This window comes from Lygodium microphyllum, chromosome 28, assembly GCF_053477565.2.
Source record: "Lygodium microphyllum isolate KBCC chromosome 28, Lygodium_microphyllum_v1.1.10, whole genome shotgun sequence".
Lineage (NCBI taxonomy): Eukaryota > Viridiplantae > Streptophyta > Polypodiopsida > Schizaeales > Lygodiaceae > Lygodium > Lygodium microphyllum.
The window spans coordinates 53,503,190-53,575,278 of record NC_141162.1 but is presented as its reverse complement, the minus strand read 5'-3'; the positions used below and the strand labels follow the sequence as shown (position 1 = coordinate 53,575,278).

The 72,089-nt window shown below is 39.7% G+C and overlaps 1 protein-coding gene across 1 annotated transcript; it reads right to left on the bottom strand.

Moving 5' to 3' along the window:
• Positions 1-39,591: 39,591 nt before the first annotated feature.
• Positions 39,592-41,710, bottom strand: LOC148011446 (stress-related protein-like). Its single transcript, XM_087670717.1, has 4 exons — positions 41,605-41,710; positions 41,455-41,507; positions 41,114-41,332; positions 39,592-40,375 (listed from the first exon to the last, which is right to left on the bottom strand). The coding sequence occupies exons 2-4, from the start codon at positions 41,467-41,469 to the stop codon at positions 39,977-39,979; spliced, it is 633 nt and encodes a 210-aa protein (XP_087526843.1). The 5' UTR covers positions 41,470-41,507; positions 41,605-41,710; the 3' UTR covers positions 39,592-39,976.
• Positions 41,711-72,089: the final 30,379 nt, after the last annotated feature.

Sequence of the window (72,089 nt, the reverse complement as noted above, 5' to 3'; positions counted from 1 at the left end):
TCACTCAAGAGACAAGAAGAGAGATGGAGGCCAAAACGTTTTCTTGCTGATTTCTTCTTCTTCTTCCACACACTTTACAATGTACACAAAGTATAGATAAGATACAACATAAAAGGAAAGTGGCCTACTAAGTCAAACAATGCATAACCGACTACACTAGTCAACTGGCTCTATAACTATGCCAGTTGTAAATAGGTGTAACAACCTGAATATAATAAGTAATGAGTCAGTGGCCATGTGAGAGTCATAATGACCACCGACGTGCTAAGTGTAGACATGTGGACCCATCTAACCAGGCGGTCCATCATCCATGTCCACATGTGTTGAGCTTGCCATCTCAACATGGGTCACCAGTGGAAGATGATGATTTAGTTTCTGTGACCTTGAATGGTCTAGGAAAGGATTATGCACAGTTTCGGACATCCATTTCAGTTCGTGAAAGATTTCCTGATTTTGAGGAGTTGATTGCTCTTCTAATTTCTGAGGAACAGAGAAATGGTGGTGCATCTTCTTCAGGAGGAACTTCAAAAGAAGCTGTCTTCTACTCAAATGCTGGAAGAGGTAGAGGCAGAGGTAGAGGAGGCCGATTTGGAGGCCGTGGTAGAAATCAGAATATGCAGCAAACTCAAGAAAACCAGTCCTATGGAGGAGGACGTGGTAACTCTAGAGGCAGGGGGAGCCAAAGAGGTCGTGGTGGATGGCAAAGAGGTCAAAATGCAAACAGTAATGTTGAATGCTACTACTGTGGTAAAATGGGTCATATGGCTAAAGACTGCTATAAAAAGCAGAATGACATCATGAATGGAAAACTGCAACAAGGGAATTATGCATCTTCTAATAGACAGGGTGATGACAGAAATGAGCATTTGTTTATGGTGCAGCACATGAACAATTATGTGACAAGTGTAGAAGAAAGCAATGATGTATGGTATGTTGACTCAGGTGCATCAAACCACATGACAGGTCATGCAGAATGGATGGAGGATGCAAGGAAAATGGAAAAACCAGGATTTGTGGAGACTGGTGATGATACTGCACATCCTATTGTGCATATTGGAAAAATTCCCTTGTCTATGCAGGATGGGAAAAAGAAATACCTGTCCGATGTATTTCATGTCCCGAATATCACCAAGAATCTGGTTTCTGTCGGTCAAATGGTTGAGCAGGGCTTGCAGGTCAGATTTAATCCTCATGGATGCTTTGTTGAGGATATGAAAAATAAAGGTCGCTTGATAGCAAAAGGAAAGAAGAAGGGCAGAATGTTTACGTTGGATGCAGACATGTCTGAATTGAGTGCAGCAATGTTTGCACATGGGACCGGTGTAGTTGCAGATATTGATATCTGGCATAAACGCATTGGTCATGTTAATGTACAGCGACTTAAATCAATGCAAGCCCAAAATATTGTTGCAGGATTGCCAAAATTCAAGGTTGCAGAAATGCATAAGGTATGTGAAGCCTGTCAGTTTGGAAAACAGGCAAGGAAACCATTTCCTAGACATGTTCAAGAGAGTGAGAAGCCATTGGAATTAATCCACTCTGATGTGTGGACTACTAAAGCTGCATCTCTTGGAGGCTGTCATTATTTTGTCACTTTTATTGATGACTATAGCAGAAAAGTTTGGGTGTATTTTATGAAAAGGAAAAGTGAAGTTTTTGGGCATTTCAAAACCCTTAAAGCTATGGCTGAAAAAGAAACAGGTCTGCAAATAAAATGCCTAAGGTCAGATGGAGGGGGAGAGTACCTCTCAAATGAGTTTGCAAAGTTCTTGCAGGAGCATGGCATAAAGCAGCAATATTCATGCAGTTATACCCCACAACAAAATGGAATTGCAGAAAGGAAAAACAGGCATATTGGAGAGGTATCTCGTGCCATGCTCAATGAAAAAGACTTGCCAGATTTTTATTGGGCTGAAGCAGTTGCTACAGCAGTCTACATAATGAACAGGACTCCCACTGCAGCAATACATGGAATGACTCCAGAGGAGAGGTATACTGGTAGGAAACCAGATATTTCTCATTTGAAAATTTTTGGTTGCATTGCTTATGTACATGTGCCAGATGAGCTGAGATCCAAGTTGGATCCAAAAGCTGAGAAGTGCATCTTTATTGGTTACTCTCTGCAGCAAAAAGGGTATAGATGCTATAACCCTTCTACTCGTAAGTTTACAGTGAGCAGAGATGTTGTTTTTGATAAGATGAGTAGCTGGTATAAACCAGTAAATGTGATTGATGATGTAGATGCACAAAATGGTAATGCTGCACAGAATTCACAGCAGCAGTCACAAAATATTAGTGGACATGGAGTGTCCTCTAGCAGTGGTTCACATTCTTCACCATGGACAGGCAGATTGAGATCAGGAGAATCTTCTCAAAGCAATGCAGATAGTGGTATGCAGGTATCACGAAAAGGAAAAGAGAAGGTTGATCAGCCCATGTTTGATGTGAATGCAGGTCACTCTTATGTGGATGGTGAATCCAGTGGCTCAAAGCAGAGCATTGATGATGAGTTGGGTATTCCTTCTATTGTTACACCTAGAGTAAGGAAGACCAGGGATGTTTTGAGAGCACCTGGGAGTGAACCTACTTTGCGCAGGTCTACGAGAGCTAGGTATCCTGTGGATAGGCTGAAATATGATGGATTTACAGCCATTCACTATGCATATATGGTCAAAGTGATACAGGAACCAGAACCCACTTCTTTTGAGCAAGCCATGGGAAAAGAAAAATGGGAGAAAGCCATGGATGAAGAAATGGATGCCTTGGAAGCAAATGCTACATGGGAATTGGTACCTTTGCCTAAAGGTAAAAATGCAATTGGCTGTAAGTGGGTTTATAAGGTGAAGCACAATGCAGATGGTTCTGTGAACAGATACAAGGCAAGATTAGTAGTCAAGGGGTATGCACAAACATATGGCATTGACTATGAAGAAACATTTAGTCCGGTTGCAAGGATGGCAACCGTAAGAGCAGTCATTGCTATGGCTGCATCAAAGGGATGGTCTTTACATCAGATGGATGTAAAGAATGCCTTCTTGCATGGTGATTTGCAAGAAGAGGTCTATATGGAGCAGCCACCAGGTTATGTGCATGTTGTTCATCCTGAGTTTGTTTGCAGGTTGAAGAAAGCCTTGTATGGCTTGAAGCAAGCACCTAGAGCATGGTCTGACAAGATAGGACAGTATCTTGTCACTATTGGCTTTCAGATTTCCAAGGCAAATTTCTCACTTTATGTGAGGAAAACAGAGAAAGGTATTATGTTACTTGTCATTTATGTTGATGATTTGATTATGACAGGTGACAGTGATGAAGATATCCTTCATGTGAAAATGCTATTGAAGCAGAAGTTTGAGATGAAGGATTGGACATGCTGTCCAAATATGGGATGACAGGCTGTAAGCCTATTTCAGTTCCTTTGGAGCAGAATGTGAAGCTGAGCACAGATGCAGGTGAGCTTCTAGAAGACCCTACTATGTACAGACGCATAGTAGGAAGTTTGATTTATATGACTATTACCAGGCCAGATTTGAGCTATGCTGTTGGATTGGTAAGTCAGTTTATGCAGGCTCCAAGGAAACCACATTTGGATGCGGCTAGACGCATACTCAGGTATGTGAAGTCCACATTGCAGTATGGACTATTTTATGAGACTGGGGTTCAGATACAGTTGCATGGATACACTGATGCTGATTGGGCTAGTAGTATTTCTGATAGACGATCTACCAGTGGATATGTGTTCTCTTTTGGGAGTGCTGCAGTCACTTGGAGCAGCAAGAAACAGCCTACAGTTGCCTTGTCGAGCACAGAGGCTGAGTACAGGGGTGCAGCAATGGCTACATGTGAGGTAGCTTGGTTGCATAAGCTACTTTATGATATGCATCAGTCTACAGATGGGCCAGTTGTCATTTATTGTGACAACATGAGTAGTATACACTTGGCAAATAACCCAGTCTATCATGCTAGAACAAAGCACATTGAGGTGCATTATCACTATGTACGAGAGAGGGTTTTACTAGGTCTTATTGATCTAGTTTATGTTAGCACAGAGGATCAGGTAGCTGACATATTTACGAAGGCATTGGGCGCAGAGAAGCTGCGCAAGTTCAGAGACCTGCTCGGTGTGCAGGAATTGGGATTGAGCTCGAGGGGGAGTGTTGAGATATCGAGCTCCACTCGTGATACGCCAGGGTGACCGTTGTGTATTTATGTCACCGACTTGTCAGTTGCAGATGCGGTTGGTACACCGCCCCTTAATAATAGCTACATGATAGCTATCCTTATCTACTCTAGTTCGTGGCTCAGTTAGTATGCCACCTTAGTTAGTTGAGTTTGGTTTTGAGACCCATATCTAGGGTTCTTCTATTTTCTTTGTACTTGAGTTCTTTTGGCTTCCACAACTAAGAAGAGGAAAACTGTTTTCAGCCTCCACCCTTGTGTGTATTCCCCCATTGTGCAAGCAAGAAAGCTACAAGTGAGACTCCTTCCTTCTCTCCCACAATCTTGACAGAGCAAGCGCATGAGCACCCTCATCTCCACCCTCTCACCCTCCTCAACTCAGCCTAAGGAGCATGGTCCTCCCCATTCTTTTGATGCACCATATTAACTGTAGTCTTATCCCCATCTAATGAGGCTCAATGATGTAAATCTTGATAGAACCACACATAATTTTTCTCAGTCTCCAAGCTCTCATTCAATTCCTCCTCAGTCATGGAGGCATCAAATCTATTCGTATATGTGCTTTCCTCCATTGGTTCATGCAAAAATTCCCTAGCTACAACTTGTAATTACACCCGATCATGCTTAGGTCCTATTGTTATAATACCTCTATGCCAACTTTGATCACATCGAGACTGCAACAACCAAGGTCTACCCAAAAGAATTGGACAAGAAGTGGCTCCTTGAATAGGTCGCACAACCAAGAAATTAATACTAAACTCCAAACCAACAATAACAGTTCAAATTTGATGTAAAAGACCTAAAGGTGTGAACCTTCGTTGATCAACTAAACATAAAACAATAGTGGTAGTCTCCTTCTTATTGGTTAACCCTAACTTAAGCATTGTTTCCTCTGTTATCAAATTCATTGTTGCCCCACCATCCAACTGAGCTCCAAATATCATATGCTTCATCATTTCCATGTCTACAACTAGAGCCCTTGGATCCAAGAACAAATCCACAATCCTTATGGGTCGAATACTTTTATCTGCTTTAACACTTTTCATGTTAGATGAAACAGTCACAGAATTACCCCTTTTTGCCCTTCTCTGTACTAGTTTATGATAGATCTCCCTTCTATGAATAGGGAAAATTTCTAGTAATTGTCTTAGATTAATCGACAAATGTAAACTCTCCAACTCATCCCACACATCAAAGGATTTCCTTGATTCCTTATCGTCTTCTTTAGTTGCCTTTGAAGCTCTCAATCTTTGAGGAAACAGAGCCACTCCCTCCTTAATCTTAGGGGAATTTAAAGGGATGGGTAAAACTGGATGATCCTCTGAATCGGGTGGCGAATCGGTTGCATCTTTCTCTACATCATGATCTTCTACATGTCTTGGTAAAGATGTTTCTTACTTTAAAGTTTTTGTCATAGCGTTATTAGGCTCCATCAAACCCAAAACATTTTCTTGATCTAAGATAATTGCTGGGTTTGATTTTGAATGAGTGATTTCTCCAATCATAACATTTGAGTTAAAGGTAACACGTTTTTTCTTAATTGGTTTACCCTCTAATTCTTCTACAATTTCTACCAAATTTGTAGTCGAATTAGTAATGTCTTTACCCTTATCTTGATTCTTCAAAGAAGTACCTTCTCCTGAGCAATCCTTTTCATAATGACCCTCACAACTGCACTTGGCACATAAGGGAATGTAGTCCTTACCTTTCTACTCATTTGGGCAGAACCTAGCTACATGTCCAGGTTATTCACATCTCCAACAAACCAGGCTTGTTCTTGCATTGTTGTTGTTTCTTCTAAAATTAGGGTTTCTATAGTTTGACGGTCGCCTCTCATTTCCAGAATACCCTCCTTGTCCCTGATTCCTTGGCACTGGGGGTGTTCCTTGAGTAGGCATACCTCTCGGCATAAATGACCTATTAGGAGAACCTATTGGATAAGTCACATTTTGATTATCCATATAATTATAATTTGTTTGCATTTGGGCTGCTTGTTGCCATAAATGGGTCTATTTAACCCAACATTGATCCTCCACATGATTATTTCTAAAACAATATCCGCAAAACAAATTTCTTGGTTGATCAGGCACCACTCTACTTGGTGTAGGATATTCTGACCTTGGAGGTGTGGAATTTCCTTGACTAGATACTTAAGTTGAACTTGTTGCACAAGTGGACTGATAATAGCATAAACTCCCTTCACATTGGGATTTACTTCTACTAAAGTTTCTTTCTTCTTATCTGTCAAGGATTTAGCTATTAACTCAGCCTCCTTAAACTCGTCTAAACTCTGTCTTGTAGGTGCACTAACTATCGATGGGGATGGATATATTGGGGGTACCATGTATGGATTTAGTCCTCAATATGGTATTGATGATGGTGTAACCGTTGCACTTGTTATATAAGCAACATAAGGAGCTACTGGAGCTCCTGCATATGGTGCGCTAGTTGCCATAGAGGGCGACATACTTGAGGGAACCAATCTAGGATTGTTATATAATCATTTACTCCTCCTGAGTTGTCCTAATTGCACCTCTTCCCACCCATGTGCCTCTATCTTTGCATGTGCTACATTAGCTTGTCATTTAAGGGTTACGTAATCCCTAACAGTCTCCTGCAATCCTTCAATAATTTTTTTTTCGACATATCCTCTGAAGGAGGGAGCGTTTTGCCCCATCTTTCCAATTAATGGTTCCATCTTTTCAATATAATGCTCCACAGTTTCTCCTGGGGTTTGTGTTAGATAATCAAATTCTAACCCCAAACGGACTTGAAACCCTTGCCATCTAAAATTAGTTAGGAATGCACCTCTTAACACCACGTTAAGTGACCCAAGTGACATCAAGAAGATTTCCATACCACAAAGCTGCTTTATCCTTCAAAGTGGCTGGAAATATATGCAACTTTTGATCATCATCAATGATCTCATATGCTATATGTGTAACTTCAAACCATTGGATATGCATATCTGGATCATCATCCCAATGGCCAGAGTATTGAGTGAAGTTGGTAAGCCGCACAAGTGCTCTCACAGCCATATAGAATGAGCTTAGTATCTCCTCTAGATCTTCAAAGATTGGAACCTGTTCTTTTGGGTCTGCAAATAACCTACTAAGACCCCAATATTTTGCAAGACTATAGATACTATTATCTTCTATCCTATGTTCAAAAAATTCTTCATCTGTTCTATATCCTACTATTTCAATGGAGAACTTATTAGACATGTAACAAGCGGGATACACACCGACTAGGGTTTAGACACCCTGTCACACTAACCGAGTATTAAAGGTGTAAAAGCACCAGATTAGGGAAACCAGTTATTATCAAGATCATACTCTTCACCTTCATCTCCAGCTTCCATGGCTTCCTTCTCCCTTTTCTCCTCTTTTCTCTCTTTCTCTCTCCTCTTCTAGTCTTCTTCCTTCTTCCTCCTGTTCTCCTTCTCTCTCCTTAGCTCTCCTTCTCTCTCCCGTCAGCCTCTTTCATTACAAGTGGTATCAGAGCTTCAAGCTTTGGTCCTTTTCCTCTTTCCCCTTTCTCCCTTTTCAAATCCCAAAAACCCTAGTTACTCAGCTTACAGGTACAAGTACAGCAAGAAGGACTACAGTTAAACTTCAGCTTTTTGGAGCAAGCAAGAGCTATGGCTGGAGGCTCAGACATATTTGGAGGTAAAACGGTTAAAATAGCAGGTCGTCACTTCTTTTCATGCAAATTTTAAGGGTTCTAGGCCAATTTTAGAGTCCCAAGAGTTGGAAGAGGGCAAAACCTCAGTTACTTTATGCCTCATCCCTCTTTCTCTTTCTTCTCCTGCAAGCTGCCATGGCTGCCAGCCCAAAGAAACCCCAAGAAATATGACCTGAGGGTGCTTCCCGACATCAACCAGCCCCGAGACTTCTTCCCTAACCTCCCAAGCTCTTAATCAAGGGGTGGACAGGGAAGATTTGTTGTCTAGGAGGCCTATAGGACAGCCCTGCAATTTTCGGTGCATTTTGTGTTGGCTGTCGCCCTCCTCCTCCCCAGCCCTCCTGCCACTTCCCCTCTTGCTGCTCCCCCCCTTCCCTCCTTGCCACTCCAGGGCACTACTCCAGCACTTTGGCCTTCCCCCTTTGGCACCTTTGCTCCCGGGAATCAACTCCCATGGTGGACACCAGCTGGGACTATTTGAAATAGTTTGGGGCAGCCATGGATTCTCCCAACTGATGCTTTCTCTGACCTAGAGAGCTCATCCACACAACCCCTTCAGCCCATGAAGGATTCCTCTTGCCTGGATTAAGCCATTGAGCTCAACATACATGGGAGCTTTACAGGCATCCATGAAATCTTCACTTGAAGCTTCCCATTCTTGAAGCTCAAGCTCGGGGATAAGCTTGGGAGCCTTCTTCATCAGCAAGAGTACTCAAATGCTGAAGCACTCTTCTAAGGATGCCCAACCAACAACCGGACTTGATCAACGGAGCAAGCGGCATCATGATGATTCGGACTTCAACGGTTGTCACAAGCATCAAAGAGGTATGCCACTCTTGATCTTAATCTCTCAATTTAGCCACTTGCTCAGCTTAATCTATTGTTGGAGAGATTCAAGATTGCACACAAGCATCATACCTCTTCCCGAATTTCATTGTAATGGCTGACATTAACTCCTACTTTGTCTTATGATCTTGGATGAATATTAGCCATTGTAAATTGGGTAAGTAGCAGCCAGTGAGTCACTCGACTGCCAAGGTAACCCCTGTCCCAACCTTCATCATTTCTTGCATCTCATGAAAAGGCCAAATGTCTTCTTTCCAATGCATCTCATGCTGATTGCTAATTAAAAATGTCTGCCATGTATACTCCAGCTGAGGAAAAAGGCCGATGCCAGGCGAGATGGTAAGACAAAAGAGAGGTGACCCTCCCTTACCACTTAAGACCCTGAAGGGGTGTACAACCCGGCTCGAGGGGAACTTTGCCCACCTCTCGATGATCTGGAGCCCAATAATTATTTGCAGGTATAGGTACTTCCATAAGCCCCATTTCCCTACCCCAATGATCCCTCTTGGATACCCCGCAATGATAATGGCACCCATGTATGCCACTTGAGGTACATGTAGTCAATGGAGATGTATGGCAGTGAATGTACTTATGCATGAATGGTAGAGTTGATGGGTATGCAATGATGCTCAGGATTATGTTTAGTATGCTCAAGATGCTATTGATGTGTCAGATCAGGCCCCTTGATCTATGCTCTATCCATGTCAGACATTGGCACTAAAAGGACAAGCAATGTTTTTGGTCATAGTCTTGCAGGATTGTCACAAAGATCCCATTGTAGAAAATTCTGTCCTGAATCTGGGGGTAAATCCTATAGCTCATCTCAAAGAGGGCTTCATCCCCTCCGGTTTGAATCAAAAATCTCCCCAATCGAATTTACGGTGTGAAAGTTATGCCCATTTTTGTGCACTAGGTCCACTGTGGACCGCTCCAAGACAGGCACTGTAAAACCCCTACAGAAAATTCTGATCATTTTCTGTCATAAAGGTTAATAGCTCATCTCAAAGAGGCCGTCATCCCCTCTGACCAAAACCTCAACAATTGGATTTTCCTACTAAGAGTTACGCCCTTTTTACTGATAGTAGGTCCTGTGGACAACATCCAGATGGCTGGCCAGAAAGGCAAAACCAAGGCCCAAGAGGAACTCCAGAGGGAGATTAGAGACTCCTAGACCTCCATGAATAAGGAACCAAGCTCAACGCAAAATTACCATGGTGACATATACGAGGACATGCCTAAAACGGACCCGTATGCCCTTCTTAATCACACCCTCTGTCAACATGAGCTCCGTCATATGGAATGCCACAATGATATGGTCACCAACCACCGCCAGATAATGTCTAAGTTTGATGAAGCAATCGAGCATATGGCTATCTCAAACTCAAAGACCCAATAGACCTTGGAACAGCTCATTGCTCTTGTTGCTTAGTTAGTGACCGCTTCATCCCAAGAGAAGACCAATGACTCTAGACATGAGTCTAGACGCCCTCCACATCATGAAGTGTCACATGGACCACAGGGTATACTTGGCGCTAAGGGAATTTTCCCTTCTACTTATGAGATCGGGAAACCCTCTCATATGCATGATGAGCCCCTATTGAATTCCCATGTCCACCATGCCAGCAACATTCACTTGAGGCCTTCTCCCACCTTGGGTCGAATTTCACCCGCTCTACCTAGGAGCCCCCATGCACCACATATGAATCAGCCCCATCAAGGACAATATGGTACAAATGGCCAGCCTAGCAATCATGGACATCATGACTATAATGGACAACATGGGCTCAATGCACCACAAGGGATGTATGGACAGTAGGGCATGTATGGCCACCACGGGATGCATGGACAACAAGGATTTCATGGGCAGCATAGCCCCTATGATTTGCGTGACAAGGTCATCCTCACAAAGTACAATGGGCAATCCCCCTCACCATCTAACCTGGAAGAATGGACGTCCAAGTTGGAGTCCTACTTCAACATCTACCCCCGCACTGATGATCAGAAAATACTTTTTTTTTCTCTCCACTTGGAAGGTTTTGCCCACACTTGGTGGCGCTATATCAATCGGGAGAACCAACAGTTCATTGATTGGGAAGATTTCAAAATGCATATGGTCCAAGTTTTTGTGTCCCCTGTGGAAAAAGAATGGTTGGCAAGAAGATGGTACACTCTTGACCAACGTAACCTCACTGTACGTGACTACACCAATCAATTCATGAACTTGACCATGTATGTGGAAAGCATCAGTGACGATGCTAAACTCAACAAGTACATCTATGGGTTGGAACCGAGTCTATCAGCTGATGTCATGGCCCAAAAACCCACTACATTGTTTGATGCAATCGAACTGGCTGAGAGATATGCACGAAAGTACCACAAGAATGAGCATTTTCAGCAAGATGTTGGACCTCCCCGCATCCCTTCACGATCAGCCCCATACGGAGGTGATTTTCGAGGCTCTTCTATGCATAATAGCCCCAAAGATACCCACTTACCCCGCCTTCCATGCTAAAAGAAAAATGGGCACTTTTGGGACAGCATCAGGCTCTATTGCTGAAAATCGGTATGCTGAAAATAAACAGTCCACTGCATCACCTTCCCATGGATCTAGTAGTCAATAGTTCATCTCCCCAGATGTTATGAAGGAATGGAAAGAAAAGGGCCTATGCTTTAAATGTGGAGATAAGTACACTGTTGATCATGCCTCCAAATGCCCGTACAAGACAGCTAAGGTCAAAGTTTATTATAGCATGTATGTCATGGAAGATTGGCACAATGAGGAGGATGACCTGGCCATTGACCAAGCTAAGCCCACAGAGGATGTTGATCATGAGCAATTCTATGATCTGGAGGATGGGTTTCCCTTTGACCCGAGTGGTTCTCCTTCACAGATACTTGATTTAACATCCCACCCACCCACCCACTTCCCTTTGCTCAATCTCCTTGGATGCTTGGATAGGTTCCCGCAGCCCCGATACCCTTTGCATTCAAGGCAGTATCAATGGGACACATGTTTTTATCCTTGTGGATAGTGGAAGCACTCACAGTTTTGTCAATAAACCAGCCACACCATTGATCGGTTGAAATGTATCCCTATGGCATTACACCATCCCTTAAAGGTCCAATTAGCAAACGGAGAAGAAAAAATCAGCACACATGTATGTCCCGCAGTTCCCTTATGCTTGGCTGAAAATTATGTGGCACTGGTTGATCTGATTGCCCTAGATATGGGTCCAATTGATGTTGTCTTGGGCTGTGACTGGCTGAAACAATTGGGGAAAATTTCTATGGACTTCTTTCAACTTTACATGGAGTTTATGATTCATGGACAGCCTATCCACCTAAAGGGAATTTGAGATCATGCTGATTTTCAACTCATTACAACAAAGCAACTCAAACGGGAGTTTAAGAAATGCTCACAAATCTTTGTTTTGCAATTAAATAAGGACACTTCTAATCAACCCTCTGCAATATCACATGACTCTGCCTTGCAGGCCTTTCTTGAGGAGTCCAATGACTTATTTCAGATGCCTACATCCCTCCCTCCAAAGAGACAAGTGGACCACCCAATTGATCTAGAGCCCCATTCCAAGCCAGTGAACAAACACCACTATAGACTCTCCAAGTGTGAGCATGAAGAGGTTGCAAAGTAAATCAAGGAGTTGCTGGAGATGGGTTTCATTGAACCGAGTTATTTCCCCTATGCATCCCCTGTCCTCTTAGTCAAAAAGAAAGATGGCTCCTTTTGCATGTGTATTCACTACAGAGATTTGAACAAAATGACAGTGAAGAACTGCTACCCCATCCCATGGATTGATGATTTGCTAGATGAGTTAAAAGGGGCATGCTTTTTCACTAAGATTGACTTGCACTCGGGCTACCATCAGATTTTTATGTGGGCAGGAGATGAGGTCAAAACGGCCTTGAGGACTAATTGTGAACTTTACCATTTTCTTATGATGCCTTTTGGGTTGACTAACGCCCCTGCCACCTTTCAAAGCCTCATGAACAAAATCCTACAGTTATTTTTGTTCAAGTTCGTGCTTGTTTTCTTTGATGATATCCTCATTTATAGCAAGTCATCTATGGAGCACTTGACACATGTTTGGAGGGTGTTTGACATATTGAAAGAGCATTGACTCTTTGCTAAGGAGAGCAAATGTATATTCATGCAGACATCTGTGGAGTACTTGGGACACATTGTGAGCAAAAATGGTATACAAACTGACCCCAAAAAGGTGCAATGTGTTAAGGATTGGCCCATTCCTTCCACCACCACCTCCTTGCGTGGCTTCCTTGGTCTCTCTTCATTCTACAGATGCTTCATTAAGAACTATGCCACCATTGCAGCACCTTTGACTGATCACTTGAAAAAAGAGTCATTCTTTTGGGATCCCATTGTAGATCATAGCTTCAAACATTTAAAGGACACGCTTACTTCAACCCCCATCCTTGTTTTCCCTGACTTATCTAAGCAATTTACCATTCATTATGATGCCAGTGGTGGCCGGGGTACTAGTATAGTATTATTGCAAGAGCATGGTGTGATTGCATTTGAAAACCGCAAGCTTCATGAGAAGGAGATACAAATGAATGTATACGATCAAGAGATGTTGGCCATCCTCCATGCCATCAAGAAATGGCACCACTATTTGTATGGCAGTCGCTTCCAAGTGAAAAGTGATCACCGAGTCCTCCAATACTTCTTGACTCAGTCTACTTTGACTCCAAAGCAAAGGCGATGGGTGGCAACCTAACAGAACTATGACTTTGACATTTCACACACGCGGGGCAAGGATAATATTGTGGTTGATTCTCTCTCTTGAATGTGGGCATGCAAAGTATCATCGATCTCAGAATTGCACAGTGATTGGGTTGAAGAGCTCCAAGAGGCTTACTTGTTAGATGATCATTTCAGCCACATATTTCAGAAATTACAACATGGGGTTATGGCTGAAAACTCCTAATATCAGCTCAAGCATGGCCTTATTTGGTCCCATGGCAAGATTGTCATCCCACACACTTCCCCCTTCACGCAAAAGATCATGGAAGGAATGCATTCTTGCCCCACTGCCGGTCACTTGGGTGTTTTCAAAACATATGATAGGATTGCCAAGAGCTTTCATTGGAAAGGCTTATGAAGGGACGTCAAGGACTTTGTGACCAAATGTGTTCCATGCCAACAGAACAAGGATAGTACACTCAGGCCCGCTGGCCTCTTGCAGCCTCTCCCTATCCCCGAAGGGAAATGGACTCACATCACAATGGACTTTATCACCGGCCTTCCTGTGACTAAGAAAGGGTGGAACAGTATCTATGTGGTAGTTGATCGCCTCACCAAAGCTGCCCACTTTATCCCCACTAAGGTCCAATATACTGCCTCTCAAGTGGCCACTCAGTTTATGGAAAATGTCTTCAAGTTGCATGGCTTACCACAAGTCATAGTACATGATCGGGATGCAACGTTTATGAGCAACTTCTGGCAGACAGTTTTCACCTCCATGGGGACCAAGCTTGCTCCATCCACTGCATACCACCCTCAGACTAATGGCCAAACTGAGAGAGTGAACAAATGGCTTTAGACATACTTGAGGCACTTTTGCCATGATGTACATCATAGTTGGGATACGTGGCTTCACTTGGTTGAGTTTGCATATAATAACTCCACACACTCTAGCATTGGAGTTTCCCCTTTTGAGGCCTTATATGGGTATAAGGTTCCCCTTCGTATTGTTTATTGATAAGATCAATCCTCAGAGTCAAGTTGAGATGAAACCCTTTGTAGGCTCCTTAGTGGACTATGTGGAAGAACTTTCCCCTATCGATGAAGAGGGCATCACTCAATATGTTCCTGAAGCAATCATTGGGCAGTGAGATAAGCACTTATGATCCCAATCCATCAAAGGATACCTCATCAAATGGCAAGGCCTACCCTTGGAAGAAGCCTCTTGGCGTCCAGCAACCATCCTCAATGAATTTCCCTACCTCTGCGAACCCCAACGGCTGGAAGACTAGCCGGTCATGCCCCAACTTGTCCACTTCCCGCCTGCAGATTGCACATTGTTTTAGAACAGTTTTGTACTTACTCAAATCACATGCATGTGAATTCTACATAGGCTGAGAGTACTCATCATAAGCTCTCTTTCGACATATAGTAGGCCCCATTTGGAGCCACCTATCAAAATTTATGACCAGTTTACTTCAGCCGACCGGTTCAGGACTGCATGTTGTCCCTAGTCTCTCCACACCTATTATTTATTGTCAAAGGGCTCTAAGTAGTACTCTACAACCCTCCCTTAGCCCACCCATGACTCCCCTCTGTTTCTTCTTGTTTTTGAGGGCAAAAACCTTTTGAGTGGGGATGGATTGTAACAAGCGGGATACACACCGACTAGGGTTTAGACACCCTGTCACACTGACCGGGGTATTTAAGGTGTAAGAGCCCCAGATTAGGGTAACCGGTTATTATCAAGATCATACTCTTCACCTTCATCTCCAGCTTCCATGGCTTCCTTCTCCCTTCTCTCCTCTTTTCTCTCTTTCTCTCTCCTCTTCTAGTCTTCTTCCTTCTTCCTCTTGTTCTCCTTCTCTCTCCTTAGCTCTCCTTCTCTCTCCCCTCAACCTCTTTCATTACAAGACTCCACAAAATCACCGTTTTGAGCCTCTTCTTTTGCTTCTTCTTCCTTCTTATCCACTGGCAGTTGACCCCCTCTTCAAGCTACCTTTATTGGTACCACTCATTCCCTCAAAGCTTTCTGCTTACTTCTCCCAATCATAATCTGACGCAGTTCTAACAAAAGATTGCTCCCAATGATTTTTTCGATTTCTAGTTATACATTCAGCCCACCTGGCGAAGTATTCTGTAACTTTTCGTTCAACTTTCTAACTGCTCCAATATTCTCTCGGTATTTCTTTCTAGTCTTTTTCTTACTCGCTCGTCCCGTGCTAACCTTTGAATTTCACTCATTCACTCTGGTGTGTAATGATTTTCCCTTCAAACACATCCCTCGATCTGTCTCTATTGCAAGAGCCCTTGCTTATGAAGGCATAACTTACGCAAGATATCAGGTAGTTCCTTGTCTTCCACACCATAAGGTAACTCTTCACTAGGCTTTTCTACTATGCCCAAAATCTCAGCCACGTCTCTTGCATCCCTAGTATCGAATATTACTTTAACACCCTTAGTTAATACTACCCACTTTGACACGTTAGCCCAATCTATTCGCCTAAACGATTTGTATTCCTCTCTTGTAAAAAAATCGTAATGATGTTTTATCCTAATAGTATTCAGTTGAATTTCATCAACTAGCTTAAAGTGCACTGCTACCAAGACAATTCCCTTTGCTTCATCTTGAAATATCCAATTCCAAGTGCATAATTGCTCAACGTCAACCCACAGTTGAGGTCCAAAATTCTTACCCCCATCTACCAAATCGGTATCCCTTGCCTTGTTGACAATGATGCGCTATATAGCCTTGGGAAATTTAGGAAAGAATTTTCACAAGAAAAATTCCTTAAAGAGGTACATCAGAACCCTGATAGCTTAGATCAATACTTTGTTAAGTAAGCTTCAAGGTAACCAGTCAAATCCTATAGCATGGTCAAATAGGTGTAAGATTCTAATCCTAGGCTCTATAGCTTCTCCCCATCTCTCAGAGGATACTCCTTATATGTTGTTTCTGCCAAACTTGTGGTGGTTTGTTATTTTCCCCTTTCGGGATGTTGAACTTTAAAGAGAGTATGGTTTCAAATGATTAAATAATCTTCTAGATCTTCCCCTCCATTTCTGTTCCTTTTTAATGCCTCATCTTTGACTTATAATTTATTTCTTTTTTTCTTATATTTCAAATTAACAAATATCCACCCCCTCTTCTCCTTAATTAACACGCTTGCCCTTCTCAGAAACTACACCAAAAAATGATGGTCCCTTAAGAAGCCCCTAAAAAATGGGCAAAATGACTATGTGTGAAGCCATTGTATTAATTAAGGTTTTAGGATGGACAATTATGTTTTCTTTACACTTAAATTACTCACATAAAAGTATCATTTCATTTATCTCTATAGTCCAACTATCAGCCAATAATAACTTTATTTACTTATTTACTATCCTTTTATAATTACCATCTAACCTCTCAATTTGAACTATAACTCATAAATTATAAAATTCAATAAATTCAAGAATTAAATTAGAGAAATAAGTTATTTTAAAACTCTTATTTCATCCATAATCTATGTTAATCCTTTAATATAAACCCTAATATCGACTAATTATCATTTCATCCCTGAACATCATTTTACAAAAGTACCTACAAACGGAATCCATTCTTAATAAAAATCTAGGAGCATTTTTTTCACAAAAAATAAACTATAGCCTCTTTTTACTTCATCTCTTAATTCCTTCATTATCACGAGTTATTAATTATTATTACAATCCACAAAAATAAAAATATTCATAAATTTTATATCCAACCATATATCATAAAACCCAATTAACCATACATCCATCATAATACATGTAGTTTATGTACCAATTTACAAGCATAAATTCCTCCATTTCCTCTTAATATTCACTAATCATCACTAAAAACTACCAAAAAATTATCGTTTTCACACTTAAAAATTCAACAACTTAAATTCCAGACATCCATTTCACCTAATATTTCATGAGTGAATTAATTATTATATAATTCAACTCTTTTTTAATTTTTATCCCTAATCTTACATTAGTACAGGCAGCCTTTCATTGCTGGAAATGAGAAAGGGAAATCAGAGAAATCATTAGCATCTTCTTGCATGATGACACCCATTTTTTTTGTGTTCTCCTCTCTTCCCTCAACCTCTCTCTTTCACAAGACTCTCCCTACATAACTTCTTGATCAACCTCTTTTCAAAAATTGTCCATTTCCCACTTGAACCAGTTTCTTTTGGCATCTCTTCACATCTCTGGAACTAATTTGTCCCACCCCACAGCTTCTTAACTTGAAATTTGTGTATGCATGGTAAATTATACCAAACTTCTACCCGCCTCCAATTTGTCTATGCTTTCCACTTAAAAATTTCCCACATCCGCCTTCTGCCAATTAATATTTTTTCGTTCCCTAAATTTTCCACTAAAAAAATATCCTAACTCTCAACTTCTAAATCCTCCCCTAGCACTGCTCAAATACGGATTTACATCCCTATGTTTAATTAAAATTTATGAAACATAATACATAGCCAAAACACTTCAATTTTGCTAAAAAATAGTGTAAAAATGGCACAAAATAAGGAGTTATCATGTATATGCTGTAGGTGCTATGCACCATTATGTTTAGGTACTCCTTGTGAGGAGTTGGGAATGGATCTATTGAACTATGAATAGTATAAACATGTGTATAAGTTAGATTAAAGAGTGTATCATCCATACGCTCGTGGCAATAATTCCGTGGGGTGTTTTAGTTGAGCATAGCGGCTCAAGTAGAGCCCTAGAGCCAGTGTTTGGGTCCACTTTTAGTCCTAACATGTGGTGTCTTTGTTGGGAGCCACTAATAAGTGGCAATTTTTGAATCTTAGTTGATATAAGGACCATTCGTTCAGTGTATGCCAAAAGGCAATGAAATAGATCCAAAAGACTATCAAGTCGGGATCCAGAAGCAAGAAAGAGCTAAAAGGGCTAGATTGTGGGTTGAAATTATTATGAGGTATTCCCCTCAATGGAGTAGCGTGATATCCCTAGGGGGGTTCTTAGCAACCCTAGTTCTACGAGTAGTTCTTTAGGAGGAGGAGGAAGCTCTGGTACTTTCCCTCTCCCAATAGATAAGCCCACTTCGAGTGGGATAGTAGTCCCACCAATTCAGAGGGCCTTACAAATTTGATTATTGGCATTGTAGAACCTATTGCAATTCTTGTAGGGATGCCGAATTGGCTAGCCTTAAGATTCCCTCTACCCATTTTAATGGGTTAGCAGAGGAAGATGTAGAGCTCCACATTAGTGAGTTTCAAAAGTTAATGTTCAACTATTGAATCCAAGATGAGGGACATATGATGATGTTCTTTAATATGACTCTGAAAGTAAGGGCTATAGTATGGTATCACAGCCTAGAAGCTAGAACCATAACTGTAATTGATCTATTTTTTGCAGCCTTCAGAGTTTTCCCCTAAAAGAGGTGGTTAGTACTAGCTATGTGTTCTCAATATAGCACATCAATAACCTCACAAGAATGTTTGAGTGTATGCCAAGAAACTGAAAGAAGTGTTTTGTAAATTACAAATCTATATTCCCATCCCAGCTGCTACTCAACTACAGTACTCTACATGGGTTGGACTTTAATATCCAGGTTCAGTTGAGTAGTGTTGCTCTTGCTGACATTGATACTTCTATTACATGAGTAGAGGAGGTGGAGTCATGATTACAACCAACCTACTCCTCTAGGGTAAACTTGAATTTGAGTCTAGGTCTTGGAAATAATTTGGCGTTGACCAGTGGAAGTCAAGGAACACCCATGACCAATTTGAATGGGAGAGGAAGCATAGTGCTGAGTGGAGGCTAAGTGTGCCCATGTTGCTAGCTCCTTCTAATGTGACCATGCTGATAGATAGCCAGATGGCTCCATTGAATAATGGAAGCCAAATGACAGACCCTAATGCCGTTCCAATTAATCAGCAACATCCAATCTCTAATCAATTGGTTAGACCAACTGAATGGTAAGTAGATGATCGTGGCTATGAGTCTAGTGCATCAAATGTCCTTAGCAAAGTCAAGGACATGAGGAAGCATTATATAGATATGATAATGGAATAGTATAAACAAATAGCCGTAGATGTTAATTTCCTAAAGAAGTAACAAAACTTGATAGGAAGTCAATGTCCTAAAGAGGGTCGTCCCCATCAAGATTTAATTGTAAGTGGTGTGACAGTCAACCAATGGTAGCAGCATATGTGACAGCATACTAGTGGAGCATGCCATTGTGGACATGGGATCCTCCATCAACATTATGAGCTCAGAATTGATGGAAAGATTAGGATTGGAAATCCAAAAGGACGCCTTCACAATTCTCCAAATGCTTGATGGCAGTTTAAATCAACCTGAAGGTTGCATCACCAAAGTCCATGTGATTGTGGAATGCCTTGTGGACTCTAGGGTTATCAGGTTTGTAGGGAAACCAAGCTATCAAGTATTGTTAGGAAGGCCATGGATCTTGCAATCCAACTATCAACTTGATATACCCATTGGCCATCTGATTTTTGGCATAGGAGCTCAATGTGTGATAATGGATACATATCCCGAATCTCCTCAAAGTGAGAGAGTACCTTCATCTTTGTCAAAATTAGATGCATTAGAGAATCCATCTGGTAGTGGGACTTCATTAAGTGACAAATCAAAAGAGAGGTCCACTACAAAGTATGTCTACTAGGTGACTCTAAATGAGCCGATAGAAGCTCAAGTTAGAATAAGAGACACGAATGTGATTGAGCTGGACCTCGGTACATTGCATGATCCACAAACAATTAAATTAGGGTCTATGCTCAGTTTGGAAAAGAAAGGAAGGACTACGTGTCCTTAATCCAAGAATTTTATGACATCTTTGCCTTAAGCTATGATGAGCTGAGGGGTATTCCTCCCAATTTAGCTATGCATACCATTCCCTTGAAGGAAGGAAGATGTCATGGTGCAATAAAAAGTAAGGCATATGCCTTTTGAGTTAAGGGACGGACTATTTGAGGAGCTGCAAAAATTTTGTAAAGCTAGCCTGATATTTCCTATACAACACACAGAGTGGTGTTTCACCAGTAGTTACCAGAAATAATAAGAATAATCAATGGATCAATTAGCAACAACTAGATATATTTATTCATTTATGGATTACTTTACTAGATATAACCAAATGGCTATTGCAAAGGAAGACAAGTTGAAAACAACATTTATTATTGTATTTGGTACCTTTGCATACATGTTATGGCATTTGGTTTATGCAATGCGCTAGATTCTTGGTAATGTACAACTAATAATACCTTTTATGATATTTTCCCATAGGAGCTGATTATTTTTTAAAATATTTTTGAGCATTCTAGGCAGTTCTACATTGCTCTTAATCCAAGAAAGTGTATATTTAGAGTACCCTATGGATTGCTATTAGGTCATGTGGTTAGCTTAGCTGGTATTGTGACTAATCCTGAAAAGATAAAGATTATTGTCACTATGAGTCTGCCACGTGCTCCTAAAGAAGTACATAGCTTTCTATATCATGAGTGGGATAGTATTGAAGATTTATCAATGCACTGGAAAAAGGGACGTTGCCCCATTGATGAATCTAATATCATTTAACTATCAGTTTGTTTGGAGTGACCCATATCAAGTATCATTTGAGGATGTAAAGCAGGAACTAGTGAAAGCACTAGTCTTGAAAGCATCAAAAAGAGGTGAGGTCTTTGATATTTTTTCAATAGCCACAATACATAGCATCAGCTACTATTTAGCCCAAATTTTGAAGGAGAAGTCGTATCATCCAATTGCATTTGTTATCCATAAATTGGGGATATCAGATATTAATTACACCTGCATGGAGAAGTTGTGCCTTGGGATGGTATTTGCGACAAAGTAATTCAGGCATTACATTCTCTATGAGAATATGGTATTTTATACAAAGATAGAGGGGTTGAGGCTATTAAGATGAATAAGTTGCAGCCACTTGACTTTCTAGCAAAAATGGTTGATCATCTTGCAGGAGTTTGACTATGAAATTAAGAGTAAGCCACCAAAGTTACAGGGTATCATTGAATGTCTTGTGAATTTCGAGGAGCCAAAGAAAGACTTGGCTAAAGGTAGTGACCTCGAGGGTCTATTCAAAATTGATGCGGCCTCCATCCCATCCTAGTATACTTTCATAACGCATTATCTATCTACAAGAGAGACTGGAGTTGTTTTATCAAAGCTTGAAAAGAGGAAAATTAGGCAAAAAGCCTTGAAATTTTCCTTGATTGCATGAACAATGTACTAGCAAGGGGTCGATGATGATATTTATCACCGATGTGTGTTAAGCCCAATACAAGACAAAGAAAAAGGAAGCAAAAGAAAAATTAAAAATGTGAAGCAAAGCGAAAAATGCGGCCCGACAGAAGGATAAGAGGAGAAAAATCCAAAAGCACAAGGTAACCTTAAAAGTTGAGGCAAATGCAAAGGCACATTTTAAAATGTAAAGGTGCCCCCAAATTTTTGTAAAAGAGTGCCAAGCTCCCTCCTGTGCAAGTTGTAAAGAGTAAACACGTATATGTGAAGGCATAATGTAAATAGAAGGAAATAGGAGAAGAGGACATTGGCAAGATGGTCGGTTGTCATGCAAAAAAAGGGATGGGTGCCTACCAAAGGGATAAGGGCATGTATAAAAGCCAAAAAGTGAATAGAGAATCTCATTCTTGGTATGTGGCAAAAGTGGCTCTCTTGTTCTTATTCTTCTTCTCTTCTCCTCTTCTTCTTGCTTCCTTGTGTTTATGTTTGAGAGAGAGTGTGTGAGAGTGTGAGAGAGTGAGTGTGTGAGGGTGAGGGACCATAGTGGAGAAGCTCTCCATCTTCTCATCTCTTCTTCTCTTCTCTTCTCTTCTCTTATCTCATACTCATGGCTATGGAGCATGGGGCTTGAAGGTGGAGGATTGGGATTTCTTGAGCTTGCATCTTGAATCGTGGAGCTACCAGTGTGTGAGAGAGAGAAGGTTATTCTATTAGGCATTGAGGTAAGCTCACTACATTTGTAGGCTTGAGAGCACATACGACTATGTGAGAGGTAGCCAAGGACATTCGGCTTGAAATGGTTGAGAGCAATAAGCGGTCTGTGGGTCTTGGTGGTTGAGTGAAAGCTCCTACATTTTGGTTCCATTGCCGAGACCAACGGATTCGAGCCTTGAGTGCTTGCACGCTTCGAATCGAGCATTGGAGGGTTTTCCCCAAACCGATGCTTGAGGTAAATAGGTAGGAAGAAAGGGAGTTTGATCTTCATTGCAAGTAAGAGTTTTGGATTTTTAAAGTTTAGATAAGTTGGTTGGATTAGCATTAGTGTTTGCTTGTGATTTGCAGGCATTTGTAGGCATTTAGGTAGGAAAAATAAAGGAAGAGAAACAAAACCATAGTAGGGTTTTGTGCAAAGCAAGCCTAAATCGAAGGAAAACAATGTTGAAACCTGGCAAAGAAGAGGAAAAGGCATCCACCAAGGAGTGTTGGAAAGGGGATCTAGAACCCTAAGAAAGGGTGAAGAGAGCTCATTTTTAGTTTTAGGGCTTTGAGAGAGAGAGAGTTGGAGCTCTAGGGTATAGACAAGATCGAGCGCACCAATTTGGAGGTTTTTGACTATCTAGGTACACAAAAACCTTCCTTAGAACTTAATCATTTATTCTGGAAGCCTTTAGTACTTAGCATCAACCACGAAGGTTGAACGAATCAAAATCTTGCCTCACAAGTTGTTTGCACCATCGGAATTGAACACACATCATGAAGTCTGATTCCTAGAATTGGACTACTCACACTCAAACAATCTGATTTGTTCATTCTGGCCGACACCTATAGTTCATCATCCAATCAGACATTGTTGGCTGGTCCAAAAGTTGAAGAAACTCAAACTCGAACAACCAGACTCATGGACAAATTTGGACCATCAGATTTGGACAATCGACTCAGACACCAGACTTGGACTTGGACCATTCGATTTTCTCACTCAAACATACCCAAAATTGGAAAGTCCAATTCTGGGAATCAGACATCTGAGAATTGAAACACTGACCAAAGCTTGGAAACTTATAAGTCTAGCACATTCTAGGCTAGGTAGAGCTCAACTTGAAGCAATGCAAGACCCTTACAGGCATCCAAACACATTAGACGGCTCATAGAGCCTCCAAACTGCAAAGATCATGACTCAAACCACCCATCCCAAAATATCCAGCAAATGATCAATCGATACGATTTACAAACCAAGATGGAGCATCATGGTAGGTTGGCTGAAGATATCATAGCTAACCTTGAGGAAGAGTGAAGATTGGCCCAAAAAAGGTGCTATAGGGCATAACTACTTACAACTAGGAACAACAAACTCAAAGAATGAGGCAAGAGATAGAAATGCGAGAGGTCCATTGAGTTTTAGCACTTGCTATTCGGAACAGGATAGAATGCGGAGAGGAAAAGAGTGCTAAAAGAAATCTCACATTGAGCAAGCTTCTCATAAAGAGACTCATAGACAACATGCCTCTGCAGAGCGGAGTGGCCCTAGCAACTTCATTGCTAGTGAGGCTAGGAATCACTCCAAATTCAAGGAGCCAACTAAAGATATCCATCATTGCCAAGCAACTCGACAAGTATTATCTCGACAATGACCCACATAGCTTCATAGAGCAATTTGAGCAGGTGTGCAAGGCAAACATCCTAACAGACCCTGCTCAATGTCATGCATAAGCTTTCGGTCTTTTCTCAAAGATAAAGGACAGATGTGGTACATATGTCGTCAAACGCAAAAACTTCAATAATATCAAGAGCCTCTTCATCCAAGAGATTCTCTAAGGTGGGGTACTCAGATAACCCCATGGTTCAATCGATGAATGTCAGTCAAAATGACAAGGAGGACATTAGAGATTACGTCACCACGTGTGGAGTCTCTTTAAGAGAATCCTAGTCATCGTAGAGCAACCTAGTGAGTAAGCAATCTCCACCATATTCATAAGCAAAATTAGGAGTGAAGAGCTCTACAAGGCCTTGGTAAGGAAACTCAAACTTGCAAACGGATGTGCTAGCTAGGGTCTTTGAAGAAGCCATATGCCTAGATGACCTACTTGATGAGAGAAGCTCTCAAGAGCCACAAGCCAAGATAGTGCATCCTCTAGAGCCTCAAAGAGAGCTACCACGGCTAGTGAGAGATCTAGTCACAGTAACCAAGAGAAAGGGAAGAGTGTTGACATGAGCCAAGAATTGGCAGACGTAAAGCTAGAGCTGGTCAAGCTCCTGGAAATGATTAGAAGACCTGTGTGACCTCACGTGCAATGTGTCCATAGTGGAGGGAACCACCCACCAGCCAAGTGCACGGATCCTAGATCCAAACCTTGTGCCAACTACGGTAGGATTTCGGTCACGATGCTATGCATTGCTGACTACCGAGGTGATTATCATATCTGCAACTTTACAACTAGCCATACTACTTGGGGAATAGACTGCCACAATTCAAAAGGGAGTTCCATTATTTCTCCCAGCACCTAATGATGCCAAGCCAGTTGTCCTCAAAATGGACATCAACCCTACAGGTATACCTAGACCACTTGGATCCTTTGTGACCCATTCATCGAGTGACGCTCCAATACATTACGTGGAGGAGTGGAATGAGGATAAGACATACATAAACCCTTACATCTTCTACAACAATGAGGGAAATCCCATCTTAATGGACTTTAGACCTTGGAATTTCGACCAATACAACTAGTGATGGCATTAGCGTTAGGCCGAGGAAGGGGTAGAGGCTTAGGAGGGCAAAGCCAAGACCCAATCTCATGTTGGACTTGTGGCAAGATGTGGCCGCCTAGGGCATATCTCATCCCATTTCCCTAAACAAGAACAAGCTAACCAAGAAAAGGCCAATTTGAGATGCCCCAATTGTGGAATCACTCACTTATATGCCAAATGTCCCAGGTGAAAACCATGTACTAGCTCAACCATCATACCTTCTGTATCCTTTGGGTTGTTTGGAGTCAAAACACTTGATGGTGAGGCCACTCCCATATCATTGAATCTCATGAATAGGGCAAAAATGAAGCAATCTGGTATTTCATTGCCAAGACCTAGCAACTTAGATGTGTTGAGAAATGACAAATGATGTATGCTCCAAGAAGAGATGTCGTGAATCCCATATGCATAGTGAGGAGAGTGGAACAACCCAACTACTATAAAGGATTGTACTTTCACAATGAGTAATGCAAGATCATGATGCTTTCCTCTTTCAGTTAGGGTCATTTTCATTATCAGTTCACTACAGAAGATTGTGTTTATGAGTCCAAGCTTCCATCTTGGAACCTAATTTACTTGTGTAACAATTGTCTACTCATTGTCTATGTCAACATGAATTGAGCCTTAATCTTCCATCCACCATAGCTCTTGCCATGCTCTAGATCTATGCATTTGACATGGTATCAGAGCTTAACTGAGCATAGCATAGCTCCTTTCTCTACTCTCTCGGACCCTCTTAACCTTAGGAGAGATCAAATCCAGCTCATGGTTCCATTTCTCACTTCCGTCTCCACTTGACCTTGTGCCTGCCATAGCCAAAACACCACCTACCTAACTTTGAGCTTCTGAATCTCCCAAATCAAAGCATATCTCAACTTGCTTCCTTCTAGGAATTTGTTCATTGACTCATGGCGCTACTTTGTATTACATAAGATCTTGACATTGGAAACTCCAAAGCTCAGCATTGTCAAAATTCAAACTCGTTGTCAAGAACTACATCGTTTACTATTTGTACAACGATTTGCTCTCTATGCTATGTGATCTATCTTGCAACCATAGGGCTTTCAAAGAGCCATACCTAAGCTCTCTCCAACTTAGAGGGTTTTCCAAATGGCCATCTTTGTAAGCTGTAGTAAGTAAAAAACAAGGCCCCTATCTTGAAACCCTAAAAGGGCAGCCATAGCCAAGTTCCCTCAAGGTCATAAAACCTTTCATTTTCTTACTCCTCTCAGTCCACTGAAGACTCTATCACTCTGGTCTTACTAAGCACTTAATTTCCAACAAAGAATCACACTAAATCAGCAAGAAATAAGAAGATCAAGCATCAACATCTGACGTTGAGCTCCAAGATAATATTTTGTTAATACTCATGCAGTGTTGTAAAACACTAATCATCTTGTGTTGCTTGACACATTGAAGTACAACTCTTTTGCTAGCTGATTTGTTGCTAATAAAAAATGGCAGAGCTCAAACAAATAGCAAAGTTCAATGGAGAAGGCTTCCATGCTTAGAGGGAAAAGTCCATGTACCACCTCATGAGGAAAGACCTATGGGATCTCTTTCAAGATGATGAAGGTGACACAAATGTCAGAAAACAAGATTCAAGAAGCGGGATTCTTGTAGTAGCTCCACCAAAAACCAAAGAATGGAAGAAGATGAATAACAAGGCACTAGGCATCATTTCCTGGGGACTAAGTGATGATGTGCTACATCATATCTCTAGCATCAGAGATGCTAGAACTGCTTGGGAGCAACTTGACAAGATCTTTGGTACACAAGCAAAGAATTCAAAGGTAAAATTACTCATGCAATTTTATAAAGTGGATATAAAAGATAGTACTTCCATGACCATACAGATTAACAAGTTCAAGAGCCTAAGAACCCATCTTGCAACTCTTAAGAAGAATATTGATGAAGACGTCGTACTGCTTGCAAGTGTGATAAGGACCCATATGAGAATCTTGTGTCCACCCTAAGTAATGTTCCATGTCTCTCACTAAAGATATTGAGCACTCACTACTTGATGGAGAAAACAAAGTTAAAAGCAAGGCCACACATGTGCCCAACAACCAATACTTCCTCTACTCCAAAAACTGATTTTTCTCCTGACAGAGTCAAATGCACTTCTTTAAGAGAATTCAAAATCCTGTCACAATTAGCAATATGATCAACCACAAATCCTCTACATCCCTGATCATTCAGCTCCTTATTCTTCTCATGGATATCGCACCCTTTTATCGGCACATCATCAAGAAAGGGTAAGGTCAACTAAGGAATATACTCCCTCAAAACTTTATGCATAGCACTCATCATATGCGCCACTGAATTGGTTGCCCTCTGCGGAAGCATACACATCCTAACCAATCCAAGTGGTGTCTTCATGGTAGTGATATCCTGGCTTTCTAATGCAAGCTAGAACTGATCATATCCTGAATATAAATCCCCCAAAGAGTAAATTTCCTTGCCTGCAAATGCTTCTGCAAATTCATCCACTATCAGGCCTGATCCAACATTCCTTATGGTGACTTTATTAACTGGTTGCAAATCTTGTATAAGCCTCAAAGAACCATTCTTCTTTGGAAAAATAAACCACCGATTCGAATATGGAGTTGAAGAGGGCTCCAAAATCCGCATCCTGGTCTTCTCGTTCAAAAGCTTCGACAACTTAGGCAAATATGCCCGAGGTACTGTAATAGGCTTTAAATTCCATGGCACATGAGGTACTATAAAGATCACCATAGGTGCAACTATGGTCGGATCAACACATCCAATTTCATCTGACTGAAATGCAAAGGCTTTCCCATGCCTTGCCAACATATGCAAGAAACAAGCTCTTTCTGTAGGTAAAAGAAAGCTTGTATCACCAATTTTCAGCTTTTGTAAAGTTTCAGCTGTAAATTTATCTCCCACTCCATGTGGATCCCATAAACTAGGCGGTTGAGTCACTTTTTCAGCCAACCCATCACTTTCAGGTGGTAAAGGCAAAGCCACAGGCTTAACCTTCTTTACAACTGTTTTGTACTTTGTATCCACCCTTGCTTCAACCCTGTTTTGCAGCCCATATTGTAGCCCATAACATTCATGCTTAGCAAACTCTTGAATGACTTCATACATTTCTAAAGTGTCAGCATAAATAGCCTCTTTTTCTGCCATGCTTTCAGCATTAATTGTTGCAGAAATTTCAGCTAGTGTATCAACATCAATTATCCCTGAAAACATCCCTAAAATACCTTCATTTGCAGCCATCAAACCATATGTCTTTAGCTCTTTTTCACCCCATCCTACATATTTCTTTTCTGCCCTGCACATGGCTGAAACATTCTTAAAACTGCCAAGACTACATGATGTCCATTCTTGCAATCTAGACACAAGCATAATTTTCCCCTTTCTTGGAGGCATAATTATCTTCCTAGAGGCACTTCCATAGCCTCCCCTTATAGCAGTGCTATCTAAAAACCCTTAAACTCTCATGCATTAGGTGGCATGAGATTATCCCGCAGCTTATCCCGATTGCGGGGATGATTCACGCAAATAGTGAGAAATTGTAATGCCTTTGTATTATCTTTACTCTGAACCCGAGCATATGAAGAACCATCATCCAAGGCTTTTGTTTCCATCCTTGATTCTGAAATATAAGACTGCCCCAAAATCACTGGATAACTACATGAATCTTGCACAAAAAAATGATATTCATCCCTAACATCTCCAATAGTCATGGGTACATTCAGACAAGCTGCATAAAGATCCCTAATTATTTGCCACTCGCATGCGCCATCGTGGATCTACTTCAATTGGCCAACCTTCATTCTCATACAAATTGTGTGCCATAACATTGATTTTAGAATCCAAGAGAGCTATGCAATGCATCTCTATTCCTCCCACTTTAACAATTGTCTCTATTGTAGCACGAGCCCAATGCGTTTGTGAATTATGACTGCTTGGAATAAAATGAGCATCTTCTTCTCCATGTGCTTGTTGATGGACATCCCTATTATACATAGCCTTTTCTCTATGCTTAGTGCTACCCATAATACCATTTTCGGCCACAAGCTCGTTGTCTATACTTTCATCTAACCCATTTTCAGCATCAGCATGTTCCAAAATAACATTACATACATCATCATATTCCCTCTGAAGATGTTTCTCTATGTCTTTGTCAACCTGCATCAATGCTTGCAAAACTTCACCATCAAACTGTCTTTTTTGTTTCAGCATATCAATGATTGCATCATGAAATTCATGCTTTGCGATTCCAAGAACTTCGCCAAGTGTGAATTCTACTCTACTTCCAAGCATGCGATCTTCCAATACTTTTTTAAGATTTGTGGCAGTCTCAAGATCTGATTGTAACCTGTAACCGGGCTGCTTCTCTTGAGATGCATAATCCATAACATGCTCAGGTATGGCTTTTTCAGTCTCTTTTTGTTGCTCCATTTTACTTCGTGTTATGCGTTTAGATGGGCCTGAAGAGGAAGGACCAGCGGTGTCCTCATCTCTTCTTCTCTTTTCTTCCGCAAGAGCTTCTTGGCTATGAACCTCAGCCAAATAACCATAGGCTGAAAATGAGTCCACTGGTGCACTCCATGATGTTCTTCCTCATATACTCTAACTTGCATAAGCCAATTCAGACTTTGCTATTTTTCCCTTTTCCATGCAATCTAATGCTTGCATCCAAACACAAGATTTTGCTTCAGCCATGCTTCCTTTATGAGCTTCATCAATCCTTTCAATTCTAACCCATATGTGGCTGCATCTATGGCAGCAAATGCTGTCCTTGTAGCCATGTCTTCCAACTTCTTCTGCATGCCACCATTTCCAAAATTTGGGTCTATTGGAAGACCAGTTTCTGTTGCATGTATTTTTCCATCTTTCCAAAAGGTTAACCTTTTTGCTTCCACTTCATGATAAGCTGTACAATCTCACTTTTCATGTTGTAAATTGCCACATCAAATGCATCTCCTCTTGCATCCTTCTTTGTACGATCTTTGGGCTATTGTTCGAGCCTTCTCTTCTACCTTAACATCCAACTTTTTGACCTTTGCATAGATCTCTATCAAATTCACCCTCAAATCAAGCATGCATTTGATTAATTCATCCATAGCATCACCTTTAAGAGCTGGACCAACAGGTATAGCTAGTTGTTCCACCATAGCTACAGGCGCCTTGGCTACAATTTCAGTGTGGTGCCTATACACCATCTTAATTTCATCCACTCTCTCTTTACCAACATATGCACTGCTTTAGTTACATTAGCCCAATCTGATTTCAGCCCTGTTTCAAAAGAGGCATCTTCTAAACGATCAGTCAGCTTCTCTTGCAAGACAGGATCTGTAGCCTTCATAAACAAATCAATTTTCTGACTCTCCAATTATTGCTACTCATCGGCATCCAATTGTGCATACCAACTTTCAAATTCATGGAGCAAAGTTGTAGCAGCCAACCCTTTATTGGGCTTTTCAATCCAATCTATAAATATCTTTTTAGTTACCAATCCTACATCTTCCAAGAAAAACTCTTCTCTCAAAGCTTTCTTAAAAGCTGCCCAATCAGCATCTCTTCTATATAACTTATCAATTCGATCATGCAAAGCATGCATGGCCAAATGGGAGAAATACCAATTCCATGCATACTGCGGTACCCCATGAAACATCTTTTCTTCATACAGTCGAATGAAGGCCGAAACATTTTGACCTTTAAAGTGCTTCAATTCTTGTCCCATTGCCTGCAATGCATTCACGGCTAAGGAATCAATTATTTTTGCTTCTTGCTAAGTTTGCATCTGTTGTTGTAACAACAACTGCTGTTGTTGTTGTTGCTGTAACAAAGCAATCATTTGTTGCAAAGCATCCCCACCACTTGAAGTTATAGAATCTCCCATCTTTACACACCTCTACTATCGACTTTTACGTCGCGTTCACCATTGTCGAAGCGTTTGCGGTTGAAAGTCTATCGTGGGGGTAAGGGACATCAAGGTGAAGGGAGATTCAAGGAGCGGAGTAGACGGAAGCGAAGGGGTTGAAAGAAAGAGAAGATATGAAAGAATACTTGCAAAAAGAAATAGAAGACGTAGAATAATACTCACAAAATTGAAGCCTGCCAATTTATTTCTCCATTATGAGAAGACAAATATCTTGTACAAAAGCGTACACAAAATAATACCTTCCTTTATGCTGCTCAGACCGCCAATCTGATGCTTCCATTGGCTCCGAAAGGGTGGTAAAATACTAGCACACCTGGCCAGAATTCTGCCAAATTACTCCTTTATCTCCCACTTCGAAGTGTTGTTCCCTGCCTGAAAATAGCGATTGCGACGCGCGCAATTTCGTCCATCTTTCTTTTTACATAAAATCCTCACAGATAATTGAAAGCTACATGCTTTCTTTTGCATGTCATCCTAATCTAAAAGTTGTCTACAGTTTTTGGATTTTTACAAGAGATAATATCTAAAATATCATAAATTGGCTACACTTGTCCAAAAAAACTAATATGTTTGAACCATGGATACTAACACTAATGTCTAAAAATGGCATTGGCTCTCTAGGTCAATAAGAAAGCCGCACTTTAGAGTTTTTCACATGGTGTGCGCGTAGCGGCACGACACCGTGTTCATCCTGATAGATAGTGGCAGTACACACAATTTTGTGAATAAGTCCATTATGGACACACTAAATTGTCTTCCCATTGACTTACAAGAGCCCATAAGAGTTCAAGTGGTCAATGGTAAAGAAGAAATCAACACACAAATATGCCCACATGTTTCTTTACGGCTAGCTAAAAATTATGAAGCAAAAGTAAACTTGATAACCTTGGAAATGGAGCCCATAGATATTGTACTCGATTGTGATTGGTTGAAGACATTAGTCAAAATCACTATGGATTTCTCATAGCTTTATACGGAGTTTATCTTTCATGGATAGCTCATCCATTTACAAGGAATTCCTAGTAAATTAGATTTTCAGCTTATCACCATTCAACAACTCAAAAAGAAGTATAAGAGGAGCTCACATATATTTTTCTTGCACTTGAATAAAGAGCTTGAAGAATAGTCCACAAATTCAGCAAGTCACCCAGCCTTGAAAGCTCTTCTTGAGGAGTACATGGATTTGTTTGAGATGCCTACTTCATTGCCTCCCAAGAGAGCAGTAGATCACCCCATTGATTTGAAGCCCAACTCAAAGCCAATTAATAAGCCACCCTATAGATTGTCCAAGTGTGAGCGGAAAGAGGTAGCCAAGAAAATTAAGGAGCTTCTTGAAATTGGATTCATTGAACCTAGTTCTTCACCCTACACATCTATGGTCTTGTTAGTCAAAAAGAAATATGGATCTTTCAGGATGTGTATTGACTATAGGGATCTTAACAAGATCACATTAAAGAACATGTACCCAATACCCAGAATTGACAATTTGCTTAATGAGCTCAACGGGGCTAGATTCTTTATGAATATTGACTTGAGGTTAGGGTATCATCAATTCCGTATGTGAGAGGGTGATGAAATCAAGACTACTTTAAGGGATGATCAAGGGCTCTACCATTTCCTAGTGATGCCATTTGGGCTTACAAATGCTCCAACTACCTTTCAAAGTCTGATGAATAAGATTTTGTAGCCTTTCCTCTTTTAGTTTGTCTTGGTCTTCTTTGATGACATTTTGATTTATAATAAAAACCTTCAGGACCATCTATCACACATGAGGAAGGTTTTTGATGTATTGAGACATCATAGAATCTTTGCTAAGGAGAAGAAATGCTCTTCATGCAGACTGAAGTGGAATACTTGGGATATATTGCTAGTGAAAAAGGGATCCAGGCTGACCCCAAGAAGGTGCAGTGTATTAAAGATTGGTTGACACCTACTATCACTACTTCACTTAGAGGATTTCTTGGTCTATCTTTATTTTATTGCCAATTTATCAAGCATTATGCAGCTATTGTAGCTCCTTTGACCGATAAGTTGAAGAAGAAAGCTTTCTTTTGGGATACTATTGCAAATAGTAGGTTCAACCAGTTAAAGGAACTCCTTACTTTTTCTCCTATTCTAATATGCCCGGAGTTTTCAAAAGAGTTTACCATATAGTGTAATGCCAGTGGCCGAGGCATTGGGGTTGTTTTGTTACAAGAGCATGGAGTGGTTGCCTTTGAAAGCCGCAAGCTTATAGATAAGAAAATGGATGTGAATGTTTATGACAAAGAGGTGTTGGCTATCTTGCATGCAATAAAGAAATGTTACAAGAGCATGGAGTGGTTGCCTTTGAAAGCCGCAAGCTTATAGATAAGAAAATGGATGTGAATGTTTATGACAAAGAGGTGTTGGCTATCTTGCATGCAATAAAGAAATGATACCGTTACTTGTATGGCAGTCGCTTCAGAGTTCAAAGTGATCACATGGTCCTTAAGTACTTTCTAACTTAGTCCAATCTTACTCCTAAGCAGCGTAGGTGGGTATCTACATTGTAAAATAATGATTTTGACATCACTCATATGAGGGGAAAAGACAATGTAGTGACTGATTCTCTTTCTCGTATGTGGGCTTGCAAAGTTTTAACAATGACTGAGCTACATAGCGATTGGATTGAAGAATTATAGGAGGCTTATCTTTTGGATGAAGAGATTAGCCATATTTTTTAGAAATTACAGCAAGGTCTCATGGAAGATAACTCGAATATCAGCTTCAAAATGGCCTCATTTGGTTAAATGGCAAGATTGCCATTCCCTCTACTTCTTCTTTTACATGGAAAACTATAGAGAAGTTGCATTCTTCACCTTTAGCTGGACACCTTGGAGTTTTCAAAACCTTGATAGGATTGGCAAAAGCTTCTATTGGAAAGGGTTGTGGAAAGGTGTCAAAGACTTTGTCATGCAGTGCATTCCTTATGAACAAAATAAGGACAACACCCCCATAAGCCAAGTGGTTTGTTGTTGCAGCTATTACCCATTCCTACATGCAAATGGACACAGATTACTATGGACTTTATTATTGGCTTGCTCACTACCAAAAAAGGATGGAATAGTATAGATGTGGTGGTGGATAGAGTCACCAAGGCAGCCAATTTCATTCCAACCAAGACCTAGTTTACTGCTTCTCAAGTTGCTCATGGAGCATATTTTTAGATTACATGGATTACCACAGGTGATTGTTCATGACAGAGATTCAAAGTTCATGAGTAACTTTTGGTAGGCACTATTCACATCCATAGGCACTAAATTGTCTCCCTCTACAACCTATTATCCACAGACTGATGGATAGATAGAAAGGCTAAATAAGTGGTTGGAGACTTATCTTTGTCATTTCTGTTATGATGTCTAGAATTCATAGGATTCTTGGTTACACTTAGTTGAGTTTGTCTATAATAACTCCACTCATGCTAGCATTGGATTTTCACCCTTTGAGGCTATGTATGGCTATAAGGTGCCCTTACCCATAGTCATCTTTAATGAAAGAATTAATCCTCATGGGAAAGAAGAATTAAAAAGAATGTAGACCCTTCTTCAACAGTGTAAGATGAATCTTAGGAAAGCCCAAGAACAAATGAAGATGTATGCAAATGAGAAGAGGTGACCTTTAGAGTTCCAAGAAGGAGAATTGGTTTTGTTGAAGGTGTCCAAGTCTCGGTATTCTACTTTGAAAGATGGATCCAATAACAAGCTTGCTCACAGATTTTATGGCCACTACCGGATCCTGAAGCGCATTGGAGACTTGACATATAGATTGGAGCTACACTCTTCCACTAAGATTCATAATGTATTCCATGTTAGTCAGCTCATGCCTTTCTATGGTGATCTTATTGATACACTTGATGAGCTGCCACCTATTGATGAAGAAGGTCTTATTCGATATTTCCCAGAGGCTGTCATAGGTCAACATGAGAAGAATCTTCTATCTCATTCCATCATTGAATATTTGATGAAATGGAGAGGTTTACCACCTAAGGAATCTTCTTGGAGGCCTGATTCCATATTAGATGAGTTTCCTTTCCTAAGGGACACATTGGTGGGCTGAAGCTTACTGACTATGGAGCCAGTTATGGTACAGAGAGGGACTTGACAACAGGCTATTTTAGAATATTTTTTATTCTACCTAAAATTTAAAATTATTCCACCTATATAGGGTCAAAGTACTATTCAAGAGATACATTTTGACATGTGGCATGCTTCATTTGGATACTTCTACAAGAAGTTATGGCAGATTTGGTTCAGTAGGGTCTTTTTATACAACAAGCTGTCTACTTCATTTTGAGCTCATCAATTGAAGACTTTAAGGCTCCAAGTACTTTTGAAGTATTCTTGATCATTTATATAGCTGAGGCATACTTTCATTCCTTCATTTCAGTCCATGTCTCTTATCTTTTATTCATTTTCCCATTTGTAACGATGACAATAGAGTAGTACTTTGTTCTATCCATCAATCTTTGTAAGTTTGTTTTTGAGGGAGAAAACCCTTGGGACAGGATGGATTGCAAGAAGCTGGGAAGAATAAGGAATTAGTGTGTAAATAATAGTGATGCCATGTCACACTAACATAGGTATAAGAGGGTCACGTAATTTTTCTCATTTTTTGACACATTAATACATTACAATCCTTCTCTTCATTACCTTGCTCTCAGCTTCAATGGCTTCTTTATCTTTCTTGTCTTTCTCTCTCCTCGTCACTCTCTTTCTCTCTCTTCTGCACTTCTTATTCTCTCTCTTCTATAGTCTTCTCTCTCCTCTTTCTCTCTCTAGTTCACTTCTTGACAATTTGCTGCATAAGAACAACTAGTCAAAACCATTGAAAATGTTCTTGTGAGATAAAGTAGTAAAAAAGTATACTTACCAAGTAGCATATGATGTGATTGAAAAGCCATTTTAGAGTCTCATTGATCCCATTAGGCACTCGTGTTGTACCTATTTATCATAAATCATTTTCTAATCATTGTTGGATTGAATGCTTATAGCCTTACCATGTGAAGACAAATCCCTACATGTTGTAGAGCCCTATCTTGAGTGCAACACTTATATACATTCCATTTTTTGGTGTTTTAACATTTGTGCCTCATCTAGTTTCTTGATTCTTAGCATGCCAATTATCTTAACAAGTTTCTTTCTTCTTCCAATCCAATTACCTTAACAAGTTTCTTCCTTCTTCTTCTTCTTCCAATCCAACTACCTTAAGAAGTTTCTTGCTTCTTCCAATCCAATTACCTTAGCAAGTTTTTTGCTTCTTCTAATCCAATTGATGTGCCAAGACTTTCAACTGGAGTATATAAATAAATAAAAATCACAAGATAAATAGTAATGAATGAAAAAGATAAAGACATGAAGAAATTAATGACCTAACCCTTATAGTCAACAATCTAATTACCTTTAACACTTTTTGTTTCTTCCAATACAATTGACATGGAAAGCCTATTCCAATAGATATGTAAATATATAGAAAGAGCAAGAGCAATTGTAAGATAAAAATAAAAAAATGAGAAAGGTCTATAGAAATGAAAGACTTTTAAAACCCTTACAATCAGTAATTCAATTACCTTCATAACTTTTTAGATCGTTATATTTCAATTGACATGGCAAGACTCTTCTAATAAAGCATGCAAATATATAAAAAGAGCAAGAGTAATAGTAAGAAAGAAAGGAAAAAAAAACTCTTAGAATCTTAACATTCCTACAATACCTTATCAACTTTCTTGCTTCTTCCAATCCAATAGACATGGCAAACTTTTTGCAATAAGACATATAAATACATAAAAAGAGTAAGCCTTCAAAAACCCTTAATAATGCATCTAAATGGAAATGATACCTCAATATTCTTCCAATGGTGCATAAGAACACAAAGAAAGAGAAATGTTGAGAGGAATAGAACAAAAAAGAGAAATCATATGTAAATAGAACAATAAATGCATATGTAAAAAGGAAAAAAGTAAAAACATTAAAAATATAAGCCTTAAAAAAGCATAATTAAAACTCAAAAAATAGTATATAGAGATTGTAATCAAATTTCTTGAAAATGGGATATTATTTTTGAGGCCTCAATCAAAATCCATGAAAATAACATTATAATATATAAAGTAAAAGGGGGGGGGGGGAGAGAGAGAGAGAGAGAGAGAGAAAAGAGAGCTTCCACTACTATTTAATTTAATTTAGCCCAAAATTAGAGAAAAAAAATTAATAAGGTGTCATTTTGTCCATATTTCTATCTAGCTAGGGTGTAATTAAGGATTAATCAAAATCCTTACAGGGTTTATAATGCCTCAAAACTGGCCCTAACATACCTACTCTCTACCTACCTACCTACCTACCTACCTACCTACCTACCTGCCTACCTGCATGCCTACCTAGCTACCTACCTGCATGCCTACCTGCCTATCTGTCTGTCTGTCTGTCTGTCTGTCTGACTATTTGTTTGATTGATTGATTGATTGACTGATTGTCTTTCTATGTTTTGGAATATAACTATGATAACTATTTTTACTCAATCATATTTGAGATTGAGATTAGATCGTGTTAAGGTAACACTTAATACCTTAGGGATACACCTTATAGAACATGTAAGATACCACGTGGGTTCAAACAAAATGATATTTTATTTAGTAAAATTCACATCATTATATTTCCAAGAGGGGTTTTTAATTACCATTTCAATAAAATTTGTAAGTTTATTAAAGTAAAAGGAGTCATTTTACGGCCTTATAGCATGTAAATAAAGGGTATTTTTTAATACCCTATGAACACACATTATATAGATGTTTTCTTATAGTATTCATATTCCATCATCGTCATAGTCTTCATAGTTTTTTTCTCAGTCTCTCATAGTCTCATTCATAGATACATTGTTTTTCATAGAAAACTAGCCATCTCTCGTATATTATTTGTCTCATATGCTCTCTCTCAATAGTACATTCGGATAACTAAGAATAACTCTCAATAATCATCTGTTGGTTGTGGATATCACGTTGGGAAAGGTATATAAGTAGCTACATGTTGTGGAACACCTCCCTTTTCACTTGGATGAAGCATTTAAGGAGGAATTATGCCAAACTAACATGTTGGAAATCAAGGAACCTCTAGGGAAGGTGTCCTTATAAGTGCCAATTTGTGGAATACTCATTTGCTTCAAACACAACTCTCACCTCCCTCAAACTGCATGGAGGCAAATCCTCACATGTGCTATCATTTCAAGGGGTTCAAGCAGGTGTAATGGTCCTACATGCTCTAGATTCTTAAAGCTTTGGTCTATGATCTTTTGACTTCCACTAGATTAATATTAATGTTGTCAAGATTAGCCATGAGTTTATGAAATTTTCATAACACCTAATGTTGGGAAAAATCATACATTCATGTTAATGGTTCTAAACGCAAAAATCATAATTGAAATGGAAATTCAAATCATGATCAATATTACTATATTCATTAATCACAACTACAATAATCCATGCAAGTCATTGTCATAGGTTAATCCTTCCTGATCTTGTAAAAAAAATAAGGTAGGATCACTTCATGTGGATGTTTAAATCATTTATGATATATACTAAGTATGCTTTTTAGGATATTTCTAGCATGAGCACAATGGTCTTCGTCATCAACAAGCTAAACCATGGCTAGTATGACACAAAGACATGTGCACCATTGTCGTGCTATACAACAATTGTTGGTGTCTTTACATGCATGCTATGTATCAAAGTTGATGTTTACTATGAGTTTATAGAAAACACACTTTGTTCTAAGCATGGTACAATTTGCAAGACACCATAGCACCAATGTTTCCTATTAGCTTAGGGCATATTATTTTATAATCCTAAACATGGTGGTGCAAGTTACATCCAATCAACACCAAGGTGTTTCTATCATAATGTTTATTTGATTCTAATCCTAAACATGTTGGTGCAAGATGTATGTAAACTAACACCGAGGTGTTGCTAAAATTGGTGTAGGATGCATGCAAACTAACACCAAGGTGCTACTACTTTTCAACATTGCTAGCTTAGCAAGAGGCACTAGGGCCAAAAACACCCTACAAGGATAATGCTCTTGCACAAAACTACCCTCTTGTTAAGTCATAAAGGTTGGTGCGAGCTTAATGCAAGTACATGAAGGTTGGTCATTATGAAGGATGAGCTTGAAACAAGGCACATAAAGAAAAAATTAAAAGATACGTTAATATGATAAAACATGGAGTTTTGTAGTCAATAATTATGAACTTGAGATATGCTGCATCAAGAAAAAAATTAGTATATTTTAACCAATACATGAAGTTGATACTTATACAAAACAATGAATGATTGTCTACCACCACTATGATGCTTTGTAATCCATAAGCATGAACTTGAGACATGTCGCATCAATAAAAAATTTAGTATCTTTTAACGAACACATGAAGTTGATACTTATAAAAACAATGAATAATTGTCTACCACCACTATGATGCTGATCAAACAATGCAAGAGGAAGAATACAATATCAAGAGAAGCTCTAAACTACACTCCATTGAGTATTAGCCTTTTGTGGCATCAAAGCTTTGCTAGCAACTATAGAAATCAATTATAAGATGGGGAATACACAATAACATGAGATGCAATACTGCAAATCAATTATAACATGGGAAATGAGCAGCGAAGAAAAGCAGTAAAAGTCACCATGGGGAATGGGATTTTAACATTGGGGATTGATTATGTAGTGTGGTATGTAAATCTGAAGGGGCGGGTTAGGGAAAGGATAATTGGGCTACGTGATGAGTTGTGAACTTATTTAGCAATGTCCAAGACGAGGATGAGCATGAGCGATATAATAGTAATAGTATTATTATAAGGGTAGGGTAAGGGTAAAAGGATTGAGGGATGGGGGCTAAGGCTAGGCTTCACGTTTGATGATGGTTTCGAAGTGATGGATGGGGATGCAGGGGACGACCTGGATGAGGGGGATGTGGGGGGTCTGCTTCTTGAGGACGAGGAGGAAGGTGTTGAAATGGCGGGCGCAGAAGAGGGTGGGCGGAGCCATGAGGTGGACGGCCTCCACGGAGTAGGGCAGCTTCAGGAAGTGCTTCCAGGCCACGTGGGTCCACTCCACCGCCAGGGGCTGGTACTTGTTGACGTAGATCTTGGCGGTCTCCGTGAAGCCGCTCTTGTGGAGCTCCAGCAGCACCCCCAGCACGAAGTCCGGCACCTGCTTCGCCGCCTCCGCCGCCCCCTCCCACACCACCTTCACCTTCTCCGGTGTATGCCGCTTCACGCACTCCACCCCCTCCTCCAGCTGTGCCACACATATATAGACGAAATTAACATCAGTCTTGGCTAGGATTAGAGAACATTAACATTGACTTTCGCTCGGATTAATGACCCCCCACACACATACATATATACATATTACATCAGATTTGGCTAGGATTAATGACAACGCTACTGCAAACCTAAAGATGAGTAAAATCCATGTGTGCGCGTCTTCGAGGTGTAAGATTGCAAACCTGCGGATACTTCTAACGCATTATCAGAAATCAGTAAGGGCCTCTCCCAATGAATTTTTAGAAGAGCTACATATGATCAGCTTCAACATGTTGGAAAAATTAAAATTGCGGAATTTTTCAGGATCATTCGCCTTCCTTCTATTGTGGAGGAAGTTTATTCTCAAGCAAACTTCTTTCTAAAGGAGCTCAGTGATCACAGGCACCAGCTGTTCTCCTCTCGATTTTGGACACCACTGTCATACTATTTATTTCTCAAAGAGTTCTAATTAGCAACAGGCTACGTACCATAAAGATGCAGGAAACCAAGGGGTAACTGACCTGTGCAGTTGCATATAGACAGGCCAGAAGTGATTCCATACAAACGACGTACAAATTATAGTATGCGCCGGTGAACTGGGAAAGGAGGAAGGCAAGACAGGTACTGATGCGGCACAATAACAGGGAAGTGCAGACAGGCAAATCGACCACTAAAAGCTTTCTTTTGAAGAGATCAGGTTTTATGAAGACGAGGCGAGCATGAACCATACCTTCTTGTCAATGAAGAGAAGAATCTCGTGAGGTTTGCCTTCGATCTTCTTGTAGATAGGGCCGACCACGGCCTTGACCTTGTTCTCCACTGCATCGAAGCGAGGCTTGAAGGAGCCCGCGCACTCCTTAGCCACCACGTAGATCTTCACCGCGTAGATGGCTGCTATGTTTATCACCACTTCCACCACCCCCAGGTACTTGAAGTGCCCATGCTCGATCTGACAATTTAGCAGACATCATCATCATTCCATTAACCCTATCATTAATCAATTTGCAGCGCGTAATCACGCTAATTACTAGCTATATCATTAATCGCTGCTCACACAATCACACTAATTACCTCCGCGCCGCCCATCTTCTTGCCCTTGGAGATTGCAAGCTGCTTCAATCCACCTGATGATATCAACAACTCAATATACACACCTCGGACACAGTGAGGAAACAACGAAAGACAAGGCTAAGGCAGCATAAATGATCGGTAACACATCACCTGCAGGCAATAACAAAAGGGATTATCGACTTCCTGTGGTTAACCTAATCTGAGTCAATGATCAGCACTCTTTATTGGAATACTATCGATCAATTAATTATAACAATAGGGATCAGCGATAGTGATGGCATGTGACTAGTATCCCTTCTGGGCCGCCCCCACCGCTTGGATCCCTCCACCGCCCGCCACGTGGCAGAGATTCTTTTTGTGTAAGCCTCTTTTACACCCACCGTCACACGCAATCGCAAGATCCCCGACTATATTTGTAAGGTCTTTTCAAACCCTCGGGGGTTTTGTTGTATTACTAGTTTATCTTTATTCTCCAAAAGGATGGAGCTGGTCGACCCTCAAACCAACGTCAGAGAATTCTTGACCCTTAGACGACGACTGTGCGTGACAACCCCCACAAGGTGTTTATGTGCACATCTAATGTGCATGCATTACGGTGACAGGAACGAAGATTTGCACCGCGCTTGTTCTTCTCCTTAGTCGCGTGTTACCAAACATCATCAAATTTTCTTTACATTTCATCATGATGAGTGCTTCATGCTTTTCGTATGTATTCCGAGTAGGTGAAGAAGAACCCTTGTACGAAGAAGAAAGCATCGAGTGAGTGACTCATCGCCACTAAGGGGAAGACGTCACCATTGATGTAACGTCGCTTCGATACGATGGAGATGGTATGGTAACTTTTGCACTCTATCCCTCGACTTCAAAAAGAGTGTAGAAATGAAACATTTAGAATTTATGACTCGTACCTATTTGAAAGGTGATTCATGATAACTGTTCGATCTCTCTTGCTATATAGGTGTAGAGTCTCCTTTGCTCCAAAGCATACTAGCATTTAGATGTAACCAACCTCGCTAGTTCCACCATCATTAAATAGCATGTGCACCAGCAAGGAGAGAGAGAGAGAGAGAGAGAGAGAGGCCTATGTACTTATCTAATATGAACCTCATTAATCATTCCACCATCACTTATTAGAACTACAATTGCATAACTTGTGTTACTAGGACCAAAGGGGAATGGTTTTCAAAGTCTTATGCTTCTGGAACTAAAACACTCATAGTCTGACTCATTAAGATAATTAATTCTTCCATCATCTAGTAGTATATCTCATACCAAAGTGTGCAAACATACAATCACAAATCTCTATTGCTCACTGCATCAATTTGTTCATTGTTAAAGATACTATGGATGTAAGCACCACATACATCTGTAATATTGGTACAATTTAGAGTGTTTTTAGGTATGAATATCTATTCATCTAAAAATTATTACCTTAAAATACTAAATCTAAATGCACTTGAAAATATAGTAAATAGTAACAATAACTCACGTAATCTGATAGTGCACTTTGTGCATTGTGCTTATGCTCCTTGTATTTTATTCAATGCACGACATTGGGCAAATAAGCTCATAAGTGTGATATCTTAACATGCTCCATGTTGGTCATCCTAACCATTTACTTTCAATCTACAAATACATTGATCACATGGACAAGTGTTTAGGATATATTGTTCTAAAATCATAACTTTACAACCTTTATTCCTCAAGGCTTGGTTGCCAATGGCTATGTCTCTTGAGTTGCATGGATAAATAAATACATTTATTGGTTTGGCTTAAATAATTAGACATTGTTATGCACCCTCTACCCTTTTTCTATATATGTGTGCATTTGTCTCTCTGTTCAAACCCTTTTTTGACTTGGTTCAAGCATTATCATCAACTTAAGTTGAGATGGACTTTTTGGCACATAAAATATAACTACACACACACACACACACACACACACACACACACACACACACACACACACACACACACACACACACACACACACACACACACACACACACACACACACACACACACACACACACACACACACACACACACACACACACACACACACACACACACACACACATGCACATGCACATGCCACGCACATGCACATGCGCACGCGCACACACGTGCATGCACACACACACACACACACACACACATGAAGCTTAAGGAGAGGTTACACTATAACATAGCCAAAGAGCTTTTTGCATTAAAACCAACCAAAAGAGCATTTGAAGACTTTTTAGCATGTCAATTAATTGTAAACAGTATGCAATTGTTGCAACAACCAAAACCTTCAAACTAAACATATTGTGCAAAATTAAATCATAGTTGATACAAAGAGTTATCATTTGTAACTAAACTTCACAATGTAGACTTCAAACTGTTAGAAGAAACAAAGAAACTCATGGAGAGTTGAACCCCAACACACAATTAGTGTGCTTAACCGAGGATTTTACCTACACATTTGAAAATAGATGATTTCTCTCTCTCTCTCTCTCTCTCTCTCTCTCTCTCTCTCTCTCTCTCTCTCTCTCTCTCTCTCTCTCTCTCTCTCTCTCTCTCTCTCTCTCTCTCTCTCTCTCTCTCTCTCTCTCTCTCTCTCTCTCTCTCTCTCTCTCGCTCTCCAATCAAAATAATGCACTCCCCTATATAGATACACCCATCCATTTTTGTGCACGCATGATGGAAAAATCCATGTGCATGCAATTAGAATGCGTATGCACATTCAAATCCACATGCATATACACATACTCTCCAATCCCCAAAATGCATGCACATGTTGCACGTGCACATGCACACATGCACGTGCACGGGCACACACGCACGTGCACGCATTCTCTCTCTCTCTCTCTCTCTCTCTCTCTCTCTCTCTCTCTCTCTCTCTCTCTCTCTCTCTCTCTCTCTCTCTCTCTCTCTCTCTCTCTCTCTCTCTCTCTCTCTCTCTCTCTCTCTCTCTCTCTCTCTCTCTCCATGCATGTCTTTAGAAAAAGGTCTACAATAAGAGTCCCCACCCAAAATATAAAAGGCTAACATAACAAAAATGGGGGGGGGGGGGGAGCTATTGATCATTCATCCACGCTCTCCTTTGAAAATTTTAACCTTAGATTTTCACTATTCATGTTTACTCTAAACCTTTTGCCTTTGTGTGCATAGGGGGAAAAGAAAATCATCTACATATGTTCCCTCTTAAAATTTTTTGGTGCAATTCAAATTGTTATTGTAGTTCTTATAGTAATTATCTCCTCTATTTGACCCCCAAAGGATATAACCTTTCGCCCCTTCGACATCGGTGTATTTTGTCATATTCATGTACACAATCTATACTCATTTTCATAGCCAAGTCTTTTACTTAGAAAATTTACATAAACTATTATGAACATAAGTAGTATATTGTTGCTTGTTATGCATGGCTATAGTAACATATTGAGTACTATTCCTACCATCCTAAATCAATATTCTACTACATGCCATATGTATGACTATAGTACAATATTGATTATAGTCCTAACTATCCTCAATAAATAGTCTAGTAATAGCCCATATGCATGGCCATAGTAAAATATTGGTATTCAACCCAAAATATGCTAATTGATAGTCTATTACTAGCACATTTGTGCATGGCTACAATAAAGTGTTGATTGTTATCCTAACTATCCTAAATCAATAGTCTATGTTAATGACTAGCATGCATAGCTATAGGAAAGTAATGATTGTAGTTCCACCTATCTTAAATCTGGGTATTTGTATGAATTCCTCTTTGCATGTGTTCATACAACATGGATTTCAAATTTTGAATAATGCCATAGCATGCACGTGCTTGCGAGCGTGCACATGCGCGTGCGTGCACACACACACACACACACACACACACACACACACACACACACAGAATGGCAATAATATATTGAACTTGTCCTAAAGAACAAATGACATATCATTGTATAATCATACATGTGTAGTACAATTTGTGGAGATATACACATGAATACCAATGTAAAAAGAGTAATCTCTCGAATATATTAGCTATTTATGAAAGTCTTTGGTCCACAATATATTAAATCAATGGAAAGACTAAGATTGAAGCTTGAAAGAGTAAACCATATGGACTCCCCATGAGGAGCTCCACACTACCCTACCACATAGGATATTTTGGACATGATTACATGGACAAGAGGATATGCATGCACATGTCCTAACCTAGGTTGCATTTATATGAATATGGGATTCATATAATTTAGGAAATATGGGACTATTATACAGTGGCACCCAAAGATATGTGGTATAATACACAAACATATAAGCAAATACAAAGATTATCACATTGGATTAAGAAGATGATTAATGAAAAAAATATTATGTACAAAATAGTATTTCCCTATAAAAATGGGGATTTTACTATTCGTATCATGTCTAACCAGCCTTTGAAACCAAAGGACTATGAGGACAAAAGCAAAAAAAAAAGTAAAAAACAATTTGCAATGAGCTATATGCATGTGTGTGTCTGTGTGTTCTAGAAAAAAGTATACACATGAAAATGATGGAAAAAGAGTAATCTCTCAAATGTGTTAGCTGTATACACAAGTCCTTGGTCCACAATATATTAAAGCAATGAAAATACTAGGATTGAAGCTCAAAAGAGTACACCATATGTACTTTCCATGCAAAGTTTGTGCTACCCCACAATATAGGATATTCTACAAATGATTACATGGACAAAATTATAATCATGTACATGTAATAATATAGGGGATTCATATCATTTCGAAAATATGTGACTATTATACAATGGCACCCAAAAATACGAGACATAACACAACAAAGATTACAATGGTGTATTAAGAAGATGATTAGTTTTAAAAAAATCTTTCTTACAAAAAAATTCTCCTTCTACAAAAATGAGGGTTGTACTATTCCTTTCATGTCTGACCAGTCTCTACAACCAAGGGATTGTGAAAACAAAGGCACATGAATATAAAATAATAATTTACATTGAGCTATTTCAATATAAAATATTGCTTATTGACCTCTTATGGGATTAATAAGTTTTAAGATTTTGGATAGTTAGTTTTAAAAATTATTAAAATTAAATTACTAAGTGAAATAATTATAAATTATAAATAATATGAAATAACTAAATAAAATGAAAATTAACTTTAAATTTAATTAAGTCAACTAAAGATATCTTAAACATTAAGTTTAAGTAAAATAAAATTTAAATAAAAATGTATTTTCATTCTATTAAATTTTTTTTGAATATATTTTAAAACAATCTAGAAAATAGAATAATTTTACTTGGTGAATTTCTTCTTCAAGTAGACAAATTTAAGAGTAGGGGAAAACTTAGAGAGTAGAAACAACTTTATTTGATAATTTTGTCTCTCTCTTGATAATAGTGAAACTCTAAATTTGAAACACAAATATTCTTAACATACCTAAGTACAAATAAGTCTAGCATATGTGAAATTATTTTTAAAAGAGAAAGAGAAGATAAAAGACAAAGTTAAGAGCAAGAGATTCAAATGAATCCCAAGAATGCTAGAAGTTAAGTTCTATTCAAAACATGTCCATGCATCATGAATCAATCATAAAACCTTTTGCCAAGTCTACCAAAGTCATTACATAAGATAAAGACAAAGCTCAATGTTTCTCACATTGCATGTATTGCATGTAAACTCTATTGTACATCCAAGATAAAGAGTCCAAACAATCCAAATGCCAATATGTTTAGAGGATTTATTGTTAGGAGAAGCCCAAGTACTTCTCCCGAGAGCACTATGTATTGATAGAACATGAAAAGGTAAACAAAGTCCTTATATGGGACTCAAATACACTTTAATCTTGTGTATTCTTAGTTATTAAAGCAGTTATAAACTGATCGTTTGATGGCTAAACTCCAAGACAAATGGTTCTTGGACTATCTAGACAATGTCTACTGCTACTCAAATCCATCCCCAAGTATTAGATCTCCTGGAGCACCCTCTAGAAGCCTTGATTCACTTATGGTGGCTTGCTGCCCTATTCTAGATAGTCAATGACAGCTTATAACAATCCTCAACAAGAACTTTCATGTATTCAAACACTACAAGATATAGACCTTATACTGACGTTTAAAGCGACGAAAATACAAACAACAAAATTTGCCCCCCTCGTCGCAAAAAGCATCGTTATCAATGACGCCATAGAAACGTCGCTATCAGCGTCGCTATTGGCGTCGCTATCAGCGTCGCAAATGCGACACTGATAGCGACGCCAATAGCGACACAACTAGTAAATTTGTGACGCACATAGCGACAGCAATAGCGACGCGAGAAGTAAATTTGCAACGCTAATAGCGACGTTAACAGGGATAAAAAAAAAATTGTGGCTGCACTACTGTATACAAAGCGCTTGCAAAAAAAAAGAATGTATACTAAAATCATAAAACTGATACATGAAATAAATACATGATCGCATAAAAAGCGATTGGTACAATCATGACATGATATCACTAATACATAGAAAATGTCTACATAGATCAGGCGACTAAAAAATAAAGGTGTGTGAGCTCTAAGGATCCAAGGGCGAGCTACAAATCCTCGTCTCCCGAAAGCTCGTCCCGCCGCAAAGGAGCATCGAACGGACTCTGCAGAAAAAGAAACAACACATCAATCCACCATACAATAATGCATTCAAATATCTCATGGTAACTATGGACAAGAAAGATGAGTGATTTACAGGGCTGCCGCGTCTATACAATCGGTTGATCAATGCATTGAGACTGTGCCTCTCTGCATATCGAGTCTCAAGGCCTATCGGATCCCGATTTGTAATGGAGTGCTGCAAAGAAAACAAAATGCTAACTATTAGAAACATGATTGTCAGTACAAAGAATATTTCAAAAAAACAAACAAGCAAAACAAAAGAAAAACTTACAAAGTCCTCGAAATATGTCCTGTGGCCGCCACTCCCAAGATGATGGACCACTCCGGCCTCGAGTCGTGTCCTCACCACCTCGCGCTGCTGACTCCAACATCCTGGAGAATCTGTAGCCTCCTCCCTTAGTCGGCGCCAATCGTCTACATCTAACCACTCAGGCTTTGCAGCCCCACTCTTGATTGCCTTGCGTGCGTCGGGTCGTCTATGTGACATGTATACACGCATGCAATCCATCATCCAGCCCATAGAGAATCTATCTACTGCGGCTGGCACCAGAAACTCCTCGTGCAAGGATGCTACTATGTAGTCTTTGCTCCCCTCTGGTATGTTCTTCCAATGATCCAGGACATTGTGCCAAAAAACTTGTTGGCACAACTCTCTCATGCGAGCCATCACCCTCCTCCCCTCATCATTCATGATGATGGCTCCTAACCTACTATCAACCAGATATCCATAACCCCTAGGAGTCTGCCTAAGATGGGTCCTCTCCCATCTGCGTCCACGCTCCTGGGCATATCCAGGAGACCCCTCTACATCTGGTGTACCGACGAGGGTAATCTCTCTCGGAGTGGCACCCAAAGGGGTGCCACCCCTGCTGACGGCTGCACAAAAGCCGGAGTAACTGGAGTAGACGTCCCCATAGGTGTGAAGAATCTTATAGGTGACACAGCTCCAGTTAAACGACGAGATGGAGACACCACATCCACGTCTCCACAGCAGCATCTCCTTGATCCCGATGCACTCCCTCCCTCTAGCCCAAGTCGTGAGCGTCGAGATCGTCTGCTCGAAGCTGAAGCATCCGATCGCGCTGAAGCAGATCTAGTAGAGCGCCTTGACGAAGAACGAGACAGCTCCTAGTCTGCCATCTCTCTGAATCTCGTGAGCTGGTCTGGAGACATGCATGCGAAGATGTCCTGCAACTCCTCATCGCTCATCCCTCGACTCATCCTGAAAATGTCACCTGCACAGATAAAAAATGATGTTAAAATAATCAATTTAAATTATACAAAGCACAGTAATATAAATCATCTTAAAAAAATCTATCTTAAAATACATATCTTATGTACCTTTATAAGAGATTGGTCAACGAATTGAGTAAGTGGATGCTCCAAGTATGAAGTATCATATGGTCCCATGTTAATCTCCTAACACAACTCCGCATACACTGAAAGGTCGATAGACATGTCACCACAAAAGAATGAGTCTGTCTCGTTCTCAAAAAATTCTTGGACTCCTGTATTTCCATCATTGTTAGCCGATGCTAGCTCCAAGCTTTTGATGGTCTCCACCCCTTGTAATATCAACCCCTCTATTTGCATATTATCTTCATCTATACTCGGAACATCGCTTTGATCATATACTCTCACACTTCGGGGAGTTGAAGGTATAACATACCACCATCGAGGTTATCGGGGGTTTGGATAGAAGATTACCTGTTCACAAACACGTACAAGAGAGTGATTAACCACTGTGACATAAACCATGTCGTAATACAATTAGCAAGCAAATGACTCCATGCACCTGTTCACAATGGGCTAGCAACACAAAGGTGTCACGCAAATCCGTCCATTTTTTTCCAGAATCTATTTCGAGAAATCCCGATGGACCTCGTCGAACTGTTGCTCCAGCTCCTTCAAGTACCACTTTGAACCACTGCACATCGAATAGTATCATGGAGAAGCTACGGTAATCCACCGTAATAATACTTTGCAAGTTCCCAAAATACTCAATCTCATCCACAACCGTGTTTGGATCCGTTGCTCGTCGCCGGCTCTCTTGCTCGAACATTGCCATGACACCACAGTCCATTGTGGAGTCCATTGTGGAGCGCATTTTGTCAATATGCTCCACGCGAAAATGCCGTCCGCGCGACCACTCTGCACTATATATTTTGTACTGTACATTGAAACACTCAAATTAGATGTCGCATATAAAATTTAGATACGACAGATTCTAAACCCCTCATCACCTTTGGACTACATCCCCTCGAGAATTCCCACTCCTCCATTGAGACCTTTGTTCCTTCGCTGGATGTTGCGGTCAAGGCTCCATGCAACCATTGCGTTGACATAAACCGTGGCATCTCCTCCATGCCTTCGGGATATCGAATCGGTCGATGACGCGTACTACGTCGGAATTCAGCTCGCGCTTCCTCTCGATCTTGCCTTGCAATCTGGTACTTGGCGAGCCACGTCTCCATGGAGGCATGGTGCAACATACAAAAGCGATTCACCTTCTCTTCCATTGAGGCATCCATTCTTTTTTCTATCCCATTTCCAACCACCACATCTCTAGTCAATCTATCATCATCCTTCAGCGTCCATAGAATTTCATTGTCTATGCACTAACGCCTTTGACACCAACCAACCTTCGGCCATGCTACCTTCTGTCCGAGCTCATTGTTGCACAAAGCCTTTCAGGGTTTTCATGAAGTGCTCCAGGAAGAACATCCATCGCGTATGGACAGGTCCAGCAATCTCCACTTCGACCACAAGATGCACAAGAAGGTGGATTTATATCGTGAGCATGCTAGTGGATAGGTATTTCTCAAAGAGACAGATCGTCTCCACTACTCCTCGCCTCCTGGATTCAATAGAGAACGTCTTAATCTCTTTCTGTGAGATCCATTGCACCAAAGTCGACAAGTTGTAAATGGCCCCACAAATTTCTGGAGTAAGGCATCTTGCGATCGCGATCGGTAGGACAAACTATCACAAATGAGAAAGCATTATGAATAATGGCCACTTTCCAAATTGCAAAATGCCCACACTAATTACAATCCATTCGTAGCACAAACCTGACATATCTTATGCCAATCATGGGATTTTAGCCCCGACAATTGGTCGTCTTTAGAAAATGCGGATCTGAGAGAACGCATCATACCCATCAAAGTGCGGATAGACTTGATTACTTGCTTCGCAATGCGCTCTTCTTTAGTGGACAAAACCCAAGGAGCGCGAGGAAGCTGCACGTGACCATCAGCACTCGACTGCGGCCAAAGTGCCTCCATCTTACCTACCTCCTTCAAATCCATTCGTGCCCCTATAGTGTCTCTCTTTCATGTGATGTGGTCCCATAGCAAGCTGCCCACATTCTTGAAAATATGCATGGGATCCAACAAGTGATTGACCTGTAAGTGGGTCCAATATGGCAACTCGTAGAAAACTAAACCGTCGCATTCCATTTGGATGTGATTCCTCGTGGACCATTTTCAGCTCGTACCAGCTTGCGGCGTTCATATGTGTTGGAGGTCGTCCAAGGAAACCTTCCCTGAGTTCATGATCCTCTGGCAAGAAAGCGGCGTGTCCTTGATATACCATCTTCTTCATGGTTCGTGACCTTCGGGAGTCTAACTGTGGCCCACACAATGGACATGCATGATAACCTGAGGTAACCAGACCTGTTCCGATACCATGACCTAGTGAATACTTGATTGAATGAGATGAAATATAGATATTACCAGCGAGAACGGAGGCCTACTCACCTAAGCAGTCTCCCAATCCCGAAAAGTCATGCATCGTCCACATGAGAATGGCTCAAATATTAGCTGACCGCCGACCATCGCACCTGCTCATATCTTGCACAGTGACCCCCTCCTCCCACAAAATCTTAAGCTCATCGACTAATGGACGAAGATACACGTCCATATTTTTTACTTTGTAGCGGCCTGGGACGAGCAAGCTAAGGATGAGATGTCATTTCTTCGTAGAAAGCCATGGAGGGATATTGTAGTTGACAAGGACTATAGGCCACACACTGTAAGAAGTTGAGCGCAGACCGAATGGGTTCACGCTATCCATTGCGAGACCGAGCCGAAGATTCCTTGGCTCTCGCGCAAAGCCTGGGAAGGTAGAGTCAATGTGGTTCCATGCGCACGAATCCGTTGATATTCGTTGAACTCCATCCGTGGACCTATTCTGCACATGCCACGTTGTCAAGCTTGCCAATCCGGACATACGAAACATGTAGTTTATGCGGGGGATGAGTGAAAAGTGTCTGAGAACTTTTTGAGGGATGGTTTGCCCTTGCAAGTCCTGTCGATACCTGTGAGCACCACACTTTGGACATGTTTCCATAGTCTCATATTCTTCTCGAAACAGTATGCAATCATTGATACATGCATAGATGTTATTATAGTCCATGCCAAGCTTCCGTAAAACATGTCGTGCATCATCACGAGACTCAGGCATGGTATTTGCAAGTGGTAATATATGATATTTTAATAACCTGAAAAAAATCATAAAACACCTTGAAAAAGCACAAATGTTTGTAATAATAGTGTCAAAAAAAAAAAAAAACAATGAAGCCTATGTGCACGGTACCTGAATAACTCGGTCACACTCGTATCGCTCCACCCGTATTTTGCTTGCACACTTAAGAGTGCAAACAGTGTCTTCAACCGAGATACTTGGCACCCATCATATAACGGTATGGATGCTTCCTCTCTAAGCGGATCAGATGTCTCGACATCCATGGGAATCAATGCATCGATCATTGCCTCCATCTCAGGCTCCAAGATTGTAGGTAGGTCTGGAAGGTTTTCTGTCTCCTTTGGCATTGACGGTATAGATTGGCCTTGCGAGTGGTAGATTGGCTCCTGCACTCCATCCATCGCACGCCCATGAACTCTTCTAATTGGCCGCAAAGGGTGCACTCCCCCTTGGGACGAGACATCACCTCCCTGGATAGAAAATTTGCCAACAAGACCCAATCTTATTGTATGTGGTTTTCAATTAGCTTGCGAGTACAATGCATGATTGATATTAACTTCAAATTACCGTTTGCTGAAAATCCGCAATTGCCTGATCAATGATCTCATATTAAAACTCGCCAAATCGTCGTACGTGTTCTATAGACAATCGGCGTTTTCGTCTAATTGCCAACTTGCATTGAGAGCAAGGACATGGGACACGCTGATTAAGATACGCCTCACGATCTTGAACAATAAGACCTTCTTCGTTTTCCATCTTATCTACATTACAACAAATGAGGCTCAAATGGATAGCTTTATGGAGATGTATGTCAAGTTGCAAGTTGACCATAAGCTCTTGCTTGAGAGGTTTTAGCCTTTGCAAGAGATTGAGAAGCAAATTTTGTAAAACATTGAGGTTGATATTGATGCATCCATGGTGTTGAAATCTAAACTTCAAGATATAAGAAATGCTTTACTGATTGATGTAAAGAATGCATTGGACATAGTAGTTGAGAGATTTATTGATGTTATATCTCGGCCATATACCATGCTCAAGGATTTGTTTGTCTTGGTAGATAATTATTCATTATTGTAAAAAAAAAAGAATTGGTTCATAAGGTTCATGAGTCGAAGACTAAATGTTTGGACTTGACTAAAAGATTGGATAATGCCTTAGATGCTAAAAGGAAAAGTGATGAATATGTTACTTCATCATTGCAACAAAAAGATTGGTGACAAGGATGCTATGATTAATGAAGTTCTTCACGAGGTGAATATAGAGTTGAAGGGGATGGAACACGATTCTTCTTTGGGATTTAGTGGTGATCAGTCAATTATTGAGGTGTCTTCTTGTGCAACCATTATACCTTATATACCTAGCTACGGTCTCTAGGTTATGTACTTTGAGTATCTTAGAGGAGCTCTACTAGGATTACTTATACAACTGCACTAGAGAGCTTTGAGTATAAGTAATCCATTTATGAGCATCATTGAGGATCTCTTAGTCTAATAATAAATCAGTCTCAACAAAAAGCATCTTAGTAATGTGGTTTTTTTGTCCTAGGTCCATGTATACAAATTAATGCCATCTATGAAATTTATCAACTATAGTAATAAAATTTGTTTCAATCAATTCTACTCATAGTCATAACATTTGAAGAAAATATCCTATGCTCAATTAAAGGGATTCTTCTTCTATAGCAATACTTTTGGGTTCATTTTGATGAAGTACCATAATGACCATTAGCTAGGGTATCATTTTCTTTTAGTCCTTCCGTTGACTAGTTGGCATGATTACTAATTTGTTATGCCTATAAAGTTAATACAAAAACAATGAATTATGCATATCACAATTAGATCCCCTACTTGGACATTAAATTGGATATGACCAATTTTAAGCCATCTTAAAGAGTCACCAATGTACGTGGCCCATGGCAAAGCACATTGCATACCATTATCGATAAGTCTATTATCGTGCATCTTAAATATCCTAATTAGACTTTATAAAGTGTATGACTAATTTTTAGCCCTCTTAAGGAGTCGATGTAATGGTACCCATAAAAAAAGCAAAGTGCATAGCATTACCATAATCATGGATATGTTATCGTTCCAATATATACACACACAGGTGGACTACATCTTGAGTAGACAAAAGCTATCCATTTGAGTATACATCTCTTTCTCTTTCTCTCCATCTCTCTCCCTCTCCCTCTCTTTCTCTCTCATTTCCTCTCCCTCTCACAATATATCCTAACACTCTCCAAAAGCAAAAGGGAGAGGGAGAGAGAAAATGCACTCTCCCTCCCTCTCCCTCTCCCTCTCTTTCCTCTCTCATTTCCTCCCCCTCCCTCTCTTTTCTCTTTCTCTTTCTCCCTCTCTCTCTCTCTTTCTCTCCCTCCCTCTCCCTTTCCCTCTCTTTCTCTCCATTTCCTCTCCCTCTCACAATATATCCTAACACTCTCCAAAAGCAAAAGGGAGAGGGAGAGAGAGAATACACTCTCCCTCCCTCTCCCTCTCCCTCTCCCTCTCTTTCTCTTTCTCTCCCTCTCTCATTTCCTCCCCCTCCCTCTCCCTCTCCCTCTCCCTCTCTTTCTCTCTTTCTCTCTTTCTCTCTCATTTCCTCTCCTAAACAAGCAAAAGAGAAAGTGATTTAAAACTTAAACAAGCAAAAGGGAGAGGGAGAGAGAGAATGCACTCTCCCTCCCTCTCCCTCTCCCTCTCTTTCTCTCTTATTTCCTCTCCTAAACAAGCAAAAGAGAAAGTGATTTAAACCTTAAACAAGCAAAAGGGAGAGGGAGAGAGAGAATGCACTCTCCCTCCCTCTCCCTCTCCCTCTCCCTCTCCCTCTCTTTCTCTTTCTCTCCCTCTCTCATTTCCTCCCCCTTCCTCTTCCTCTCCCTCTCTTTCTCTTTCTCTCCCTCTCTCTCCCTCTCCCTCTCTCTCTCTCTCATTTCCTCTCCTAACAAGCAAAAGAGAAAGTGATTTAAACCTTAAACAAGCAAAAGAAGGAGAGAGGGAGACTCACCGATGAGATATGGCGAGTGTGGGGCGGCTCCTCTTTGCGATGAAGGCTCCTCCTCTCCTTCACGAACAACGGCGACAGCGGCAAGTCTTCTTCCTCTCCTTCTCTTACGACGGTCGTTCTCTCCCTCGCTCTCGCTCTCAAAACGCGAAAACGCGAAATAAAGCCGCGCTGGATTTCGGCCTGTTTTTTTTCCTTGTGAACCGTCGCTATTTGCGTCGGTATTTGCGTCGCTTTTGTGATGCAAATACCGATGCAAATAGCGACACAAATAGCGACGCCGCTACCTGCCATCGCTAATCGCCGTCGCTATAAGCTCAAATCCTTGTAGTGAAACATCTCTTTGATGGTTGGAGATAGTTCCCCCAAGATATGGAACCAATATTCAAGTAATAGAATGAGAGAAGAATTTAAACATAGGGGAAACGTTGGACAAGTGCCAAATGATGCAAATTCAAGGTAGAATTTTAAAGATTGACAGAAGTAGAAGATGTGGATTCAACAATTTTAAGTGGCCGTGGAAGACGTGAATTCATATTACTTCAAAAGATGGACCTTCGCAGTGGTTGTGGATTTCTCATATTCTTTTTGGGTGCTAGATTGAAGCAAGACAAGTTTATGACAATTCAGACTTAAAAACGAACGTGCAAGATTTTTCGGAGGCAAAATTGGGAATCGAAGGCAGGAGGAACACTGGAGGTTGTGGACACTTGGGGGCTCAAATTAAGGAAAGATTTGAAAAGGCATGGCCTTTGGGCCTTTTGGGGGGGGGGGGGGGGGGGCTTAGCCCAAAATTTGATGATTATGGGGAGGGGGGGTTGTTTTTTTCATAGCATGATGCAGTAAACATGCACCATGATGATTCTTGATTAAGGAAGGGTTGGGGTGTTATAGAATTCAAGATACACGCTCGACTTTTTTATATACTTAAAAGATATTTGGTAAATATAATACTAGCACATAGAGAGAACATATGAGAGAAAAGAAAGATGGAGAGAGAGAGAGAGAGAGAGAGAGAGAGAGAGAGAGAGAGAGAGAGAGAGAGAGAGAGAGATTGACAACATATTAGGGATTGGAAGATGGGCTAGTCCCCCCCCTTGTGGATTTATATTATTGACAAGGAGCAAGCTCCTCCGTTACACATAAGCCAATTCTTACTTGTAGATCATGGAAACAAGATCACGGTTCCTTGAACGATATACAACCGGCTAACACTTGCACAACTTGGAAGTTGGCAGCTTTTGATCTTCTTGAGTCTCCTTCTCTCTTACACAAAATGTGTAGGGCTCTCCTCTTGGCGCTTGATTTCAGCAGAGCTTCCGCAGCACTTGCACCTTCTCTTCTCCTCTTGGAACTTGATTTTAGCATAGCTTCCACAGTAGTAGAGCTTCCACAGCACTTGCACCTTCTCTTCTCCTCTTGGAACTTGATTTCAATAGAGCTTCCACAACACTTGATGCTTTTACAGCACTTGCACCTTCTCTTCTCCTCTTGGATGCATGCAAAGTGATGCTTCCTTCACCTCTCCCTTACACCCAAGGAGAGCCTCCTCTTTTATAGGCTTTCAAGAGCTTTTCTTCTTGGAGAGAGAGTTGAGTTGATCTTCATGCAAGATGTGGTTGTTCCACTCTGCAACACTAATTTCAACATATCTCTTTGTGGGTTGTTTGGATGAAAAAACGTTCAACACAAAAGTTGTAGATCTCGCTGTTTCCGATAACTCTAGTGGCCCGTTTTTAGAGATTGTTTTTCTATTGCGATATATTTTAAAAATGGATTTTTCAAAAAATAGCTTTTAAAAATATACTCTTAACTTGTGATCCATGCAACCAGCTTGAGTCATAGATGAGGAGAGTTCATTAGATTGCCTTGGGCCTCAACCTTAAGATTGAATTCCACACAAAATCTTGTGTCATTTTAGACCTTAGAAAGAGAAAATCACTTCTCTCCTCACTTCCAAAGGATCACGTCTCTCGTCTTTCTTAGTGAGCGAATTCCCTCTCTCGTCTTTCTTAATGAAATAATATACCTTAAACCTTGACTTGTAGGGGAGAGGATGACCCCAAATGAATGCAATGCTCATTACACACAAGTAAACATTCCGAGGCATCCCTGGATGCACACATAAATACATATACACAATGCTAATGCACTTCCTCTTCTTAGAACTCAATCCATCTTCATTTATGTATAACTCCTTGGTTCTTGTGTACACTCTTACACTTGGTAGACACTTCTTTCCCTCTTCATAACTTGTACTGTCTGTACCAGATATCCCCGTCATAGTGCTCTGATCACCCCATTAAGTGATGCACTAGGAATATTGATCTCTAAATGGTCTCATGGCCATGCTAGATCATCATCAACACTTAAAGAAAAGTGAGTCATTAATTTATTGACATGAATTTATCAAATAGAGAATGCATAATAAGCAATCAATTTAGTGACATCCCTCTGGCTTCTAAATAGTTGACCTCAACTGTAGAGGGGATACATAGTCCTTAAGAAGATCTAGAAAGTCTTGTAGTTCTCTCTCAGTCATAAACTGAGCATCCAATGGGGGATTATTTTTAAACTTAACCAAGTACTTTTGTAATACCTTACCTGACCTTAGAGTATTGTCCTGATGGTGTAAAATTCTTGTAGGCACAAGGAACTCTTATGTTTCTTCTATGTCAGGTAAATCTTCCTTGATTGGTTCCATTGGAGGTTCTCCAATATAGGGACATAGCAAACTTATATGGAAAGCATTATGAATGTTCCAATGACTTGGTAGATCCAAACAAAAATTCATGGCATCGTTTATCTTATCTGTGATCTTGAAAGCGCCATAATAGCAATTAGAAAGCTTAACCAATTTACCCTTTTGATCTTTCTGCTTCTTCAAGCGAGACTTCTCAAACTTAAGAAGAACATACTATCCCAACTTGAGATCTAACTTATGTCGATGCTTATCTACTTCATGTTTATGCTTCTCTTGTGTCCTTTGGATAGTAGCATATACTTGAGTGAAAGTTGTATCAATGTCTCTAACAAACTCATCTGCTCTGCAAAGATCTTATCCTTCGTAAGAAGAATGGGTGCTAAATGAGGCTTACCATAGATGATCTCAAAGGGTGCCTTACCAGTACTAGAGTGCACCGTATTATTGTATGAAAACTCTACTAAAGGCAAATACTTTTCCCATTCTCTTTGATTATCAGAGACATAGGATTTCAGAAGGTCCAAAATAGTAGAATTAGCACTTTCACTCTGCCCATTCGTTTGAGGATGATAAGAGGACGAAAACTTTAACTTTGTCTCAAGGTTCTCGAAAAGATCTTGCCAAAAGAGGCTGGTCATGCGGGGATCTCGATCACTTATAATGGACTTAGGCATGCCATGATGCTTGAAAATATGAGCAATGAATAGCTTAGCCATATGATCGGCTTTGATTGTCTTTTGCACAGGTATAAAGTGAGCTTGCTTACTGAATCTATCAATGATAGTCCATATTGCATCACTACCTACTTGTGTGCGAGGAAGCTCCATGATAAAGTCCATGGCTATACTCTCCCAAGGCTCATTGGGAATAGCTAATGGCTTCAGTAAACCAGGTGGTTTTTGCATGTCATACTTTACTTTTTGGCATATCTTTCACTCGCGGACATATCTTTCAATATCAGCTCTAAGAGTGGGCCAAAAGAAATATCTTTCCAATGCTTGAGTAGTGGGTAGAATACCCCTATGTCTAGCATATGGAGATGCATGTGCTTCATCCATTACCTTGGGTCGCAATGGTAATGCTACACAAATTGCTTGATGATGATACAAATAACCATCTCAAATCACATAAGGTGTAATCGACTGACCTGAGTTAAGCTTGAGTTAAGCTGATCCCATATGGTTGAGAAGTCGAAATCAATTGCATACATTTTGGGTAAATCTATGAGCTCGTTATGGTAAACAATTGTGATTGCATTCACTCGAGGTCGCCGTGATAGAGCATCTGCTACCACATTCTTAGTTCCAGATGTGTGAAGGATTTGAAAATGAAACATAGATAAGAAATTTCCCAATGCATATTGTTGTTTGAGAGCTTCTTCTGAGTGAGGAAGTATCTTAGACTTTGGCGATCTGTTTTAATAACAAAATCTACACCAAGTAAATAGTGTTTCCATACTTGAAGAGCATGTACCACCGCCATAAGCTCTTTCTCATATACTAGAGCATGTAGCTCATGGTCCTTGAGGCGTCGGCTCTCAAATGCTATTGCATGATGCTCTTGGTTAAGCACAGCTCCAATGTAGCTCATGGTCCTTGAGGTGTCGGCTCTCAAATGCTATTGCATGGTGCTCTTGGTTAAGCACAGCTCCAATGTAATCCCCAGAAGCATCACAGTGAACTTCAAAAGGTTTTTTAAGATCGAAAACTATGAGAACTGGTTCTTGAGTCACAAGAAACTTAATTCTTTCAAAGGCTTGTAGTTGCCTTGATCCCCAGCAAAAAGGCATTCACTTCTTAGTAAGGTCATGTAGAGGAGATGCAACATACGCAAAACCTCGTATGAACCTCCTATAGTATGAACATAGGCCCAAGAAACTTCATGTACAAAAGTAGGTGTAGGCCATTCAACAATGGCTTGAATCTTCTCAAGATCCATTCTCACTGAATTGTGAGAAACAATATGGCCTAAGTAATGAATTTGCGAAAGGAAAAATTCACTCTTCTTAGCATTGACCTATAGTCTATGCTTGTAAAACTCTTGAAAAACAATAGATATATGTTTTCTATCCTCTTCTTCAGACCATGAAAATATTAGAATGTCATCAAAGAAGACACCTGTGAACTTTGAGTGAGGTCTGAAAATTCTCTCCATCATTCGATTGAATGTGGTAGGTGCATTAGTCAAACTAAATGGCATGACTAAGAACTCGTATAGTCCAAATGTCATACAAAAAGCTATCTTATGAACATCTTTAGGTGCTATCCGTATCTGGTGATAGCCGCTCTTGAGATCAATGAGACTAAAGATACTAGCCCCTGCAACTTATCCAAGATATCATCTATCCTTGGGATAAGAAAACAATTCTTGATTGTGATATTGTTCAAAGATCTGTAGTCTATGCACATATGGAAAGAACCATCTTTCTTTTGAATAAGTAAGACTGGAGAGCAGTATGGAGAAAAGCTAGGTTGAACTAACCCTTTTTCCAACAATTCGTTTACTTGTGTTAGGATCTCCTCTTATTGACTTGCACTTACTTGGTAAGGCGGTTGGTTAGGTGGTGAACTGCCTGGGATAAGATCAATTGTGTGATATTCCGGGCGCTTAGGAGGTAACTCTTTTGGGAGTGAATCACTAAAACAATCTTCATATTGTTTAACAAAATCATGTCTATCTTGATTAATTAAAGAGAGGGGTTCTTTTAAAGTCTAAGACTTAGAAGCATTAGTTGGTATTGTGTGCTCATTAGAGGCACCAAGTGCCCTTGAATCGTTACTTTCTTTTGACTCTCTCACAAAAATCATGTACGCAGAAATAGCTTTTTTCATTTCTTTAGAAATGCTAACATGACTAACCATTGGCACATGCCAATCTCCAGCATCAGCAATACATACTATGCTCCAACCCTTGAATTGAAATGCAAGGGTCTTCTTAACAAAATCGAGAAGAGGTCTAATCTTGTAATGCCAAGGCATGCCTAAGATAATATCACAGTTACCTATGGGTGCAAGTAGAAAAGATTCTTGGTCGTGGTAATCCCCAATTCTAAGATTCAACTTCCCTTGAATAGGAGTAGAATTGGTTGTAAGTCCTTCAAATGCCGAACTTGATCCAATTGGTATTCCCAATCGATCCGGTGGAATTTGTAGCCTTTCAACAGTATCTGCTGACACAAAATTATCTGTGGACCCTAGATCAACGAGTATCAAAACTTGTTGATTATTGAGTGTCCCCCAACCCTTTAAGAATTGTCTTTTCTTCTCATTTGAATGAGTGTTAGCTTCCACATTCGGAATAGAATTTGAGGATGGCGGAGGAGGATCTTTAACCACATTTGCTTCCTTCCTTTTGTGAGAATAATCAGGCTTCATATGCCCTAACTCACCACAAAGAAAGCACCTTCCTTCCTCTTTGTGCTTTTGTATCTCAGAGGGTGAGAGATACTTGCACTTCTTCTTGTTACCCTCTGGCTTTGAATATTGGTCATGGGTAAAGGTAGGTCTTCTTCGATTAGTCCTATCTCTTGGTTGATCATAGAGCTGCTCTTGTCTAGCTCTATAATAACTCATCTCCAACTTTTGCGATGTACCAAGTGTATGCAAACTTTCAGCTATGATGGCAGATGCCATCATGCAAGATAAGGTTTCATGTGGATACACCTTCATGGTTCTGTGTGAATGAGGGAGTAGGCCAGCTTCAAACTTTCTTTTCTTCTCTTCACCGCTAATCTCCATGAAAGGAGTAACCTCGAGAAGAGTAGACCAAAACTTGTCCACATAACTAGTGACCTTTTCATGCTCTTTCTAGCCTAGCCAATCCCACTCCTTCTTGATATCATTCTCAAAATCAGGAGCCAAGAACTGAGCATAAAATTTCTTCTTGAATTTTTCCCAAGTCATAGGTTTCCTTCCCTCCAAAATAAGATTCAACCACCAATTGCTAGCGGTGACTTTCAAGTGCATGCCTACATGCCTTAGCTTGGACTTTTATGAGAAATCACCATCAAAAAAAGCAACTTCAAATTTCTTGACAAAGGCTAATGCCTTAGCAGGATCTCTCTTACCGGAGTAAGAGTCAAGCTTTATGTCCTTATCCCCAGAATTGAAAGTCTTAGACTTCTTAAGATTGCTCCTCTTATGGTCCCTCTTTGTCCATTTGTGGATTGCACAATACTTAGAAATAAGAGAGTAGAAACTAGAAGATGAGGAGGAGGAGGAGGAACTTGAGTAATCAGGGGAGTAGCTGGTTGCTGAGAGAGATGACTCCCTCCTTATCTGCCTCACTCAAGGTGAGGTCTTTTTACTCTTCTTGACATGAGAATCCTTCTTCCTTCTAGGAAGCTTCTCAGTAATTGGATGCTTTGCATCTTCACCATCAATTGGTGAAATGGTATTTCCTCCAGTATCACCATCTTTTGGAGGATTCGGTTCTTCATAAGTAGTTTTTTCCCTTTCCCTTAAGCTGTCAATCAATTGACGTACTTCGGGAATCTCCAAGAAGCTATGATACTCTATCGATTGAGCCTGTAATTGCTCACTTGTAGGTACTTCATCAGTTGCCATCTTCACCTTCTTCTTGCAAGGATCGCCTTTACTTTGAAAAAAGCAAAGAGACCTGCTCTGATACCACTATTATAGAATCCGAGATACATGCTCAATTTTCTTATATACTTAAAATATATATGGTAAATATTATACTAGCACAAAGAGAGAACATATGAGAGAAAAGAAAGATATAGAGAGAGAGAGAGAGAGAGAGAGATTGACAACACACTAGGGACTGGAAGATGGGCCAATCCCCTCCCTTGTGGAGTTATATTATTGACAAGAAGCAAGTTCCTCCGTTACACATAAGCCAGTTCTTACTTGTAGATCTTGGAAACAAGATCACGGTTCCTTGCATGGTATACAACTAGCTAACACTTGCACAACTTGGAAGTTGGCACCTTTTGATCCTTCTTGAGTCTGTTTATCACCTACACAATATGTGTAGGGCTCTCCTCTTGGCGCTTGATTTCAGCAGAGCTTTCGCATCACTTGCACCTTCTCTTCTCCTCTTGAAACTTGATTTCAGCAGAGCTTCCACAACACTTGATTTCAGCAAGGCTTCTGTAGCACTTGCACCTTCTCTTCTCCTCTTGGATACATGCAAAGTGATGCTTCCTTCACCTCTCCCTTACACCCAAGGAGAGCCTTCTCTTTTATAGGCTTTCAAGAGCTTCTCTTCTTGGAGAGAGACTTGAGTTGATCTTCATGCAAGATATGGTTGTTCCACTCTGCAGCACTAATTTCGACATATCTCTTTGTGCGTTGTTTGGATGAAAAAACATTCAACACAAAAGTTGTAGATCTCGTTGTTTTCGATAACCCACGCGGCCCGTCATTAGGGGAGTTTTGAGGTCTCGAAAATGCCTTTTAGGATGTGAAGAGAGAGTGCTCTAGACCAATAAGAGCAAAGCCTCCGTAACGGAACTTCTATTTTAAAAAAAATTAAAAAAACATTTTACAAAAACATATAAATATAATAATATTACAAATTTGTATTTTTGTTATCTATTTTTAGTCTCTTATATTCGTAATTATGATATCTTTTGCATTAATGGTATAGATTCTCGGCTACTTTTATTTAATGATATATCTAGATTAATGATAATGATTGATGTAATTGAAATTCAAATTAGTGAAAAGCATGACGCTCAGTTTTTTCCCTCCTTTCTTTTATTCCTCTATTGTTTTTCCCTCTGTTATGGTAGCCTAGTCCTCTCTCTCTCTCTCTCTCTCTCTCTCTGTCTCTCTCTCTTCTACCATGGATACAGAAATTTGACCTTCAACAAGGCGTCCAAGCTCCCAAATCACATCCATATCAGTGTTTAACTCATTCCAAATTGATGGAAGATGGATTCCTACTATCATTAGCAAAGGTAGTTGGATCACCATGCAACAAGCAAAACATGAAAAAAGGCAAAGATATGAGAGCTCGTTTATCTCTGCTTGGAAGGGCAGAATCCGAGATTTTAAGCTTGGAGCAAATAAGAATAGCATCAAAGAGGTACTAGTGCAACATGTGTTCATGCATAGAGAGTTGTGTTTGGAACCTGGATCTTCAAAGCTCCCAATGCATAGACCAAATTGTAAGAATTTGATTCTTAAAGTTTTTCCTTTCTTAAACATGGTTTAGGTTTTTCCATTATAATATTTGTTTGTCTTGTAGATGTCTATCCCTCTAATCTTGAGGAATGGCAACCAGTGGAGTCTATTATTGATGCTATTGATGTTATACATGGTTCAATTGGAGAAGAAATGTATAGAGGCACAAAGAAGACAGAGCTTGCAGAGAATGGAATATTCTTTTATAACCATTCTTATGTTATTCCTATGTGGCGTTGCCAATGGGGATCAATAAACCTCCTTCCTTTGCCAGATTTTCCAAGCTTTGAGTGACCTTTGCCAAGTCCAGCTACTAGTGAGGGCTATAGATGTAAGATATTTTCTGAGATCCAAAAAGCACTAAAATCTAATATCTCAAGTAGGCTAAGCAAAGTTACTTTGTTTATGCCTATTAATATATTTATTGATTTCTTATCTAATATGGAGATAATAATAAGAAAAACCATGCTTTCAGTGAAGAGACTAACATATGATCATATCATACAATTTGTTGATGAAGGATGGGATACAAGGATAGAAGGAAAATTTATATATAAGATAGATCAAGACTCTATAGCTTGTAAATATAGGATTGCTACTCAAAATTTTATCCTTAGCTTTTACTATAGTCGATGGCATTTTGTTGGTAGTAGTCTAGTTGCTTTAGACCAGAATCTTGATGATTTCAGTAAAGATCCTATAGTGGATCTTGATATTTGGTTCAACGAGGATATTATTGCAATCTTAAAGATAAGAAAATCATGTACGCTATATCAAGTGAGGATGGATTTACAAAATGAAGACATTGAACTACCATGCTCCTTTGTATTCCAACTTGACAAGAAATGAGTAAGTTTTCACATCATATTATATCTACTTAGATGTATATCAAGATCTCACTTCCTAACTAACAAACATTTGTAATTTATTTTTTGCACATATCAAAAAGGAGAGAAAAGAATATACACTGCAAGGACATTCAAGAAAAGATATCTTTATTATCAATATAAAATATATGTACAAATTTTGTAGCAGATGTCTATCTGCCATCTCTATGAGATATACAAGGGCTGAAGGGTAAATTTCTATATATGAAGGCTTACAAGGCAATATGGCAAAGCTATTTCTTTTTTTGAGAACTATCCTTTCTAGGAGTCCTTTTGTCTTTCTTTGATGTCTTGGGTATAGAAGGTGTGGGTAAAGGTGTTGAAGCTATGGCTTCACCTTCCGTGGTTATAGGCACTGCATCTCCTTCATGGTGCAAATCCCCACCAATCTTTATTGTTGGTTGTATACAATTGACCATTATATACTTCAAGAGCTTTGCTCTGATGTACCAAACGTGCTCAAATGCATAGCAATCCTTTGAAAACTATCACACATTTATAGAAAAAAGAGTTTTAGTTCATTATTGTTCTTACAATAGACTATATTTTTATCATCAATGGACTATTTGCAATGAATATCTATCTTAAAGTTTAGCATCTTTCATATTACCTTTACATGTTTATCATCATTAAGATAAACAAAGTTAACCATTCTTCTAGCATTTGCAATCACCCTCCAGCCAAGAATGGCTATCATCCTGATGAGGACACTGCAACCACCAACACAAAGTAAAACTATAAAATTTACGCAATAAACTTATGTTTCAATTATTTTAATCAATAACTTACCACAACTTGTCTATATTGCATTGTTGCAAGCAAATCAGATGGCATAGGGGGCATTTTCTCTAGCTCTTCAATTAATCTTTTTGCACCTCTATATATAAAATATATTGAAATTTAGAGTACTTACAAAAAAAAAAGAATTGAAATATCAAGGAGCCCTTGGATAATATAACTTACAATTTAGCATTTTCATGGCTTCCTTTCATAGAGTTGATTAGAAAACATTGCTTATCCACATAGTCTATTGCAATCAAGCTCCAATGAGAACTGAAAGCAATCATAAATCAACAAATTAGTAGGATAAAATCTCAAAAACTCTAATAGAATATTGAATCACTTACTTTTCATTATATGGAATTATAAGGAGCTCCAAAGTATCGAAGTCAATCAAATTGAACCACTGCTCAACAAAACTTGTATCAAGCTCGTTCCTCATAAAGAATGAGATAGATGGATCAAGAACCTACATATTCAAAGGAAACTCATGCATTACACACCTAGAAAAGGCATAGAAATAGTGAGTATAAACAAGAAAAATCTTATTGTTAAAAAAATATCAAAAAGTAGAAGTAATTATGGGTGGATATATCTTAGGCTAGCAAGAATAATACTGCCGTTTATTTCTCTTCTTTTATCCTTAAGAATCTAAACACATGCAGCATTAAAGGAGATAATCTCAGTTCTTTTGCCTAAGTCACAAGGTAAGAAACAAAACACATTGAATCCTTTTGGATTAGCTGCTTCAAGAAGGGTGGCCAGCTCATTTTCAAAGGACTCTAGTTGCTTTGCTTCCCTTTCTTTAGCCCTTTGCCTCCTATACTCTCTCCATTTATCTGCCTATTCCTCTTTAGCTTTCTCCTCTTTTCATGTTGCCTTGTATCCCTCTCATGGGTGACATCCTCAACCTTGGGACCAGAATCATCTTTCTTTCTCCTAGCTGGGGGCACATTAAGGATATTAAATGTCTTCTCATCAGTGAGGGGAATTGGCTCAAGGACATTTGAAAATCTATATCTTAGCCTCCTAAGAATTACCATGTTCTTGTTCATGAGTGTGAGCCTATGAGCATGAGCAGCACAACTATAGGCATCTTGAAAAAACTCAACTAAAAAATCCTCTGTGGCTTCTTGTATACAATTAAGGGCTGTTCTTGTCCATCTGAAACTATCCAAACTATATTTGTCACAAATCTCCCTGGCAAGCCTTTGAAAAGACAACTTTGGAATTGCATTGTTAAGAGCCTTTATTGCCTTCCTAATCTCCCTTAGGCACCTAACATTTTGAGAAAAGTTTCTCTTTGGCTTTGACTTTCTAGAGAGCTTCTGAGGCTTTGAAGATTGATGAATCTTTGATGTTAAACCCCTAGGATCAATCTTCTCCTTCCTTGCTATTGCTTTAGTCCTAGCCATCTGCCAAAAAAAGACATGTTACTTCTTGTCCAGTGTGTCCAGTGAAACACGAGTTTCAGATAAGAGACCTCCTTGCAGCATGTTGTTTTCGTGTTTCACCAGACAACACATAAATAGCAAAAGAATCAACAAAACGAAGAAAAAAAAACATTAATCTAAGGAATGCCATTACAATTACCTAAAATCTCCACAACATTAAAGCCATAGAAGCAATGTTATAAAACATTAGGGAAAATAATTCTTTATTGTGCTCATAGGCTCACACTAGGGAAAAAGTTCGTTTATAGTGCTCATAGGCTCATAATGTTAAAAAACATTAAGGAAAAGTATCAAAAAAATGCATTGAATGGATGCCTGGGCATTGAGAAGGACGGATGCAGAAAACCATACCTTCTTTGGCGCTTTGCTGGGAAAAATCCGTTTAGAACCAATTTTGTCAATAGCTCTGGTGAAACACGAATACGTTCTTCACAACCACAGCTCGAAGACCCTACTGCATGACCACAAAAATGTGCTCCATGACCATAAAAATATGAAATGAATTTGGCCGTTGTTTCCCTTTATTGGGAGATTTTTTAAAAATCGATGGTACATGTATTACTTGGCGAAGTGTTAAGTAAAACACGTGCGACGTATTCTCGAAAAAAGGGAGTGCGCACGTCTTCTGAGAAATTTGATACGGTGTGTTAAGTGAGACACGTGTGCACGTATTTTGAGGTATTTCGTGCATGCAAAAATATTGAAAATTTTGTCCAAATTTGCGATCGCGTTTATTTTGCAATCATTACGTAAACTTTTTCATTGGAACTATCAACACACATTTGACAATCAATATAAAATCTTTTCGAAGTCATCCTCTCCGATATTGTCTTTCTTTCTCCCAAAATTTTGTTTCGATTTCCCTTCAAGGTCCTTGCTTTCTGTTTGAAGAGTAGTTCAACAATTTCTGATAGGTAACAAAATTTTGTTATTACAAGTATTTGAACAAAATCTCGTTGATTAGTATAGAAAGAATTTTTAATAACACTTGAAAAATTACAGATATCATGTGCTTTGTGTCTTTTAAAAGGAGCATGGCACTTCCAAAAAGGATTTTATCATAAATTTATGTGTTTTAATAGAATTAATTCATAGTTCATGTTTCTCTTCTTGTTCTGCATCTTTTGAACGATGAAACGCGAAATAATGTCTCTGGTTAGTGGTATGTTGCTAACTATCGCGTTTCACCAGTGAAATTTTGAAATAACTTTCGTTTTCAAGTAGTGTCCGGTGAAACGCGATTTCTTCACCGGCTTTTGCCTCTGGACACCTTGTTTTCGCGTTTCACCGATCATTTTAAAAAAATTCTTTTTTTTTTTTTGGCTTAAAAAACGCAATTTTGGGGCCTCTTTCCATGGTTCCATCGTGTTTTATTGGACATTGTTGCCATTCTGCTTTGTTTTCATGGTTCCATCGTGTTTTATTGGACATTGTTCCATGGGCCTCTTTCCATGGTTCCATCGTGTTTTATTGGACATTGTTGCCATTCTGCTTTGTTTTTAAGGATAAATCTTTTGTTGGTCAAGATGACAAAGAGAAAGCTATCTCTGGAAGGAATGGATGAGGAGGAGCTAATGGAGACTTCTGATGATAGGCTCTTTGATTTCTTACACACAACTGGAAATTCTTCCAAGTTTAGCTATATCAGGGAAATTTTCAATGTTCCTTTTGATTTGAAGGAGTTATTGGATGATCTTGAAGATAAACTTAAGGAGTACAGATATTTTTATGATAGACATGTGCAAGGTTTAGAAGTCAATGGATTTTCTCATTATAGTGATGTCATGGGAGCCACCAGTACAGCCAGGTCAACTTTGCTAGGCAGGTTCAACCTCATTAATGAGGAATTCAGGAGGAAGAGAGAAACATGTTGCCCTTTCCACATATATCAACACCAATGCCTTATGATCCACAAGGACGTTGGATTTATTGTGTATCTTCAGTACATGGAAAATTCTTCTCCAGATATAGACCAACAGGGAAAGCTAGAGGATATTGCAAGTATGGATAAGGAGGTCAAAGAGAAGGAGGAGATGTTCCAAGAAGATATTGAGAATCAACTTGTCCAAGGTTTTGATGTAGGTTTGTTTAAGAGTGACAATATCACAATGGTGAAAGAAAAGGAGATCGAGCCAAGTGCACTGGTTGATGAAGAAGGTCCTCTTGCATGTGTTCCAATATTTCCCACTTATCTTATCAACGAGAAGAGATATGTGTTGCTAAATGATATTCAACATCTTTTTTATCTTAGAGAAGATTATTGCTTAGCAATCCTTGCAGGTTGGGGCCAAAATGACATGAATTTTATAGGTTATGAACAAGAACCACTAGCAAGTCTTGATGTTGAGGGAGAGAATTTCCAAGACAGCTCTATAGCCTTACATACATGTATTAATCAGATCGTAGAATACGAAAAGGGGGGCCTACCTACAAAAGAAGAGTTCTTGTAGGTCCAGAAGAAACTTCGTATTGATGATGTAGGGTATGAAGAGAGATTGAAGTCTCCATCAGATGAGAAACCCAAGAGTTCAATAAATCTTTATGATGATAGTCTTCTCGAAGAAGATGAACACCTTAAGGTATGAAATATAATTCGAATTTACCCATTGAGTTTATGTTAGACTTTATTATGCATTATAGATAAATATCTTATATCTTATACTGTTGTGGTTTGTTGTGTAGATTGAGATTGAAGATCTGGACAACTTTCTTGGAAGGGCCAAGGGCTCTAGGCCAATGAAGCTTGGGAAAAATCAAAGCCTTGGCCATTATATTGGAAACTTAAACAATCAAACAATTGTAATATATCACAGTAGATTATCAAGCTCTCCAATTCTACCAATGATGGCTTTAAGAGCTGTCTCAAAGGTAATTGGATCTCAAGTTTTCAACAGAGGTTTGGACAAGATCATTTTAGTGGAGAATGAAGAAGCCATAAGAGTTTTTGGCTTCATGCCTGGATACAGTGGATCTAGAGCTAGATATTTTAGAGTTCTTGGCTCCTATTTGCTCTCTTATGTAGGAGATAGTAAGAATTTGAAGCTTCTTCCAGGTTATCGAAAACATGAGTTTTTGAAATAGAGAGGTCTTATTGAGTGGGATGAAACAAAAGATTCCTCTAGAGACCCTGTCGAGCTACCTGAAACCAAGGACTCCTCTGAAGGCTCTGTTGAGGTGCCTGAAACTAAGGACTCCTCTGGAGGCCTTGTCGAGGTGCCTGAAACTAAGGACTCTTTTGCAACACAATCAGACTAGAAGATGCCAAAGATTAAGGGTTTCTTGAAACCCATCTTTTCCCAACTCTTTGTTTGGTTTGTAACCATTTTGTAAATCTTTGCTTTGCGCAAGAATTTAAATATCTATCTTTTCCTCTTTGGGTAACAATTTGTATAGTCCTTGCTAAAGATGATGTATTGCTTGATGTGGTTGTATCTTTAAGCTTGAATTTGTGCCAGATTTGTTGATAGAACCATTGAAAGACCTCTAATAAATTGTTGGCTTTGTGTCTTCCACCTCCATGTCTTGTGTGTCTGAAATATTTTGTTCTTGCTTGATAATGTGATTTTCCATACCTTGGGGTTGACCAGATAGATAGAGATCCATATTATTTAATAAAGTATGGAGCATGGTTATATAAAATATGCTGCATAGTCAACAAATAAAGAAAGTTATTAAAAAACATTATATGAGTTCGACAATGAAGAAACAGACATATACAAACTTCTTACCATATAGTGAGTAAAGTGTTGATCACCCCAAGCTTCTGTCATCGCCTTTTTGAAAAGGTTCAAATGGTTTTTAAAGTCTTTGAGATCATCATTATTCCATTCAGTCTTATCACAATAAAAAAACACTTTGTCTAGTGTTTCCCAAACTTTAGCTATTCTATTCCGAGCTTGTCCATTATCAGTGTGATCCTTAACTACATTATGTAGGGATTTCTACTTATTAAATTTAATAGTTGAGCCACCATTTCTCGAGTTTATCTTGCCAAGTCTCCCATGAAAGCCTAGAAACCTTCTAGCCTTCACTCCACCAATAGATGGTTTTTTTGGGACACAATTACCATCCTTAGACATCTGAAGATCTCGTTCAATAACAACATTGGTACCATGCAAACCAATTGCAGAGAGAACTTTTTCAACCTTTGTTATAGCATCTGTTCTAGTTGATAATGGCTTCAGCTTCCATGCAAATCCTATATAGAGATGAACAAGCTTTTCAATTATCCTGCAAAGTGCATAAAGTGTACAAATATGGGCATTTGCTAAAGGAATGTTCAAGACTAGTTTAAACTGTGGATCCTTATTGTGCCTAGAGGGAGCTCTATTCCGATTGCTTGAGTTTAACTCTGCAGGTGGCGACATGCAATATAAGCAAGGAGATCTCGAGTTGGCTCCCTTTGATACATTATACATACATTTGAGTGCCTTTAGGTCACCAGCTATGTGCCACTCAATCCTGTAGCTCCCAAATCCTTCAACAAATAGCTCTTCTCCTGCTTGTTGCCTTTGAATAACATTAGGTAT

Excerpts from the sequence above, each read along its gene's own strand:
- LOC148011446 (XM_087670717.1), bottom strand. Across the intron at positions 40,376-41,113 it reads TTCTCTTCATTGACAAGAAG|CTGGAGGAGGGGGTGGAGTG; the intron begins GTATGGTTCATG and ends TGTGTGGCACAG.